The sequence below is a fragment of the Chaetodon auriga genome, chromosome 3 (assembly GCF_051107435.1).
Source record: "Chaetodon auriga isolate fChaAug3 chromosome 3, fChaAug3.hap1, whole genome shotgun sequence".
Lineage (NCBI taxonomy): Eukaryota > Metazoa > Chordata > Actinopteri > Chaetodontiformes > Chaetodontidae > Chaetodon > Chaetodon auriga.
In genome coordinates, this window is record NC_135076.1 from 28,497,479 (window position 1) to 28,569,268 (window position 71,790).

Consider the following 71,790-nt stretch of genomic DNA (forward strand, 5'->3'; position numbering starts at 1 on the left):
GTGAAAGTTTCCCTGTGTCCTCAGTGTAAGACTTTATTTCTCCACAGGTGTGAATAGTGTCTCTGTTGAGTTTATTTTCATGTAATAATCATACACTTTTTTGAGTTGAGGCTGTCTCCAATGGGCTGTTCTGTGCGAACATGTCAAATCTCAAACCTACAGTGAAAGTGCTTCATTTCCAGCATGTTATTAAGTGGTCCTCTAACCAGCAGAGTGCAGTGTTTTCCTGATTAGTGGCTGGTCTCTTTACCAGGCTGTGTGGTCTGAGCTGAAAGCCCACACATGGAGTCCAGAAGAAAAGACCAGATAGGATCTTATATCAGGACAGCACCGCCCGGCTTCCCATGGCTTGGCAAGTGTTGAGCTAATCATTTGTAATGGGTGAGAGAGTGATCAAGCCAGTTGGGTGCCTGGCCTTGAGCCTCCACACTCCAGCCTCTGCCACTATATAAGCAACCCCCCCCCCAGCCTCCCTGCTCTCCAAAAGCATTGAGGGTGATAGTTCACTGCTTCCATTAAACTGATGAGATTTAAACTCATCTCATACATAAGATGCAGTGTCATTTGCTGGCCTGCCCTCATTGCATAACCTTTTTATGCATCATTTATAATGATTCTGCAGGACATTGTACGAACATTGTGGCAGTCATTTGTGTGTTTTTCATGATACTATTTTGACTATAATGAAAGATTTACGTGAGTGGACATGCTGCGGTTAGGCTTTTGCAAAATTTAACCATGGACTGCTGGCAAACCTTCTGTTGCAGCACTCTTAAAGGCAGATAACACAATAACTCCCCGACACCTCCAGTGAGTAATAGCCAGCTTCGACACTAGACTGCATAGAAAGTATTCTAAAAGCAGAAATACAAAAAAAAAAAATTAAAAAAAATTTGGCTGTGAAATGAGCACAGAAATCAAATAAGCACTCTCTTTATGACCATGCCAGTGTGTTTGTAAGTTTTAGCTCATTTAATACATTTGCTGAATGATTTATTGATTTATTTTACAATTCCAGACTTTTGGATTTCTTTAATTTCTGCAGTGTGAAAATCAGTGAGCAGACCTTTAAACCTCAGAAACAGTATATAATCCATCAGCACAGTAAACATCTGGTCCACATTATTTTTTGTCTGAGTGTCATAATAACTGTGTGGTCCTGAGTGATTTAGAGAAATTCACTTCACAAAACTCGAGGTTCTGTGGTGTTAACTGCAATGGGTCACACAATTCAAGCAGGTTTACTCATTTCTTTTCACACCATGAATGGAAACCAGTGGCTTAACGGAAAGGTGGACAATACAACAATACATTCAAATGCCTGAAACACAGCAGCACGACCTGCAGGATTGTTTGCAGTGTATGCTATTTAAAAAACGTAAGTTGTAGTCAGTGGGCATTAAGGCACAAAACAAAGGCAGGTCCTTTAAAAACCATATAAACTGAGAACTTAGAGGTCACTATAAAAGCACTCAATACGATAGAATAGGATTGTTTTCAAGTTATGTTGATATACAATTAGGGCCGCTCACGATTCGCTCTCGGCTCTCTGACATCGACACGTCGAGTCTGAAGATCCCGGAAGAAAGGAAGAAACGCGGAAGTGCAGCGTTAGCTAGCAAACAGCAGGCAAAGCACAGGCTGCTACAGTGAGTTTGTTGAAGTGTAGTGAGGCTCTGCTTGTTCACTAAAATGCCTGAAATACAGACACCAAGGTAAGAATACTAAGCAGTGAACGGAAAGATATAAGCGTGAAATGTTTCTGATGATTCATTGAGGTCACCCTCGTTCCCGGTTAACATCACAACAAGTTAGAGACGAAATGTCAAACAGCTACGTTTACGTGCATTGAATACACGTAACTGTATATCTTCGGCTTTAGGTAGCGCGCTAACCGTCCGTTACTGAAAAGGTAACGTTACCGCTATCTCTAACAGCTTTTTGTGGACACGGTCGGCGTTTGTCCACATTGTCGCGCTGTGTCAGCTTCTCTTCAGCTAGCTGATAGGAGTTTAAATGTCATGACATCCTGGGTTTGGCTGGACTGGCTGTTCTGAAATTTAGATGTACAAACTGTGAAAGCGTCAGATGAGGAGGCCACATCTCGATGAACCTGTACACACACGGTAAAGTGATGAGTGAGGGGGCTTTGTGTTGACTCGTGGGTGTTATTCACGTTATGATAGGAACCTGACAAACACTGAGCTTCAGGGGCGAGACCCATACAAAAGAATAAATGTGCGTCTATACAAGAATATACAGATAGTATTCAGTTTGAATGATCAGGGATTGTTTTGTCTGGAAACCATGTGCATCACTGTGCTGTTTTCTTCCATTTTCCACTGCTGACCTTACGTTCTCCTTCTCATGCGTTCACCGTGTCAAGGTTTCAAGCCATGAACACCAGCGCAAGTGGCGGCCTGGAGGGGTTCAAGGCACATGCCGTGTTCCAGGAAATCAACAAGAAACTGGAGGAGGTGATTGCATGACATACGATAGGACAGGATGTTGTCCATCATGGGCTTGTGATTGTATATTCTTCTCAGTTTTTACTGGTCTGCATCCTCTGAGGCTTTCATTCATCTGCGTGAATCCGTCCACTCATGTACGGCGTTTGTAGGTCTGTGTCGTCCCTCCTGTGGATCACGCCCCGAACTTTCATTTTATAACACAAAAATAATTTCAAGCTTATGTTCACTCATCAAACAAATGGTTTCCTGCAAAGCGCAGTGTTTTTAAGCAGTTACCTTTGTGCGACCTCAATCATACCAGATTCATCTCGAGCTCGCCGGCGTGCTGTCTATGTAATGAATGGGATTTGTCATCAATGAGAAAATGGCATCAGGGGAGACGCGGTTTAGTGTAGTATCTCAGGCAACTGATCAGACAAACAGATTTAAAAATTTAGATGCAGAGCTTATCTTTAGTAAGAGAGTCTGTTGTCCCACTTTTGTTTCCCCGTATTAGTTAAAGTGGAGAGGGAAGTGGATTTTTTTCAGTTTCTATTTAGATCCCAATTTTTTAGGCGGATTTGGGGTCATGTTCTCTACCTTTTTGTTATTTAATTTACATTCAGCAGTAATGTGCATGTGTATGATATAAAATGAGTAAGTTAATGAAGCCTGAGGAAGAGCATTAGCTTAAAACATCTTGCCTTTATTTAAAGGTGCTCTGTGAAGTTTTGTTGTAAACAAAGTCTGTTTACATTCAGTGTTTCTCACCAAAACAAACTGTGTGTATCCTGAAGCTCTGACAAATGTGTTGAATGCATTTTCTTCCTCATTAATCATTTGCAAAGCGGGGAGTGGCTGATAAAACATTGCTCCATTGTGTTAGTACTGGTCAGATTCTCCTCAGAGGACCTTTAATACACACGATCCCTCACAGTCGTCATCATTTAGAGTCAATATCCATAAATAGTTTTTTACCTTTTGTACATTTTCTGCCATTGCTTAGGCTCAGAATAACCCATCAACATGGTTTTTACATCTGTCAACCTCTTTGGATTCATGTATTTACTGTGTGTGTGTTCTAAAAGTGCTCGCTCACATGTGAAATGATGATATTTCTGAGCTTCATCATCGAAAAAAGAAATATATGTCATACCTAGATTAGACACGCGGTGGCTATGCTGTGAAATACAGGAAGTGAAAGTTAATTCAGGTTTTTCATGTATGTAAATCTGTGTGTGCTTTGAACAGGAAGGGGAGACGTTTGTGAAGAAGATCGGCGGAGTGTTTGCCTTCAAAGTGAAGGACGGCCCAAACGGACAGGAGGCCACGTGGTTTGTGGATGTGAAGAACGGTAAAGGCTGTGTTCACAATGACACAGGTAAGAACGCTCAGCGGCCTGGAGTTCAGCACATCTGGGCTCCCTGTATGTCGTCAGACACCGTTAACGACATGTAAGCATGTTAATATTCAACTGAGGGTGAAAATGCAGTTTAAAGGTCAAGACCCGCACGCGCTGTTTTCCTGCCTCATCAAGCCAGTGAAGAAATACTCCTGAGATGTATGTCCCTAGTTTTGACTGAAGTGTTGCTCCGTGTCTCTGCCCTGCAGCTAAGAAAGCAGATTGCACCATTTCCATGTCGGACACAGACTTGTTGGCCTTGATGACGGGGAAGATGAACCCACAGACTGTGAGTATTCACTGTGCATGTTGTGTATATACTGATTTTGTATGTGTGTCATTTACCTTTGTCTTCTCAGTCAAAGGTGTGTGGGAGTGTTTGAATTGCGCCTGTCTTCCCCTCAGATGAGACATTCACTCGGTCTTACCCACTGAGGGTAAGACCGAGTGAATGTCTCATCTGAAGCTCTTTACTCCTCTCCGTCTTCATTACGCACCAGATCTGTTTTAGCCAGAGCAGCTTGTGTCTCTTAAAGGACAGGTTGACATTTTGGTGTGAAATATGTTCACTGGAACAGTTTTCGGTTGCTGTAATTGTTCCTCCTCGACATCCTGGCCATGAACAGATCACATCCTAAAGCGATTCCAGGTTAAGTGATGGACAACAAAATCTGTATTTTAAAGTTCAGCAGAGACTGGTACGAGGTTTCAGACGTCTGAGTTAGTCAAATATAAGTGGGTTTCTCTCAGAGTTACAGGCTTTTTAATGCTTCTTCTTGTGTTTCCCTGCTGGAGGTTTCACAGTCGTCGACACTGGGCATCGCGTTGGCAGTGCGTCTACCTCAGATATGCAGCAGGGGGCGCTGTGGGTAGTGAGGTAGCCTCACATTGTTATTCTGAGTGTCTGACAACTTTATGGAAAGATAATTTACTTAATTTTGTCAGACTTGAACAGATTTTGGTAAAGACAGTGATTACCAGAAAACAGATGCTTCCAGTCAGCGTTGACGGAGTGACAGCTCGCTGTGATGTAGCTTGTGAGCGCTAGCTTGTCTGCCCTGGCTAGCTTGGCTTTTAGCTCATCCTCCTTCTCCTTAGTGTTTTTCAATGTGTTCACTCACAGTAGCTCTTGATGGCATAATGTACTCGGGCTCGAGGCATCGAACTCGCTCTTTGAATCCCTCGCCCTCGACCAGCATGTGGGTCTCAATCATACGGCACGCCAACTGGGTGGTGACCTCGGGCTGGAGTGCGTCACACTGAGTGTGTGTACGCAAATGAACCTATTGACTGTTATGCATGACCGGTCAAAAATATTCTCTGTTTTTAACTGATTAATGATTAATGGTTAACCACTGGCCTCCCTCCTCCGGACAGTGTTTTCCTGCTGAGCCGCTGTGGAGGAACAACAACATAATGAGGGAATTTTGCACTAAGATCTTTGGGAGATGCCTTCTTGATTTGTTCTACTCAGACAGCTTTAGCCTCATATTAGCATCAGCTAATGTGTTTGTCAGGGCTGCGGGTCGGCTTCTCTGCAGGTGTGCTGGACTGAACTGTGACTGGGCAGAGGAGTGAATCATGCATTTCTCATAATTGGAGAAAAGATGTATTGAAGGAAAACATCAATAATAATTTTGAGTGTTTATGAAAACAAAAAAAATCTATAGATTAGAAAAAGCAGGATCCACCGGCACAAGAGAGACACAAATTGAAATGCACCCAGGCTCCACTTATAACATCTCATATTGATTAATGGCTAACAGGTTACATGTGTACAAAACAAAACAAACCCAGCAGAATCGATGAACTTTTAGCACATCCACGCACAGCACTGAACCCAGTGCACTATACGTCAGCGGTTTATTTTCTGTGTAACATTTCCATATGAACTTAAAAGCTGTTTGATAGTGGAGCCATATTCATTTCACTGTATAGATCGGGCCTTTATAACATACCTGTTGTTGTACTCCTCAGTGTAATAACAGTGTAGAGACTGATTGAGTTGTCGGGTGGCATGTGCTCCTGGTCTGGCTTTTTGCTCCAGCTCATTTCACCCCGACTCAGCCTGTGTGTCCTGTCCAAAAGCTCTCCTGAAGAGTGGAACAGATTTGCTTGCCAGCTGGATGTTGGACCAACGCGATTATTTGTTAGCGCCTGGGTGAAGAGGAAACACTGTGCTGCCTCATTATTTGCTGATTGTACCAATTTACTGCCTCCAGATTAGAGGCCATAAAGTTGTTTCTGTGCAGGTTGAAAACATAATGCAGCTTCCCTGCGTGGAGCCTTAAGAACAGAGAGAGCTGACAGTGAAATGACAGAGATTTATCTCATGCCTGATGTAGAGTGTGATGTGGAAAGAAAGAAGGAAAGGCAGATGTTTCAGCCTCTTTCAGCATCGTTACAGCTTACAGGCTAGAAATACTCGGGGGTCACATCATGACCATGAACACACACACACTGTTTTTATATTGACTCATTGCCACACACACTGTCCTGCTGCTCCAAATACTCATTAGAGCACCAAATGTAGATTCATCCGCTGCTGAAAAAAGTCACCAACAAATTCACTGTTAACTCCTGTTTGAGCAGCGTTTGTTAAAAACTGCACTGAGCAGCTGTTTTAGGAAATAAACTGGATATTTGTGACAGTTGTTCACAGATGTTTGCCTTCAGCAGGAGCCAATGAGCTTGAGGCCGAGAAACACAAACAGGCTGATGTGTTTCGGTCCTTTCATGGGATTTTGTTGACAGAAAAAAAGAATGCTAACCACTTCTTTAGAAGTGAGTCTAAAACATACACAGCCAGGGTAAAAACAATGATTTTAATAGGAGTGATAAACTTGACTTCAGTGATGCTGACACAGATCTGCTTTTCCCTTTTTGCAGTTTTTACATACATGACTCTTCAGTGATGCTTGATTTCCTCTGTTCTGGTCCTGATATTCTCTGCTCCCTCTTGTGTTTCATGCTGTGTGCACAAATGTTTTCCATCTCTGAGTTATTATGGACAAAAGCAGCGGATCATGAGGCCCTCCAAGGTCATTTGTACTGCAAGAGCGCTGTGACGACACACCTCTCTGCCATCAGTCCATGACCATTTACTCTGATTACATGTATTAAGAGTGCCGAGAAAAGCTGTCGCTGCTTTGTGTTTGTGTCATGAAGGACAGCTGTGCCTGCTCTGAGTCAGGACGTTTTCATCTTTTAGACATTTGGACTTGACTAGGTTGAGGTTTGCATGATGTTTTTAATACTAAGACAATATTGATCCTTTCAGTCCTTCCAGTCTCGTCTTAAACATGAAAAACCTTAATTTTCCTTCTGAGAACAGAGTTACTGTTGTAAGAATACCTGCTCAGTGGTCAAATTATTACCACTGTGGTAATAACCACTGCACCACTGCAGGTCTCATTTACCTTTTCATTTCTCTCTTTTTTCACTGCAGTCCACAAACATTAATTTCTCTCGCTCTACCCCCTCGGTGTCCCAGTGCCATGCACTTTCCTGACATTTTATAAGCTGTTGTTGCCGTTGCCCCACTTTCCCTCGGTGGAGTTAATCTCTCACGGTAACTCTTAAAACCAGCGGCATGTCTTTCTCTCCAGCACTGACCGAACTGCACTTCGGATTCAGAACTGTCTGGGTGACGTTTTTCACCCTCTCTGGTTCACAGGCCTTTTTCCAGGGCAAGCTGAAGATCACGGGGAACATGGGGCTGGCCATGAAGCTTCAGAGCCTGCAGCTGCAGCCGGGCAAAGCCAAGCTGTAGACGAGACGACGGAGCTCGCTGTATGGACACCTCTGAACACCGAGTAGAGATAATTTAACAGCAAGTCTGGTTTCAGAGAAATGTTAAAGGTCTGTAAACCCTCTCAACACAGGACTGCACCACTTTCCCCACTAACGACCTCACTACCAACCAGGGGATTAGTCAGCAGCCCTGCCAATCTAACTGGAGAGTACGAGTAGATGGACAGATCATTAATTCTCTAATCAAGTCCCTCTCATGATAATACCGTCACTGCACTGGAGTACAGACAGGTGCTCTCCACTAATTCAGTTTATATCCGGTTTTCAATAACCCCCTGAAGTCTGTTGTTAGTGAAATCTTTCTTTGAGTCTATGTGTGTGGAAACGTTTTAAGTAGAGCAAATTGTTGTCATTTTCCTCAATCATGGACACAACAGTCGAAGTGCCTCCTTGTCTCAGACTTGCAGTTTGCTCTCAGTTTTTAGCCAGCAACACAGAAATGTTTGTCACTGTGGCCGCCCAGTGTTTGAGCTGAAAGGGTTGTGATTTTCTGCAGTGCTATCACTACTGTATGAAGATTTCTACTAAATAAATGTGTTTGCTGCAGCGTCCATCAGGTGGTCTTGGCTGGGTCTGTTTTTCTTCAGCAGTAATTGCATTCGGCACACACCCTCAACTAATTCCACTGACTTAATGCTTCTAATCATTTTGAAGACATAAACAAAAAAGCCAGAACAGTTTATCTGTGATATGGCACATAAAAACTAAAAGAAAACTAGACGTCTCAACAACATACCAGTCCTGTTTATTTGTCTCCATGTGAAGCCTTCTTGACTTTTATAGTAATGTGAGTTTATGGATGTTAAAATGGAAATTTTGGCCAGATGTGCTAACTTAAGCTCGAGTGTTTGTTCAGTGTGAAGGGTAGACATTAAACTCACATGATCACAGTCCTCCTGGCTCCACAAGATGTTAACACACATGAATGACTTTGCACAGTTTAGGGGTTCTGTTTGAGGTCACATTAGTGTGACCTTCCACAATAACAGCCTTCTGTTCACACACGACAGGGCTTGGATGTCTCTGTCAGGCTGTCTGGGCGTATGTTCCCCTTTTGGAGGACCTCGCTCTTTTCCAGCACTGCAGCGACCTGATTCCAGACTGCCACGCTGTAGTTTTTCCTTTGTAAATGGAGGAGCATGGCTAAAAGACAAATCTGTTAACTAGCTTTGACCCAGATTCCACTGCAGCTTTGGCTCGGCTCTCGTAGTTTTCTGGGTCTTACTCCGTAGTCGCTGTGGAGTTATTTCATTGGTCACTAGTGACTGCTTTTATGTAAGCAAGAGATTTCGTAAGTTTAACATGTTTTTCATTTGACGATGTATCACACATCCACTCAAAACATGCTTCAATCTAAAAACATGTTGATGTTTTTTTTAATCATGTTTAACTCCCCCCCCCTTCAAAATGAGTCATTAAAGGGGCAGCCCAGCAGTTTTACACATGACGTTCACGCAACAGTGTGGCCCTGGCGTTTGGTCGCTGATGATGTCATTATGATGTCATCAGCGTCTCGGCTGGAGGTGACAAATTATAACAGAGAGCAGGTCGTGCAAACTGGGAATTTTAAAGACGTAGGTGTTTATTAGGAGGGGAGGGTCTAGCATAAGATGCTATTACAGTCAGCTGCATTAAAGCCAGCTCTGTCCGGGGATGCCCCCTCGACCCGGGGGAGGGGGTGGGAGAAAGCATCCCTTATGGACAACACGTCCCATCCCACTCGAGCATGACTCATACATGGGACTAAAAGTGAGAATGTCTCCATCTCAACTGCATCAGTTCTGAATATTATTGAAGTGTTTTCAGTGGAATGCTCCTTCAATATGGCACATAGCGTTTAATGTGCTGTGACGCTCATGCAGTAAAGGACCAGTGTGTAGGATTTAGGGCGATCTTATGGCAGAAATTGAATATAATATCCAGAATTGTGTTTTCATTAGCATATAACCGCCTGAAACTAAGAATCAGGTTTACTTCAGAATGATCTCTTTATATCTACATAGAGAGCAGGTCCTGATCCACAGAGTCCGCCATGTTGCACAGCCATGTTTCTACAGTAGCCTAGAATGGACAAACCAAACACTGACTCTAGAGAGCCCTTTTCTGGCCACTATAGGATCTCCTACAAGCTCTGAAGGTGAGGGTGAGTGGAGGGATGTTAGTTGGCTGTGATCTGCACCCTCACTGTTAAACTCCTACACTGGACCTTTAAGGCCTTAAAATGTCTTCATGATTGCGCCATCACAATGACCCTGACCTGCATAAAACGTTTGCTGCTTTCCATGAGTCACTAACACGGCACAGATTCAGCTGCACGGGTCATTGCTGTCTTGGAAAATCATTGTCTGATGCAAGATGTGACGTGTTGCACACTTCCAAAAAACAAATAAACTCTCTGCATCGACGCAGCAAAGCAGGAAAAGACAGGATCTCCCAGTGAGCACATACTAGACAAACCTATGGACTACAAGCTGTAAACGCTGCGTGGTGTAAAAAACATCACACTTCGCAGGTCTGGGGTCACAATGACGACCAATGCCGCAGCTGAGAAGCTTTATCAGACACTTTTTACATTGCAAACACAATCTGGGAGGAACTTAAAGTCTTGTTTTGTGGGTTTTACATAAGGGAACTGCCCTCCAAAGAGCAGCGCTCAGGGGAAAGTAGTTGTTTGAATAAAAGATGAAAAGTATTAGTTTCTAAAAATGCAGACAGCTGTGTGGAAAGAAAGCAGACAACATCCCAGCTGCAAACAAAACATTTTCATGCTGGGGCTGTTTGACTCAGGCAGGAGAAAGTTTGTTCTCGTTTTCTCCCAAAAACTCGACATCAGAGGTCACAAGATTCCCTTCTGATGTTTATGAAAGCACACACGATCCCTGCTGTTCTGTGCAGCATCCTGAACGACATGAAACATAAGAACCTGCAACCTGTTCAAAACTGTTGTAAAATGAAAACACTGGAAGGGCCATCGCCTCAAGAGAGCTGTCTGAACATGTTCCACTGAAACAGTGGAAACTTATTAAAAACATGTAACAGTGACCGGAGCCCCTCTGAGGCAAAAACAGCCTGCCAAAAAATATGATGAGTAATAACGAGAGCATGGACCGAAGCGTGTTTTTTCCCATTTCAGGAGGGGATTCAAGGCTCCAAACCGAGGTCTGTCTCTCTCTCAGCCTGAAACCAGCAGTTCAGCAGGCTTATAATTAGTAAGTGAGACTCCCAGAACCCCATCAGACCGCAAGGGACCCAGTATCTTCCACCCAGTCCAAGCATTCATCACTGTCTTCATTCTTGTCTGCATTCGGTGGAAGCAGTTCCAGCACAAATACGCAGCGCTAAGCAGAAGAAGATTCATATTCAACAGAGGCCACTTCTAGAAGATTCACTGTGCTCACTATTGAGTCCAGATGCACTAAATAAAAACAGTTAAAAACTGAAAAAACTTGACAGATCAGCAGTGAAGGAGCAGATTGTGTAAATGTCCCTGAAGTGATGGCAGTCAATCACACACTGTGTATTCGCACACTGTTTGAGAATAAAGGCAGCTGTCACACCCCTGTCTCTAATGGAGGGCGCATCCAGAGTTTCTATTTTATTACCTCTTTCAGCTGTGGCAAATGAACACTTTCAGCATGATTAGTAGGCTAAATGAGCCTTTTCCTGGAAAAATCGCAACCATTTACACTTCAATACTAGATGCTTTCTAGGAAATTATTAGAAGCAATTACAGGAAGTATGTTGGAAAACAAGGGTCTGCTTCCTAAAACCTTTGACTGACTGTCAAATAGGCTGTGTAAACTCTGTAACGTAGTACCTTAACTGTAAGCCTTATTATTTTACCTACAGAAGCTACTAAATACCTAAAAAATGCAGATACTGTTCTCTGCCTTTGGATGATCTTCACAGAATAAGAGGGGGAAATGCTGTAGCTACGCCTGTCTACGAGGTTAATTTGTTGGGTTCTCCTTCTTGATTGGATTTTGCTGCTGTCTTTTGTAATTATGTGTCAAAAAAACTGAATTACAAACATGTCTGTTCATCAAAATGGACATTTTTCATTCACAGGTAACAACAGGGGAAGAATCAATCAGTAAGTGGTTTAAGTTTAAAGCTAATGCTAGCTGTGGTTAGCTCTACAGCTAGCTTTCACTTGACATAGCACTCTTACTTTAATGTTAGTGGTGTAGTTAGCAGTAGGTTAAGTGTGTTTAGAAGTTACTGCAAATTTTACATGTTGTTTTCAAGGAAATTAAAGGAATAGTTAGATTAAAAGTAGCACTGATATTAAAAAATACAACCAGCAGCTGGTTAGCTTAGCTTATCTTAGCTTAGCTTAGCTGAAAGACAGGAAACAGGGGGAGACAGCTAACTTGTTGAGCTTGCTAGGCGACCAGTGGAGAATCCAAGATGTCACTGCTCCCAGCTAAAAAATAGCAGCATAAACCGAGCTAGCTACAGATTGAGCAAACAAGATACAACATGCTAACACAGCTTTAGAGGTACTGGTAGCCAGGTTTGTTAGCTTTGGACTGAGCCAGGCTAGCTGTTTCTGCCTGTTTCCAGTCTTAATGCTAACCTAATCTAGCTGTCTTCTGACTAGCTAAATTTTTAGTGTACAGACATAGAAGTGGTATTGCTCCTCGTATCTGACTGTCTGCTAAACCTGAAAGAAGTGTATTTCCCAAAATGTCGATGTGGCACAGATGTAATAAAGTCATATTTAGTAAATTTTGAGCAATTTGCTTTAGCTAATACTTTCTGACTTTCTGTTTTATAGGTTATTTGCAGATGACATCACATTGCTCTTTTGTTGTGGCACGAACTGCAGATGGAGGGCAGGAAGTGATTTTCTGCATAGGAAGCTCTGTAACGCACACTCAATATGCCAGTATTTGTGTCGTTTAAGTTTGTTCAGATCGATCAAAACGAGAAACCACGCAGAGCTTTTAGCGAGTACCAAATGTTGTTGTTCATAACCATTTGCTGCTCAGTTAATTCACAAGACAATAAAAGCTACGCAATCGCTCCTCTTCATAACATAAAGGTCACATCCAACATATGTTCTGATTTTCTCTTTGTACCTTTCTCTCATAGTCTCATATAAACTAGCCCAGTAAGAACTTTCCTTCATCTCATCCATTGCAGGTTTCACTTCTTGTCCTCCAGCTGAATTTAACGTCACATGACTGCAAACAACCTATTTCAAATCATTCCGCATCAAAAAACCAATATCAACTGTGGAGAAGAGAAGCCTTTCACACTCGCACACAGATTGTTGAAATTGTTTTAATCAGAAGCGGAAGGTCAGAAGTGAGGTGTGTAAGTAAAACAAATAAATAAAACAGACAAAAACAAATATTTTTTGTTGAAGCTTGTTGAAGAACTCTGGCACATGTAAATGTGGAGTTCAGTGAACTGTGCTAATGCATCGTAATGGTAGCAGATGTTCACACACTGTGTCTAGCGGGAGGTGGGCTTGTTGAAAAAGAGGCCTAATCTAGAAACACGTGGAACATTAGATCATATCCTGTCGGCCCTTTTTGGTCGGCTACTCGTGCACTTTTTAATTTATTACTGGCATATTTAGGACAACTCGTGCCTCTTCCCTGAATCAGAGCTATCTCAGAACATGTTAACAGGCACAGATTGTTTTTTTGATAACATACTTTATCAATAATCCCCTGCATTTCAGTGGTTTAAGATTTAGCGAACACCACTTTGTTTACAGCAGTGATCCAGCCTCTTATTCTGAGTCTATGATTGGAATCTCACTTGAATCATGCGGCTTTGGAAAGTTTTTGTTGTATCCAGAGGAACATTTACCAAACTCCATCAAACCAAGTAATCACAACACCAACTTACACCATTAAAACTGGAAAGACCTGCTACACTGAGGGGAAAAAAATCAAATCTTGGGAAAAAAATATGTGAAAAAAGGAAAGAATTTGTGCTCTTGGCTCCCGTTCAGGTCAGAGCTGTCTCTCTTACTCACTCCCTTCCTTTTCACTCTCGCCTGTTCCCCTTCCTTTCTTTCTCTTAACTTTCCCTCTCCCACTCCCACTCTCTCTCACATCTGGAGGGTATCTGGTGTGACTGTGTGACTCCTCGCCTGCTATGGGACAGCCTGTGTTGGGACTGGACGTCAGACTTCAGCACGTTTCTGCAAACGTTGGTCGAAGAGGTAAAGTAGCAGACCAGAATGTTGCTTTAGTAGATTTTAATGCTGCGTGTTTTATGGATGGCCGTTGTGTTATATGGAGCTTAAAGTGAGCTTTAAGTGTCAGCGTCATTCATCCATGCATGGCAATTCTGGCATGTGTTCTTTAGACGATCCAGGCTGCTTCACAGTCTCTGGTCGGCTGGGAAAGAGCAAAAGAGCATGAAAACAACATGAAGAGTTTGAGAACGCTCAGCATCTGCTAATAAAGACGATTGTCACTTCAAGCCTTTGAATTATAGGGTAACATGAGAGTGCTGCTGCCTTTAAACTCCTCTCTGACCTCTGGGGGGTTTGATGTTTTTATTCCAGCCAGGGTCAACATCATACAGTAAGTGCAGGAAAGTGCACCGGCTTTTATTTTTCATTTGCTGTAGGAGTATGCATGCTGTGTGTGTGTGTGCGTGTGTGTGTGTGTGTGTGTGTGTGTGTGATTGCAGCACTGATGGATAGCTTTCAGCAGTTTGCCTTGAGACCTGCCTTGAGTGCCCATTTGGAATATTTCTATGAACAACGCTGATTAGAAAGCTTTTCCTGGCTTTACCAAAACACGAACCTCATAAAAATACTGCTGTCCTTGTGCTGGGTGGACACTCACAAAAGGCTAAATTCATAGGACAAGATAATCCTCTACTGATCACCCTGAGGGGACATTTGGGTGTTAGAGCAGCGCAAAGACAGAAATGACACAAATAAACAGTGAAACTTACAAAAAAAAATAATTGTGAGTATATAGAATAAAAATAAGAAGAGAATAAAATCAAAAAGAAACTATACCAGAACAAAGTTAAATCACAGAAAATAGCAGCACACATAAAGTACACACAGCTGGTGTTGTACTTGAACTACTGCAATACCATCTCAAGCAACATGTGATTAGCAGCAGCAGGGAAGTGTTGTATATGTAAGGCTAGTCTGATACTGCCACTGGAGTATTTTAGTATCATTATGTGATTAAATTGTCTGTATTAGTATCAAGATAATGTGTAGCACATTTTGCAATAAACAGAGTGACACTATATATATATATATATATATATATATATATATTGTGGACAGCAAAGCGAGCAGGCTGTCATGGCTGATGCTTATGTCCTTTTCTTTTTTCTTCAAATTAGCCCTTGGACCTTGCAGTTGGTGAGGACCGAAGCTTCGGACTCGTCACAGAGAGGCGACAGAGAGCCGGCGGTCTTTTGTTGTTGCCCTGGTGCGTAAACAATGCAGACCCTCCATCAGTTCAATGCAGAAATGGCCCTGAGGTGATGTGCAGAGAAAAGATCTGAATTGAAGAGATGCAGTACATAATGACACTTCACATGAAATGAAAAGCACATTATGCATGTGCAACAGGGGTGTGGATGGCGCCCTTGTTCTGGTGCACATCTTGCGACATGCTGCTCACATGCGCTAAAGAGGCTGGGGCTTGGATACTGTCATGGTAATGTAATGTGTTATGTATACCCGCTAAATGAAAGCACAACTCAGTGTCTGAGAAATAGAATATTCTAGCACCTGTCCTCGCCTGCACGCTGCACATAATGGAGCTTTTTCACAGCACACACTTTGACTTGTCATTGAAGGAAAAGAGCAGGTGTTATTAATATCATTATCAATGCCTCTGCTCGGTTCAAGTGTCCCATTGAGCCGTGAAAGTGTGACAGAGAGCTGGCATGAACAATACAAAGATGCTGAAAGTGAAGCAGCTAAATGGAATTCAGCCAGCATTAATTTATCCTTTACACTTTTTCTGCTGTGACCTGTCAAAATGTATTTCAGGAAAAAGGCTCATCGAGTGACAGTCACAGCTACGTATACTCATCAGTGCAGGCTTTTTTCTCTATTTTTCTGCCCCCTGTTAACAGTCTGTCTAATTAAATATTGGATTACATGACTTTAAGTACTTTTAGTACTACTTTCATGAATCAGACTTCCTTCCCTTTATTCTGAATGCCGTATGTGTGTATTCCAGAAAACCTTGCTTCACATTTTCCCCTGAAGTACAATCTATGTACACAGATATCCATTCCAGTACTTCTAATACCATTTCACCCCTGGTGGTCTCGGTATCCTCCGGAGCCACAGAGGATCTAACACAGCTGTTTTCATAGACGGGGTTGTTCTCTCTGGGACTCATAAATTGGTTTTGACATGTAAATCGATGCAGCTCCGCTTTAAGGTAACCATATACAGCTTTATGTCTTGAAGCAGGGTTTGTTTTCTCACCCTCCAGTCTGTCATTTAGGATCAGTCTCCCGCCAAAACAGTCGCCTGCCGTCACGATGAGCCAAGTTTAAGGCTGAGCTAACTGCTGTGCTAAAAGCCAGTGGGAGGTGAATGCAGGAAATATACAATAAAAAAGCAATATGATCAGTTCTGTGTCAGAAATGCCTTCCTGCTGCTCACAGAATGTCCTTTGTCTCCAGCTTGCTGTTGGTGTTTTGAATCTCAGCTGTGAACTAAATTGAGGTTTGAAACGTTAATGGTGAGCTGGGAGGAAAAATGGGGATGTTGCAGCGCCGGTGTTATAATAAAATCAACATTGTCAGCTGCAGAGCTTCTGCTTCATATCTACAGTTGACTTCCTGACCTGGATTTGATCCTTGAGCCTTGATCGAAGTGAACACATCCGCATTTCACTGCTGAGGAACCAAATGTGTGCTAAAGTTCTGACGCACCACAGGGATGATTCAGAGGAACACGGCATCATGACTTCGCATGTTTAGTTGTAATAGAAAAGAATTTAGATATGTGATTTGTGCATTTTTGATTAGCACAAAAAAACAGGAATGTAAATCTTACTGTGAAAGAATTTAGCCCTTCAACAATAATTCTGTCTCTGCCGTATCAAAAATCTGTCAAATATACTGGCTTACATTAAAATCACAGTGGGAATCAGTCTTAAAATGACTTTTTTTTTTTTTTACCACAAATGTCAGTCGGTTGACATTAGTCATGGGGCCTTTCTCAATATGCGTTCTTCTCTGTACTTGTGTTCTTGTGTACTTGAGAAACGTCATCAGTCTGAGCCCAAGTACTGTTCCAATTCAAAAGTCCGCATCTCACCAAGTACAGTGAGATACCCGGATGTGTTCTTGCCCCTCCCATTTTATCGAGGATGCATCGGGTGGTGACTTGTGTGGACTTGGGGCAGCCACGTATCCCAGAATGCATTTCGTAGCACCGATGGCGGACTCACACCTGTAAAGTTACAAGTTTCGAAATACTACTGTTTTAGTAGTACGGAATGTGGTTTTACGATTATTTTATGTGAGAAAGTGGATGTTAAAACTTAAAATCTGTGGTCGATTCATCACGATAGCGCATAGTTTAAAATTTGCTCCAAAGTTTTCGGAGATAACCGGCAGACGAGCTGCGATGGTGACGTCATCAAGTACGCTGCCGTCCCTATTGCAGAATGACTGTCCTGCGTCCTCCCGTCCTGGAGAGACTGTACTCCCAGGTCGAACTTGCTAAGTCCGAACTGCCAAGTTCGTAAGTCCGAACTTGGCGTACTTGGTATTGAGAAACGACCATGATCTCAAAGAGCTGCTAGCATGGCTGCACAGCCATAGCCCACATGGAAATATGTTGCCCTCACAGGATCATACATGGTAAATGGTTTGAACTCTCAGCTTTGGTTCGCTCTCACTGCGCTTGTCAGCATCGTTTTCGGGTGTGCTGGCAGCTGTTCAGTGAAAAAGCTCCCTGGTGGAGACCAAAACTGAGGAAAACTGTAGGACCAGAAACACAACTCCAAATGAAAGCTAATGTTGCTCCGTATCAGCTGAATGTGTCAGCAATTAGGCAAGTATTTGCTAACAAGTTCCCAGAATCAGCTTTTATAATATATATAACTGACAGGCAGCAGGCACACCTCCTGTCATGGAGGAGCTGTAGAGCATTGCAAAAGGACTCACCGATCCAACATAACGATCTCAAAGTATGAAAACCACCGACAACAGCTTCACTGGCCAGAGAGCTGCAGATTGTGGCTTTCACAGGTCCTGTTTCCAGGAACAAAACACTCACGTCCTGATGTTTTTGACTTTACTGTCCGTGTGCTTGTGCAACAGGAGAGCTCAGCAGTGGACATGGCCTTTCCCAAGCATTCCATCCTGCAGGCCCTGAGTGTGCTGCTCTTGGCCTGGGTGTTGGTGCGTTGCCAAGCCCCTCTCGAACCAGAGGAAGAGGAGGAGGAAGAGACAAACATCACAACAATGGGGACGAAACCTGAGCCGGTCGAATGTCCACCGGAGTGCAGCTGTACGGTAGAGGGGGCAGTGGACTGCGCTGGAGTCGACCTCATAGAGTTCCCCGCCGGGCTGTCTTACAAAACCCGCCAGCTCTCTCTGCAGGTCTTTCACACAACTGCAAACAGCACAGACATTAACAGTCACACCCACACGCATTTGTAATTCTGTTACCGTGCAGAACTGTCCTCTGCCATTGAATTTACTGTCTGTGTTTGGTCCCTGATGCCAGAACAACAAAATCGAGGAGATAACAGCGGAGCACATTTCCCATCTGCACCAACTCGAGACTCTCAACCTTCAGAACAACTGGCTCACCACAGACGGTAAACACTGGGAAACAATCTAAACTCCGAGCAGGAACCTGGTGTACTGCGGGGGAACAGATTACAGAGATGTCTGCGAGGTTGTTTTGCTGAATTCCAGCTTGTCAGGCTCAGCTGTAGGTCTGCGGTGACTCGCTCTTTACCGTGTTGGAGGTTTAACTGTCTGGTCAATTGAGCAATTTTAGTTTTTTTTTTGTACTTATTCTGCCTCTTTGGTACTTGTTAAAGGAGAGCTGTTGCTTGGTGTGTGTCTGAATTGAGTTTGATCTAAATCTTCTGTGTGGCAGAGCAAATGCAGGTCAGAGACATCAGAATCTCAACAGCATCCAAAGTCAGTGACCAACAAACATCAAACCTTCTCTGTTCGCTCCCTCTGGCTCAGCCTGCATCTGATAGAGCTGTGGTTCAATGCCAGTTGGTCTTCATCATTCTGGCTAACAGTGCCGCCAAGACGCACAGATAACATGGTGGATTTTTGTCTTTCTGGCCGCTGCTGCTTGATGTTTCTAACGCAAACATTTCCCAAATCATTGTGAATTAAGCATTTTGTTGTAATGGCACCTCTAATAGGGCAGTGTAAGGCCATAATCCTCCTTTGGAAAAGATTTTTTGCGACATAACTCCGTACGGTGAGATTGTATGAAGAAGAAATGACTTGACTTTGATTTGCAACCAGTCATTTTAATACATTTCCAAACTGGGAGAATTTCTCCTGAAATCCACTTGAGGACCAGAGATGACTGGACTCAATCTTCCAATACTTATATTCCAGCTAAAACCTCTTCTTCAGCCTCTCTTTTCCACTAGCTCAGACATTATTATCTTCTGAACCTGCCGTATAGTTGCTAATTATCAATGCTTGGTTCTTCATTGAAGTCTTGAGAGGGAGAAACCAAAGGTGTGTTTGAAAAATGGTTTCTGGCTGAGTGTCAGGGTCTGAGCCAGGTTTGGTAAAGACTTAGTGTTCATTTACGAGGGTGGCTAGATCCACTTCTTTGATCCACTGCACCTCCAGAAGAATCGTCAGTGTCACTGATTGAGGTCAGCAGTGATGTGTCGTACCTTAAGTCCATCCCCTCAAGTCAGACACCCGCAGCTCGATCTAAATCAGTCTAAACTCTGTTTATGTGCTTCGTGGTCCTGTGATAAACAGCCTCCAGTGTCTGAAATCAGAACAATTTTTCTTGAAATGTCTTAATAGATTTTGAGATTATTTCCATATGCAGCATGTGTTTGATGAAAACACACACTGTGTACTTGTTTACTGGCTCGTGATGGTGTGTTCTTCTCTTTATAGGCCTCGAAGATGAAGGTTTTGAGATGCTTGAACAGCTGGCTTATTTATACTTGGCAAATAACAAGGTGAGTCACACTCATAGACTCTATGAAAGAAGTGGATGGAGTCTTAAACCCGCATTCTTTCTAATGGCCAGTAGTGGGCGACTCCACTGGTTGCTAAAAGAAGTCAGATCGTATAGAAGTCTATGAGAAAGTGATCCCTCTTCTCACTTGATGTATTCCATCAGTAAACAGTTTCCTGAGGAGTTTAATCATTAGTTTCAAGTCTTCAGTACAGCATGATCATTTTGTAAATTATCCTCCCATTTAGAGGAAAATAGACAATAAAGCAGGATTTCCTTTATCACCTTGTCACCTTGTATCACCTGTCAATTAGAACAGAGCTGTGCACCTTTAAATAGCTGTGAACTTGTTTTCGGGTCTAAGTGCTTCACAAATGAGAATCTTCACAGATTTTTTTGGTGTTCTTGTTTTTTGTCTTGGAACGTAATATCATAATATTTTGTTCAACTAAAAATGTCTGTTCAGTTGCACTAAAGGACACTCTGAGGAGTTGGTAAGTGAGTGGTTAAAATCCCCAGAAAAAGCAGTATACTGGCATGGCTACGCATCAGATTTGACTGAAAATCAACCCCCTCAGCCACAGAAATCAGTTGAAGTGAAGTGGACCCGCTGTCAGACCGAAGATGGATATGAAAGTGATATCAGACAAAACAAAATTAGCATCTCAGTGAATATCAGTTAACTTGAATTATGGGTGCACCCTGCTAACAAAGCCAGTGGTAACGTTAGCTAATAATTTAGCATGTTCTGTGCTAATGGTACCTGGTCCCACTGGTCTGGCGCGGTGGCTACGTCCACTTCTTGTATTCAGACTAAGGTCAGACTTTCAAATTTGTGGCTTCAAATCTGCTGACGTGACTCAACAACAAGTTTATCTTTTTGTGTCCAAGTCGCAATGATTTCACTCCATTCTATTCTATTCTGGTCACGCTGACATGCCAGCTGGCAGAGAGGGGTGGCAGTCTCCTCTCATACACTCTGTATGAGCTTATGCTTGTAATCACTTCCAGTATGGCTGTGCCAGCTGGTCAGAGCTAAAATGTTACTGACCCTTTTGGACACAGACTGAGAGAGAAAGGATGGAGAGATTTGTTTGTGCCTTCACAGGGATGAATAGGCAAACGGGATACAGGAAGAATAGGGGATTTTTAAGTGCTCACTAAGCCTCAAAGACACCCATGCTGCTTTAATCCATAAACCATGTTATAAAGGAGAGAGCTCTAAATGAACATCTAATCTCACCAGTGCTTCTCGGCTTTCTATATTCTCTGCTGTTTCGTACAATGGAGCTTTTTTTCTGGTAGGAGTAACAAATGTGAGGAAAAGCCTGCTTTTATTCAGAGGTGCATGGCTTGCCTCGCAGCATTTCTGCTTTTTAGCAAATTGAATAGTGCTTCTTTGCAGAGGTCAGTCTGGCAAAACATAAAAAAGCACAACATTGTCTGACGTTGCTTTCAAAACATCCTATATACCAAATGCAAGAACTGCTTCAATTCAGGCAATTAAAGCTAAGTTTGGGGTCATGGTTAGAGGCAAGCACAGCCATCCTACCAGCTTTTTAAGGCTATAAATAGGCGGTGCTTTGAGCTAGATGCCAACAATATACCGATAACTTTAGCATGCTAACATGCTCACAATGTAAAAAATGCTAACATTTGCTACTTTGCACTAAACACAAAGTACAACTGAGGATAGAAATATCAATTGTTTTGCAGGAATTTGGTCAAAATATTTTACAAATTCAAAGTTTTAGGCTAAATGAAAAGTCAGATAATCACTTCAGTCATTAGTGTACTGTACAGGATACATCAGCTGGGGACCATGATTTCACAAAATATCTATACATTGCAAAATTTCACAGCAATTCATCTGATCTTGGTTGACAGAAGTCACTCAGGACTGATGTGGTGGACATTGCCTTCTCTACAGCCCTGCTGCTAGCGTGTCTACGAGCACATGTTTAAACTCAGGGGAAGATGGAAGTCATGGTTTAGAGAAAGAAACGCTGGCTGGTGGTCGGAGGCAGGATGGAGGCAGGCCACCCTGTCCTCTCAGTAATGTCACTCTACTTCCACCTTTGCCTCTGAAAGAGCATTCATTGTTTGTTCACCGCAGCTCATTTGAATGCTACTTCTGTGTCAGTGGAATCAGATTTTTATAACACTGTCGTGTCCTGCTTCTTTTCTTGTTTTCAGCTCACCGCAGCACCAAAAGTCTTACCGCCCTCTTTGGTTAGTGCTGATTTTGCTGCTAATCACCTGACAAGGATCTACCCATATACGTTTGGCTACAAACCAAAACTGAAGTAAGAATGTGTGTGTTTGTGCAAATTTACCTACTTGTACCTGCTTTTATGTCCATTTACATGTTGCAATGTCCCTCGATCATGGCTTCCAGGTCTGTGTATCTCCATAACAACAAGCTGACTGATGCAGGACTTCCTGATCACATGTTCAATGGCTCTGACAACCTGGAGATCATCACCATGTCCAGCAACTTCCTGCGTGTTGTGCCCAGGAATCTGCCCTCCACCCTTTACCGTCTTCATCTTAAGGTCCAGCACCGGTTAAGTTTGTTTTAGATGTGAGGTGGATGACAGACATCTTATCTCTTGTCAATCATTCACATAGTAATGATTAAAACATAAGGACTGCTGCTGTTGTTACAGAGCAACAAGCTGGAGAAAATCCCAGCGGGGGCCTTTGATAACCTGCCAAACCTCAGAGAGCTGTATCTCCAGAACAACCTCCTCACGAATGAGGGCATGGACAACGAGACTTTCAGGTGGACAAAAATCCTCACTCACAAACCCTCAGGGGTTAACATAACCTTCATGCAAGTGTAAAAAAGAAAAAGGCTCGTCATAGTTGCAAGACTGTGAATCGCATGTTGCAGCATCAGAGAGAAAACACACAGTGCAACGTCAAAGAACTGACTTGTTGACTTCCTCTCCTCCCTTGGCAGCCAGCTGAGCAGCCTGGAGTGTCTGGACTTGTCAAATAACAACATGACCGTGGTCCCCAAGGGTATGCCTCGCAGTCTAGTGCTGCTCCATCTGGAGAAGAACTCCATCCGCAGCATCCCCGGAGACGCTCTGACTTCGGTCCGAAACCTGGAGTACCTGCTCCTCCACAACAACAAGCTGCGCTCACGTTCCATCCACCCGGCTGCCTTCCAGGTACATTTCTTTTTCCTATCCTATTCATTTGCATCTTTCAGATAACTGTGACTTCTCATTTTCTACTTTCAATTGTCAGAACAGACTGGAAGAGGTGATATGCATAACTCAGACATTTTGACCTTCTGCGTAATAATGGATCAGCCTTTGAATCTTGCATTTCCATTAGGGCTTGAAGAAGCTGCACACGCTCCACATGTACAACAACTTGTTGGAGCGGGTTCCCAGGGGGTTGCCTCGCCGGGCCAAGACCCTGATGTTACTCCACAACTTAATTTACGAAATTGGCCGCAACGACCTGGCCCTGCTGTACACCCTAACTGAGCTCAACCTCAGCTACAACAAGCTGACCAGCCCCAGGCTGCACCGCGAGGCCTTCAGGAAGCTGCGTGTGCTGGAAACCCTGGATCTGTCGGGCAACAGCCTTCACTCGTTCCCCCTGGGTCTTCCTCGCAGCCTGCATGTCCTCGAAATCAAGAACAACCAGCTGAACACCATACCGGACGGTGCACTGACGGGCATGCAGAAGCTACGAAAGCTCATCCTGAGCGACAACCAGATAAAACTGAATTCAGTCTACCAGGGAGCCTGGATGGAGCTCAGCGCACTCACAGTGAGTGAGCTGGGGGCAGAAGAAACAGAGCAGATATTACTGCAAGATGTTTTTTAACCCTCATCCACTGCAGGTTCTTCCTCGCACTTTCAGTGTGTTTTACAAACTGGGAACTTTCAGATGTATTCCATTAAAAAGGCCAAAGGACTAAGAAACAGCAGAGGCAGTGGTGCTGAAATTGTTAAAACATTCAGACATTTTCTACAGTGTAAGTGAAAGAGCGAGTGGGTTGTGGTTTGGGCTCAGCTGCAGAGGAGAGACAGGGGAGTGTGAGCAGTGCCAGGGTTTTGACTGGCACAGGTGTTACCTGTTGACGGATTGCACCCCCGTCATGCAGGTATCAGACCTGGGCTCACACATGCTGGATGAGAGAAGCTGTCCTCCTTTCTGAGATGTTTGTGCTTTGAGTTTCTGCTATTCAAGAGACGGATTAGGTGCCCTTAGGAGTTATCGGGCAGGGTTTACGTTATGGAAGCATGTGTGTGTGCACAATACGAGCAGAGAGCGAAGCTAACTGAAGCATGTGAGACTGTTGTGAGCAACACTGTCCCTGACACAAGATACACAATCAACTGAGAATCCAGAGAACTGCTGAAAAACAAGCTCCAGTGCACATTGAGCCCCTTTGAATTTCTTTTTTTCCATTATGTGCATTGTAAACCTTAATCTCTAAAAGATGTACTGCTTGGCTGTATATTGCATCTCCATTTAAAGAAAGTGTACATGCTGAACTGCACGTGTTCTTCCTGCGGGAAATCGCCTCCGACTGAACACAAGCCGAGTGGAATCGTAGCAATGAGTGTGTGTGAGGGGAAAGCATGAACTGTCCGTAGCAGAGGTGTGCTTGTTTACTTTTTGCCAGCTTGAGTGCATCACCTCCTGGGTAGCGTTTCAGGAACTCGTACCCAAAGTGGTCGGAGTAGCGGGGAAGGAAGAGCAGAACCATGACAGTGGCCTCACTTTTGGTTTGTTAGGTTCCTGCAGTGGAAGAGGGAAATTATTTACACATATGAAGCATATTTCTGCACAATTCCTCTCAATGTACACATAGATTAGTGAAAACGTTTCATTTTGTTCTTTATTCGCTTCAGACGCTCGACCTGTCTGGAAACCAGCTGTCACACGTCCCCTCTGACCTGCCCGAGTCTCTGGAATACCTTTACCTGCAAAGTAACCGCATCTCCAGTGTTCCCGCCTCAGCATTCGAAGGCACTCCAAACATCAAAGGCATCTTCCTTCGGTAAGGGACACACGATCCATTTCCTTCAAACCAGGAGATAATTACAATAATAGTAATTATCTGACTCATTTTACTGGTAATTGTCAGTCCTTCGTTTTCTTTCCAAACACTCATCCTCCATGATTGTTTGCACAAGCTGTTTTGCTTCAAAGTAGCTGCACAGCTCCTGCAGGAGGGGAGAAGTCCTGAAATGACACTCTTCACCTTCCTCAGGGCTTTGTGGAAATCTGCTTGGTGGCTCCTTACATAAGTTTCTTTTCCACTTGGATTGATCTCCGCTCAGGAAATGATTATGCAAGCGACTGAAGAACGGCTGTGAGGAAATTGTTGCTTTTGTTTATGCTGCTATGCGTGAGCAGCTGCAGTCGGCTAGACGTACGTCAGCGCTCAGTTCCTCTTTTTTAGAACACATTTTTACAATTTAGGTACGATGAAGAGGTTTGGACTGCTGCATAAATCTGAGTGAAGATCACATTCACAGTGCCTAAAATCACAGTTTCTGGAAGAAGCCTGCAGAAAGCATTCAGAAACTCTAAAGCGATGGTTCGACTGGTATGTGAAGCTGCAGCCAGCAGCTAGTTAGCATAGCTTAGCACACAGACTGGAAACAGGCAAACAGCTGGCCTGGCTCTGTCCAAAGGTAACAGAATTGGCCAACCAGCTTCTAAAGCTCTTAAATTAAAACATTACAGCTTGTTTGTTTAATCCATGCAAAAACTGATAATTAAAAACAACACAAGTTATGTGTTCTGAGTATTTCTTGGTCAGGCTTAGACTCAGCTCGCCTGCTGCTGGCGTTAGCTTCACAATGACCATATAATAATGAATAAGAGAATAAGTGTGTTCCAAAAAGTCAAACTATTCACTTGCAGTCTTGTAACAGTACAAACCTGATATTACAGATGTTGAAATGTTAGTTTTAAGCTCTCAAACCCTACTTTTACCTTCTCACAACAGAGTTTAAAATGATCGTCTCGTTGTTTTGAGAATCCGGTCGTACTTCCTAAAAGTGAAGCTTGTGATAAAGTTTTAGAAAGATATCCTTTGTGTTCTGTTACTGATCAGCTGATTTGACTGTTTTGAGAGGTCAACCGTGCTTCATTTTGCAGAGTACTGCCGTGTCGGATCTAATCTCTCCATCTCCTCTAACTTGCGTTCAGCAAACTTTCCACTTTGGTTTATTCCACATAGTGCAGACTAATGCCGGCGAGCTCTGGGCTGAAAGCAGTGGCCACACAGCAGAGTAAAGAGGTTTCGGTCAAGTGCTTTCAAGGCTTTTGTTCTGTTTGGTTTTCACTCTGACCCGCTTTATGGCTCGTGTTTGTGGGCCTTGACCCCTTCCAGGCTGTTGTGCTCTTCGTGTTGTTCATATCAGCTGCTGCCACTTTGGTTTTTTTTCCACCAAAATCCCCCTACAGATGGGAGCCTTTGTCCTGAGCCAATTTAGAGCCGCTGGAATGCATGAGTGGGGGACGTGGAAGGAGGATTTATATGTGTGTTAATACCTGCATGTGTGCTGCATGTTGGCGAGTTGTTTAAATTCATGGGCAGCACACGCAAGCGTTTGCACTGATAAGAGATAAGAGCAGTAGATTCCAGGTGTTTCAGAAGTGCTTTGGTGTAAAGATTAACACACCTGTGACTGTTTGATCCACTCCAAACGTGCATCGCTGCGTTCGTATTCGACAGTCGTGTCCCACTGTCTGATCCCTGAGTGGAGAGACGCTGTCAGACGCCTGATCCTCCCGACAGATGTGATTTATAAATGTCACCTGCTGCCTGTTAACCATCTCTACATGTTAGGATTTTTGCTTTCTGATATTTTGATCAGCTGTCAAGTGAGGAAAAACACCTAACGAACTCGCCTCTCTTCTTCTCCTTTGAAGGTTTAACCGCCTGTCTGTGGACTCTGTGGACGAAAGCTCCTTCGCACACCTGTCCAACTTGCAAGTGCTGGACATCAGCACAGGAAACACCGACCTCCCCTTTAAAAGAGAGGAGATGGAGGGTGATAAAATGATGGAGGAGGAGCAGGAAACATAAGACACGCACAATTAAACTGACATTGGACTGCATTACGTCAAGGACAGAAGAGCTTTCAGATGGGAATGAACCTGGATGTCTCCTCTCAGGTCCATCGTTGTGTTGAGCTGAGCGACAGATTTACATGTTTCTGGTGCAGGATACCGGATGTTCCTTTAGTTTCCATTTTTTGGGCTGGTTAGTACTACATATCTTTATATCTGAGGTAATGTTTGTTTTTGACTGCAACATCTACCATCTTTGTGCTTTGTTCTCGCTCTGTGCGCCTTCCTCTGCTTTACGTCGTCTCGTTAACGGCTGCTTTGTCTCCCTGCCTCAAAAAAGTGATCTTACTACAAATACTGTGAAACAATTTGTGCTTTAACACCGAGGTTGGCGAGATAAGCAGTCTGACTCCACTGAAGCCGATGAAGCCTGAGTAATCTCAAACTGTTGAATAAAACACTGCAACAAGCAATCTCCAGCAGGGCTGCAACTCAGTGTCATTATCGATTTATCGTTTATTCTTCGAAATAATCGATTTAACTCTTAAAATGTCGAAATGCTCATCGCAGGCCTGAAGTTTTTTTTCTAATCGGTTGTTTTGTCGGATCAACAATCCAAAAACCTCCAGCATTCAATTTATAATGATACTGAAAAAAACACAAGAGCAAAATCTCATATTTGAGAGGCTTTAAAGTTACAATCCTTAAAATGTTCATTATGTCAACATGGAACAGCGATTACAAGTGAAGTAGAAAACGATGTTTAAATGTACTGAAGGCGAAGCGAATGTTTCACTCGCTGCAGAATGAACGCTTGATCACATTTTACTCCACCAAAAAATCCCACGGCGCATCCTCTCAGAGCGAGTCGACACGTGTCGTTTCAAACAGAACCGTTGTGTTTCCACATTTTAAGGATTGTAATTTAAGCCAGAAATAGTACAGCTGGTAAATGATTTGAATTATTAATCCTAATCAAACCTTGGCTTTCTTTTCAAAGGTGAAGCACACAGCGAGGTGTGTTAGAGAGCAGGAACAGACCGACAGTGTGATCATCATTTTCATCTTATTATTGTGCCGTGTGCTTGTGAAAGAAATATTCCAAACATGAAGCAATTTCAACCAATCTGAAGCTTCAGTCCAAGCTGCTGCTGCGACTTCAGTCCATTCCTGTTTTTTTTTTCAAAAAGATAGCAAATATTTTTATATGACATTAAAAATACTCATCCTATTACACTCACTATATTGCTATGAATACAGTGTCACTTTCACATACAGCAGTATAGTATTGTCACATATACAGTCATTGAACACAGCAATAAATTATTTGAAAAGGCTGAAGAAGACTGTGCGTTTCCTAACATTCACCAGAACATCGGATCAATATTTCAGCTCAGGGGCAGCGCCGCTGCTCGGGTCTGCCTCCGATATGCGGCTCGTGCAGAGAGGCTCACAGCCACCGCCACAGAGCCAGATACAAAACACATCCCAGAGTACAATCTGTTACCCTCCCATGAGACAAATGTTGGCGGCCTTTTGCACATCGGAACACAAACGGTCTGTCCTGTGAAAAGCACTCTGAAAACACATAAAAGCGAGTGTCTGAGCAGAGTAAACTGCAGCTTTTATGTTTTTATGTAGGCTTACAATAAAGAAACAGTGTGAACATTCAGGTTTAATGTCAGATCTTAACAGAATGCTCAGGCGCTGTAATTATCCCTCCTGATCGTTCTGACCATGAAGCAGTTCTTTGCGACCACGTTGAAAAGGTGAGTTCAGACCGACACCTTTGGGAGGATTTCAGATGTGATTTCTTTAGAAAATCGAAGGAAAGACGCAAGTGAGTGCAATTAGAAGCACATTTTATGAATGTGCTTCATAAAGCTCAGAGACGTGAGGGAAAAGAAAAGAGGGTGGAGGAAGAAGCAGACACACACACACCCACACACACACACACAGTGGGAGCACACATTGCTAGCTAGCTACAGCTTCCGTCTGCACAGTTGGCACTCAGCTGCTTCAGGTGAATAACCAGGGGAGTCGAATTCATGCAAATGACATCAGGCTAAAATTAGCTTTAGCTTCTGTCTGAGCAAATCCTCACAAATAAAGGATGAACTCTGTGAACTCTGTCCTTATTCCATCAGATAAGACTTTCTGAAATCAAACCAAAGCTAATCTGAGGCTTCAGCAGCCTGAGTTCCCCAAATCAAGAAGATATTTTCCAAATGCACGAAATTCGGTCCTTTCGTGTGGGAACTTTAAGAGCATCTGGAGGAAAATAAGACCAACAGCCAGAGTTCCTGGCAGGTTTTGTCCTCAGTCCAATCAAATGACTCTCACACACACACACGCAGAGGTGGAGTGTGTTGTTAACTAGCTGGAGCTGAGGTGTGTGCTACTGCGATTCGTGCGAATGAAGTCTGTGTGAGAACACCTTGAGCAGTGAGCTGATCATTAGATGCAGGACACGTCCTGCTGCAGCAGCTCAGGAAACACCGTCCAGTGGAACAGGAAGAGGCTGTTAGCCATGATTTGGTCACTCAGACTGCTGAAGCCTCTGATAGGCTGGACTAATTAGGATCGTAAGGCCGTGTCTGAAATCGCCCCCTGTCGGCACTAAATTTACTCTCTGCCATTTTATTTTAGTGTCAGAGGGAAAAAGCAGCGTCCATGGCATGGACACCATTTCCAGTTCCACAACGCCTTCATAGAGACAGGAGTGACCGCACTGTGACCATGGATACTGTATATGAATAGAGCTCCATACAATGCCGCCACTGCCAACTTGTTCCTCACCACCAAAATCTATGGAGAAACACTAATGCACATGTGAAGTGGACCATAAGATGTGGAAGCAAACCGACAAAAGCTTTCCGGCTGATGCAATTAGAGAGTGATTTTTATTCAAGTGAGCGGCAGCCATTGTTGAGTCGGGTATCCAGTAACAATGATGATTCATTAGTGTCTTAAATTTCCATTTTTTGACCACTGCAGAGTAAAATATTCAGAAATCAGATGAATGAGCAGATTTCACTTCATGGCCAGGGCGGGAGGAATGATCACAGTCAGCAGGAACTCGTTCCTCTTACACCACATACGACTATTGCATTAAGACAGACCTGAAAAGATCCAGCCGAACCTTCATCTGGATGGCCAACGCAGAGGAAAAGCTCCTAAGTAAGTTCATGTGTGACTCTTGATATATTGCAAATAGTAGTAAAAACTCCACTCAGCCAGCAAACAAAGACCACAGGGTTTATGCTGAATTACCAGTGGTTGTCTTTAGGCTATTCAAGTGCCAGGAAAGTTGCTCCTGAGATACCCCAAACCATACAAATCTCTATTTTGTCCCGTATTAAATTTAGACCCACAAGGGAAGGTAAAGTTTCTGATCTTCTTCGACCTCCGTCAACGCCGTCAGCCTAGCACCACCAGCTTTGTTAAGGCAAAATTAAACAAATTAGGGCATTTCAATTTGCCTCCTCGTCGTTCAGCTCAAACCAGACACTTGCGATCCCGACTTGTCTCTTATATGACACAAACAACTGGTTGCTTGTAGTAGTATAAAATATAATAAACACGCGTCTTATTAACATCACACAGAAAAAAAGTAAATAAATCATATAAAATGTAGTTATCAAATAGAAATCAGCGTATCGGCGCGAGTACTCACGCCTGTATTCAGAGTCTGGGAGTTTGGGTGTGAGCTCATGCTGCAGGTCCACATGAGGGACGAGTTTATGAATAAAATCAGCCTGTTGTCCTTCCAGTGTCATCGTTCCACCGTCAGCGTGACTCTTGTCCAGTCTCACAGAAAGCATTTCACTGCTGTAACGACCATAAACCAACTGATTCCAGAGGCTTTCCTCTTGGCTTTCATCTGGAGTTCTGCCCCTATAACAAGCTGAGAGATGAAGGGGAGCCGGGCTGCTGTCCTCCCACCTGTGCAGGTGTCCAGGCTCCAACCGGCAACCCGTCAAACAGAGACAGCCATCGGACTCCAGGAGGAGGCTATACGTTGGTCTCAAGGCCGTTCATGTCTATGGTGCAGTGCTCTTTGCTCTTCTTCAGGTGCCTCGGGGGAATCGGAGGCTTCTTCCTCTCCGTCGGCGGCCGGACGCCCTCCTCCAGCTGCATCAGCCGGGCCACGTCGGAAGGGATAAGCTCGTGTTTGACCCCCGAAGAAGAAGGGGGCCGGTAGTTGCCGTTGTTGTTGTGACAGTTCATCAGAGGCGGGCTGTTTATCACGGGTTTGGTCTCACAGATCAAAGGCACCTTGAGGAAGAGAAGCAGGAAGTGGAATAAAAAGATGACGTCAGGAAGGAAGTGGACAGATGAAAAGGAAGAGTGACTGACAGCCAGAGTGTTCTATCCTTTTCCCAACTACGTCACCTGACCGCTATGACGGCCACTAGAGGTCGCGCCTAACAATACACGGAAATATCAGCCGTAATAAGCTGCTAGCACTGACGACTACACAGCAATTTTTCAGGCCCATTATTACATTTTTCATTATAATTTGATTATGTTTATAATTACAGACAAAAAACATCCTTTCTTCCAAAATGTCTTCAATTTTGGAGAGTTTTACATTCAAGTAAACTGTGATTTCCAGTTTCAGGAAGCAGTACTGACAGCACCAACAGCTGGATCATTCACAGCCACCTCTACAGTTCACTTTTAATGTCTTTCTGTCACATTTCCTCGTTAGTTTTGTCACTTTCAGCAGAGAAAACAACTCTTTCAGGACTGAAGCCAAGTCTGAACTCACCCCATCTCCCTCCTTCATGAAGTCTTTCCTGCAAATGTGTGCCATGATGCCTGTGGCCAAAGCGTCCCCCATTACATTCACCATGGTGCGGAACCTGTCCCTGTGGACGAGGAGGACATTCGACAGGGGACGAGTGAGCCGAGCTGAAACGTTTCTGGGCCTTTTTGCCAAATGAAAAAAAGACGAGTACGATGGAGCTCATGCGGTTTTGCTCGATGGGATTAGTTTGCATCATTTAGACTCAAAGGAAGCGGACGTGAACACACATGCTACTTACAATGCCCAATCGACTGCAATGATGAGAGTGATGTCATCAGTTGGCAACCCGACGGATGTTAGCACGATCACCATGGTGACCAGTCCGGCCTGTGGTATCCCCGCTGCTCCGATGCTGGCTGCTGTGGCTGTGATGCTGCAGAGTTAAGGAGTCGGTGGGATTACAGAGAGAAACCTGCTGTGAATTAACGAACATTATGAAGAAAAACTGCCTTTTCTGTAGGATGTCATGATCAACTGAAGTCGCCGAGGCAAGTGTTTTCCCACAGAAGGCATGTTTGCACTCTCCTCTTCCAGGTGTGATCTTCTATCCATCTATTTTACTCTCTCTTGTTACTCCAGTGCCATATTTTCTCATACCTCAGTGTTTAATTTTTGCCTCGAAATCTGCATGTGCAAATATGATCCCAGAGTTCATTTCTGACTTGGCTGCCTCCAGTGCCGCCGTCAGAGACACCCTGACAAACCAGCCCAGTATCGTCGGAACTATGTGCACAGTGGATGATTTGTGACCCTTCATAGATCTACACTTAGCATTTTTTAGCTAATATACACATTTACAGAGCTAACAGGTCTCAGTGTCAACACCTGTGGAACTCAGGTGAGCAAAAGACCTCCAGCACCACATTTGAAGACAGGGGAAGCTCCTGAATCCTTCAAGTCCACCCTGTTGAGCACTGAATGCTGGCAGGAGACCTGAGCTGATTTAAAAAGGAATGAGACATTCCACGGTGGATGCCTGAGGAGGTTACGTGGCCTCTTCTGGCCTGAAGGGAACACCACTTTGGAAATACACAGAAAAACCAGAAGCAAGAACAACGTCACTGAAGTAAGACGGAGGCGTCAGGTTGCGTCCAAACAGCTGCACATGGTCGCCATGTGCAGGAATTATAATAAGAAATAAATGTAAAAACAAAAATCTTTGCCACTGGATATATCCTTCATCTGATATCACAGTTTATGATATAACACTTATATACATATAATACAATACATTCACTGCTGCTGCCATCATCAGAATCATTCAAAAGATATCAGTCACATATGAGATTCTACCTTTAGTGGCCTTCAGGGGAAATTCCTACATCATAAACCACATGCTGGTCTTTTTTGGTGCTGCATGTCAACCTGTCTGGGATTATTAATTGGTCTCAAAGATCATTTGAGTGGGCAGCAGCAGACAGCAGGTAGACAGTGTAGATGAACACTGAGTGAATGCGAAGGGGAACTGAGCACACACACTCTAGATCCAGTTCTTAAATGATCTGATTTATAACTTGTTGTTGGGCTGGAATCAAAGGTTGACTGTAATGTTTGTTCAAAGTAGAATAATGACTGATTAGAGGCATCGTCTCTGATGTCAGAAATGAGACGAGTGTGTAACAGCAGAGGCTACGTGGACGGGGAACTACATCACATGAACGTCTGATATCTGGTGCAGATCCAGAGGTTGAAGATGGGATGATCCCACCACTCACCACAACACAACATGATGGTGGGAGGTGATGTGTGTGTGTGTGTGTGTGTCAGTGGGGGGGTTGGGGTCAGAGGTCCAGCAGTGGCGTGACAGGGATATGCTGGTTTATCGAGGCCACATGGCCATTTTTCAGAGAGATAAGCGGATAGTTTCAATCTACAGTTGTATGGAATTATATAGAAAGACGTTCAGCGGTAAATACAAGGCTGTGGGACAACTGAGGGACGAAACACAAACTCGTTTCATTTGTTTTCAGTACGTCTAAATATATAATTCTGGGTTAAAGATTCATCCTTGAATGCACCGGACATGTCAGAATGAGCTCCAGCAGTATTCATGAGGAGCCTCAGAGAGTCATGTTTTTCCTCACAGCGTTAAAATATCAACATATTCTCCTCACGTGCATCGTGGAGACGTCTGCTGATCTGAGAGCAGAGACGCTGGACTAAGTTCAAGATTCATTCTGCACACACACAACGTAATTCGGGACACAGCGCAGTGGCTTCCACTCTTTGAGGTGTGACTAGTGTGGATGGAAACATGCGTTAATTGGGATTTTCTTTTGCAAATTTTGTTAAAATTACATTAGAATTTGCTGTCGTTGGATGGACGTCCATCATTTGACAGCAGGCTTCACCCTGCCTCCGGGTGTGTTGATTCAGAGCAGCTTCAAACAGGTTTGTCTTAACGTGTTTGCACACACGGCTCACTTGAAGCACACAGAACGGTTAAGTCAGGATTCACCTAAATGGAGTAAGAACGAGTTTTATCCTAAAAACATTAAACTCATTCGAATGCGTTTGGATTTCCATCTGAAGGCAGATCTGGCTGCCTAAACACATTCATCGACATATTATCCCTCCTGCTGCTTTTGAGGTAATCAGTCTGATCAGGCATCCTCTCTATCAGCTGAATCCACTGCCGAGCCTGGCCAGAGGCTTCAGGACTGAATCCTTGGTGACGTTCAAACGGCGACTTCAGCTGCTCGTCAATGACCTTCGATGTGTTTACTGTGATTTCTCGGATTGCTCGAGGAGAGGCAGGACCTGCTGCGCCCGATGAAGGCTGAAGCTCAGCCTTGTTTGATTTGTCACTGTTTTTGAGGAAGGAGCGATGACTCAAAAAGCGATGACTGATGCTCGTATAACAGTGGGTCCAAAACAATGAAGGAACCTCAGATGCATCATCAGTCTTTCCTTCCTCACTGTGTTTATGTATCAAGTTTAAAGCAAGTTTTAAACTAGTGAGACACCTTCCTACGTCTGCACTGCAGCGAATCAGGTCAGAATATCACAGAAAACACATATATGCACATTTCTGCAGTTCAGTGTAAAGGATTTATTGTTGTTAATATCATTGCTCCAAAATCCCAACGGTAATGAGCTTAGAAGCACAGATGGGAGATAGCAAGGTCCACTGACCTGATGGTGATGATCTGGCCAAAGTCCAGCTCGTAATTATTAACTTGTGCGATGAATATTGCCGCCACAGCCTCATAGAGAGCGGTGCCATCCATGTTGATGGTGGCGCCCACAGGGAGCACGAAACGGATGATGCGGCGGTCGATGTGGTTGTTCTCTAAGAGGCACTTGAAGGTTATAGGCAATGTGGCAGAGCTGAGGAGGACAGAAGAAGACGGAGAGCTGAGAGCACTCAGAGCTGAGGGGAGAAAGGAAGTGGCTGAAACTGAACAAGAAGAAATGAGAAAATGATGTTTTTCAGTCACACAGCAGTTGACTGCAGCACTAAAAACTGCAGAGGAAGAGTGTGTGTTCAGCACCACAAGCCGAACACACACTCTCCAGTCTGCCACGAGGGCACGGATCGATTTACAGCTTCACATCACCGAGGAGCATTTTCCACAGCGCTCTGTTGTTCGTGGCTCTTTACCTTCCAGGCCGTCGCGGCGTTTCATTCATGTCCACATGTGTTGAAAATTAAAGCAGTCTGAAATCTCCCACAGTGAACGTGATGTTTGCTAACGTGAGCGAGCTAAAACACGTAAAAACACTGTCACCATCGTCTAAACCGAGCCACATCCCACACTATCAGAAACACGTGCAGACCTACACACACACACACACACACACACACACACACACACACACACCAGATGTCTTCTCAGCATCGCTTTGTTCCAGTAAAAGAAAGGATGTGTGCTGTCAGGACTCAGCGATGAGGGAGAATAAAATCTTTTCACATCAACATCAGCAGAAAACGAATATAACGGCGAGTTTGTTCACCCTGCACTGTTTCCTTTACCTGGAGGAGGTTGCCAGGGCGATGAGGAGGGCTTGCAGGATTCCCCGTATGTAAACGATGGGGCTCTTCTTGGTGATGAAGAAGTACATGGCAGGTAGGATGAACAAGCCGTGCAGCACCAGGCCAAACACCACGGTGACGGCGTAGAAACCCAGCTTCTTCCCCATCGCTGACGGGTCGCTCATCTCCAGGATCTTACCGGCCACCAGGAACACGATGCCGAACGGGAAGTACCTGACATGACGAGGAGAAGCTCAAAGTCAAACGGTGGCTCATAGTCTGCATTCATGGCTGTTTAATGAAAATCCTAAAAATGAGTCAGCCTCAATGATCAGTGCTTTATTGATCAGTTTGACCTGCGTTCAGTGTCAGCGCGCAGTTCAGTGGCAGTTGATGATTGATGACTTTGGATGAAAAAGGCATCATGTTGTTACACTTTATTTGTTATTTTTAACATTCTTGATTACTTCAAAATCCATTAAATCCTGACACGGTTTAACAAACACACACTGCAGTCATCTTGTTTGGTCCTGATGTTCATCTGTGTCAGTCTTATCTTGTTTATGTATGCTAACGTTGTTTTTTAAAGCAAACCCTGCCTATAGCTTCCAATCTCAGATCCAATCAGCTATGGTGGGGCGTAGCCCGCAGATACCCGGATAACCGATATCCAGGCCATGACGTCCTCTTGCACGTGCCGGTCATTGATCAGCTACTTGACTCTCAAGCTCGACCACAACTAAACATTTTGGTTCTTCTCTATAACACATATCTGCATATGAAAAAAACACTGAAGTTATCTTTTGCTCTTAATTTGGACTGTTTGCATGCAACCAAAGCCCGCTCAAATGTGACTGGTCAATTCTGCTCGGACTGCAAACAACATTTTGTCCCTTGCCCACAGATTCGTAAGGAGATGTCTCTAAAGAGATTAACAGTAAAATAGTCTCTTTAAAGAAATCAGTACCATATAACAATGGCAACAATTCTGAGGACGGCCTCATTCAGGCTCTGGCAGAAGTTCACCAAGGCGCTGCCATTGGGCCCCATCCTACCCAGCATAATACCTGTGGAGACACACAACACGGTCTTTAACGTGGCGGATGACTCCAGGTGACAAAGGATACATCAGGATTCAGGGAAGAACTTTTTACCCATAGTGGCTGAAAAAATAACAATTCCAAGGACGTTCATCCCATCGCTTGTTCCTTCTCGAGTGCGTATAAGTACATCAGGAGGCGGCGTCAGGTCAAGGGCAAAGTTCTGGATGTCAGTTCCATTATCGTCCTGGATGCCGTAGATGAGCGCTCGCCGCGTGGTGGACTCTGATTGGGCCTGACTCACCGTTGGTTTAGGCTTCACAATGTACTCGCTACTCGTTCGATACTGTTGTCAGGGAATAGAAGACCTGAATTAAGACCTTGAGTCAGAAAAAAGGGGGAGCCTTTGTGTTTGAGAGTGCTGTCAAAGGTGTTACCTGCTGAAATGTGGCCTGGACCAGATTAGATGGAAACATGTTGCTGCAAAGCAAAGATACACACTCGTTAGAACACTCAGCAGTCCGGGTGAACAGCAAGAAAGCAGGCGAGCTTCTGAGGGTAGAAAGACGTTTTCCTTCAGTTTGATGGAGTGTTGTCTGCACAATACGTGACCTTTTCACATAATGAGAGGCTTCTTCACGACAAAGCTGAGGAGAACTCAGATGTTTTAGAGGTTCTTGCATTGGCGTAAATAAAAAAAGCAATGACTCATAGCCAGCAGGTTCCAAATAAAACATTCCAGGGTTTCTGGCCAGCTAAGATAATACAGAGCAGGAGGCGCTGTCACCTCTCTCCAGGAGAGATGCAATAAAAACAAGCAACAACAGCAAAATGACATTATTCTATTGTGGCTCTGTTCTGATGTATCATACAATCCAGTGACATGTAACCTCCTATCTGAACAAACCAAATCGTACTGGAATAAACTGCATGCTTGCTGGTCTGTTTTTCCTCACGTCGTGTTCCTCGTTATTTAGAATAATACCTTCTAACTACTTTATGACCTTCTTCAAATCAAGAAAAACAAGACAGCGGGACTCATTTTCAGTGAAATTTGGTTTATTTAATACTCTGACCTTATCCAAGTGCCTTTAGTTGCCCTGTATATATTTTAACTTTCCTCCCACACAACGAGGGAGTAGCTTTCCAAAAAGCAATTTCCAAACCCGCCACTGCACTCCTCCCAGCAGACACCCCGCTGTGTGGAGAAAGGGGAATACATAAAATACGATAAGCTAGATGAGGTCTGACAATAATGGCTCGGTAATGACTCTAGTAAAATTACCAACTGCACAGCTGTACAAAATTAAAACCTAATTGCACACAAAGGTGCGATAACTCAGAAATGAAATATCGATCTTTGACAGAAAACCCCACATTTACAAATGAACAACTGAAAAAAGATATTTTACTGAAAAGGAGGTTTTGTAACTTTTGTAGGAAGAAATAGTCAAAAAACACATTTTTCCTCTTACAAATTAAAAGTTCATGTATAGGCAATAAAATGCTCCTTTACACAGTTCAGTACATGACGTTACTGCAGAGTATCTATAAGAGAAACACAATGAAAAGCCCTATTTCTAAAATGCAACCACACATAAAGTGCAGTAACTGCAATCTTAACCAGATCTTAAAGAGCATCTAAACACATCAGATTTCCTGAGACTGAAACATTGTTGTCTTGTATTGACTCACTTGTATCCTTGTTAAAGAATCCAGATAAAACTATGACTAAGTATGAAAGCATCAGGAGAACAGAACAACTCTAATGCAACACAGACAGTCTTCTAAATCTTTATACCAAAGGCAGCTTCATGTGCGCTCAATGACCGCCTTAAGATCCAGACTTGCTGTAGTGCTGACACAACTCTGCCATCACGGCCAATGGGGTTTCTAACGGTTCTGCACACTCAGTGCCACCGCTGCCCAAACTAGAACTGTTTGTTTTCAGCCCTTTGGGACAAATACAGGCTGCAGTTTCTTTACTACCAGACTGTTACGTAACTGTCAAACTCCAGCCGCGGTCATTGATAATGGACTCTGAATATGCAATAAGTTGCATAGCAGCCGTAGGCACACACTAGAATATTGATTGGATGGTTTTATCAATTCCCAGTACAGACGACTGACTGGATGAAACGGCTTGAGATCCCTCGCGGTCTCATCTGTGGTGCTTCCACACCTCTGACATGTGGACTTTTTTGATGAAATGAACAATCACATCTGCGTGTCCAGCTTGCACGAATGCTACCTGCTCCTGTAAGCTGAATATTGTTGTTACACCTCAACCTCAACATCGTCTACGGCCTTCATAGACTCACTGATGTGAAAATGAGCACATCATAATACAGTAAACACCAGCTGCAGCTCATTATGTATATTGAAATGTCACAAATTGTTCTTTCTTCACATGATAATTTCCTTTTCACGTTGAAGTTAAAATAGTGCTGAATCGTCTTTGAACACCAGCGTACAATGCTCTGTTTATATAAGATTATCCATTTTTTAATATCCGTATTTGCTTATATCACACAGTATCATAAAGTTGTTTCTTTTTCTCAGTTTTTGATACTTTAGTTCATAATGTGGACTTTTCTTTGCTCTATTGTTTGTTATGAGCCCGTCACCACTGGAGAGAGGACTTGCTCCTACATGCTGGACCTTTAACCCTGACTTTCCTTTCCTATGGGATCTCCAGAGGGAAAAACTGCTCCTCCAGCCTGAATTTCACAACCTTTGTACTATGCAGACAGAAAAGAAGCTGCTGAAGCCAAGACAGGTTTTCCATAGAACAGGGGAAAAGCCAGCAAGTTGATGGCTCACCAATTAAGTCCTTCAGCCGCCAGGAGCGCAATTTCAGAGATCAGCCCGACATCTGCTGACGAGATCACTCAAGTAATCAAATCAATGCAAAGAGGGACGGGCCCGGGGCCTGATGGGTTCCCCATTGAATTTTATGCAGCATTTTCCTCAAAAATTACCCTCATTCTTAAACTGATGCATGATAAAATCTTCTCTAATAAGAGGCGACCTGAGACGCTCACACATGCCACAATTTCTGGACTGTTAAAAAAGGATGAAGACCCTCTGGATTGTGGCTCCTGCTGTCCAATCAGCCTGATGTTCATACAAGATTGTCTGGATTTTCCAGTATTACTGACCCTGATCAGACAGGCTTTACTTCAAGGCCTTCACAATAGACAGATCTTAGAACTTGTGACATTTAAAGTGATTGTCAGGGAGGTACACGTCAAAACAATGAAGCCCCCCAAAACTTTGGACACACATAGAACCAAAGACAAGAAATACACCTGAGAAGAACAAGACGTGTTTTTAGCTGCAGAGTTATCAACTATCATGGCAGCAACTGTAGTTACAGCCAAAAACAGAATTCAAAGAAAAATGTCCACATTAACATGTAGTAAAAATATGACTTGTTTAATCCAAATATTATGTTTTTTTTTTCCTCAGGCCATTTTTCTTGTGATATCATAACTTACTCTCCAAATCTATTATCTTTTATGTGAAGCATCATTTTTCTGTTGAAAAGCGATTTGAGCTGCATTTCTTGTATGAAAGGTGCCATACAAATAAAGGTGATTGTTATTGTTAGTAGTGACGAAGCCACAGAGGATTACCACCTGATGTTTGTGTGGTGCAGTTCACATCATCTGCAGAGAGTTTTTTTTTGCCTCTTTCAGCTCATTCTTTTGGTTTTAATGGCATTAATTCAGCTCTGAGCATCAAGCAAAAAGCACTGATAAACCCACTGCACACTACCTGACCAACACACAATGGCACGCAGACAAGTTAGCAAAATGAAAGCATTTCAGAGCTGCATATTTCCCTCAGCAGCTGGTGGAGACTAAAGCAGAGGGAAGGAGACTATTGGACTTACATTCATCATGTCCTCAGAGCGAGACTCAAAACGAATGCTAATGTTCCTCCTCGTCTGCTGAATGTGTTAATATGTCAGTGTTTTGTTTAATGCAGGTTTCCGTGAGTCCAAAAAGTCAATATGAAATTTCTAATATTTCTTTCTGAGTGCTCAGCTTCATTACATTTGGAGTAAACATGCATTTTTCAACCAGTCCCACTGTTAGAGTTTATATCGACTGCATTCAGCCTGCCTACACAAGCCCTGTGCTGTGTGATTAATGGCTGGACTTTGACACACCGCAGCACTCCACCAACAGCATGAAGTTAAACGCTTGGCTCAGACTACCAAACAAATACTTATAAAGGCACGAAGCATGACAGGTGACCGTTAATAGTCCTGTTTACTGACACTGGGTCTGAGGAACATCTCCTATTAAAGAAGATTAAATGTTTTTCAGTCAACAATGAAGTCATCCCAGAATGCGGGAACTGAAGAGCTTAAGACAAACAATGTTTTTAATCCTGTCTCGGGATTTGTGGCAAATCCACACTTTCTGGAAAAATAAATAAAATAAATAAAAAAGGACGCTGTGGGATGATGTCTGCTTCGGAGAGGTGTTATTGCTTCCTATGAATTGATTTGACGTGAACATGGGAATGAGGGGTGGACAATGTGCCAGCACTGACTGCTAGAATTACCTTCAGCTCAGCTAAATAAACTCCATAAAAAATATTTTTAAAATGGTCTCTGCTCCAACACCATGGTCATTAAACAGTAAGTGCAGTCACAAAGTATCCTCTACGCCCAGAAAGCATTCAGCAATTAATCACCAACTACTTCACTATCTGGTCCAACTTTCTAAGCAATTACTCCTGATGTTGTTCTTGTTCCATCATGCACAAAGCATGAAGTGCTAAAAGCACTCAAAGAACATAATAACATACGCATAACATGATGTTTTCAACAACAAAATTCAGAACCACCACAGGTATTCTACTGTGTGGAATCCCAGGAGGTTTGTTTCAGACAATACACAGAGCCGCTGTCACAACACGACAGCAGAGGTATCACCATGGGACCGTGCTCTGTGACACTGAACATACAACTCCATACTGGTCTGTTCTTACATACTGGATATAACATGCTGGTGGGGCTGTAATCAGGGTCACTGGAGCCAACTGAGAAGAAAAATCACAATATAATGAGAATAAAAACTGACTTCTCCAGCTGTTCCCTCAACCTCAGCTATGCCACTCAGAAATCACCTAATTTGTTCCATTTCTTATGGCTGATGAGGAAAACCTTTTAGAAAGTCATCACTGAACTTTTAATTTTTCGGAGGTGTGGACGAAAATCATACAGCGTCCTTAAGGGGACTCGTGAAGTTCAGTGTACCTGAGCAGTACTCTGTTAATCCAGCTGTGTAACGACCTCTGTGGCTCTGCAGGAAACTGACTGAAGTCAGAGAAAATAACCCTGGTGATGTCATTAGTTATCGCAGCTTAGGCTCAGCGATCACTGACTTCTGTTTTGAAGACATGGCGACTCAGCAGGCAGCGAGGCTTTAATGAATGACGCTGCTGAGCAGTGAAACACCTTGTCTTGAAACATACCTTCAAGATGACACACTGCTCTCACCTGTTTACTCAATTACAACAATTCTACATCTGAGCTGCTTTTCAAACAATAAACCCCAGAATATTCTTTTTTTTCTTGTTGTATTACAACTTTATCCTCAAAGTTTAATACAATTTTTCTTGAAATACATTCTAAATTGTGATCTCCTAAAAATGTCCTAACTCCATACTCTATATGAATACAAAAAAAATGTGTGATATTTACTTTTACAGGTATGTTATGTACTGTATTTACGTGTACACACTCTCTTTGTTGGTCCTCTCCTGTATGTCTTCTCTTCAGAATTCAGCTACATCCCCTTTAAACCCTGACAACATAAATCTGCTGCAGCACAGACATAATCTGTGTGCAGCTTTCAGTGGTTGTTATTTCTGAGGACGGTGGCTCACTGCAGGCCTCCCCAGCCCTGGCTGTTCTCTGCTAATTATCCTCTCTCTGATGTGAATGAATTACAGACCACCTAATAATCCCTTTTTCTCAGGTCACTGGTTTCAGGGCCGTCAGATGCTGCCTCTTTTGCATGCACAAATTCAAATTATTTTCAGTGCAGATGTGCATCAAGTGCACTCAAAACTGAAAGCGATGTCATCACGGCACGCATTTGTTGGGACATGCAAATTTTGTCAGGTGCAAGATGGTAAAGTCAAACTTTTTGGGATGCATTGAACAGCATGTGCTCCACTTTTACTCTTTCAGTTTGCCATCATTTGCATGTCGCTCCTGTATTCTGAAATCATGAGCTCGGAATCAGCAGATTGATGCTACAGCGGTCTTACCGGATGAGATCCAGCAGAGCATCGGCAGAACTCATGATAGGCTTTCCGCTGTCCTCAGAGTCCTCTTTCTGGGCTGCACCGCCCGGGTGGATGATGGAGACCATGATGATCCCCACTATTACAGCCACAAAGGTGGTCCACAAGTAATAAGACACCGTGATCAGACCGAGCCGACTGGAACACTTGGCGTCGAGGGCTGCCAGTCCTGACATCAAACTGGAAGAGGACACACTGGAGTTAGACTGATGGCTCTGACAATTCATCAAAGGTTTCATTATTTTCATTGTCAAACCATTTTACAGCAAATGTGTCAATGCCACCCATGATGCCAACTTTCCAGCAGCTTGGTAACAATAGATTTCTGAATGAAGCCAATGCATTCAGGAAGGAGTTTATGAGGCTACAACCTTGGGTAATATTCTTGGGCTATACAGGTGGATGTGATGCTTCAATCTATCTAAAAACGTCAGACATAAAACTTGAGAAAACAACCACAGGACAATTGCTCTTCTGGAAAATGATGATCATTTCAGACAATCTTCCTCAGCAAATGCAGTTTGCCCACTGTTTCCAAGGCCGAGAATTACCCACATCGTCATCTGCATGACAACTGAGACGACTCATGTGATATAATCCAAAGCTCCAGAAACATTACTACTGTGGTGAGAAGGTTTTCCAGATGAGGTTGAAACTTCAGCCGGACATTCGTGATTAATACAGTGCTTTTTAACAGGTGAGCCTCCCAACAAGTCCTCCAAATACATTGTTCATTCAGAACAACACACAGAAGTGTTTTCTGATCCGACGTCTCAATCAGGAGGACAGCGTCAACGATGGTTAAGGTTTGGTTATGGTTTGGGTTGTTGTCATGGTTACACTAATAAACATGTGGTTAAGGACAGGGAACAATACTGGTCATGCTATTAAAAAACACCAGTCTTGACTGTGAGTCTCACACAGCCAGACCTCCACCCTTCATTCAGGGCTGTGCAGTGCTGGAGAAAAGTCTGGCTGCACATCTTATCATTCTGCATACAGAAAAAGCTCTTGTTTGTATTTCTTTAAAGATGGTGCCCCCGCAAAATAGTGCTGTGGGGAACATTCGTAAGGAGGCAGGCCCTGGCTTTAAAATGGTTAAATCCCTGCAAAGAAAAGGTAACTGCTGCTAGCTTGTTCATGTTCGTACTGTTAGCGACCAGGTTAGGATTACTTGCCATTTTCAGCATGTAGCTAGCTAGCTTGGAGGTTGTTTCATGCAGGGACAGACTACTTCCTGCAAGTTAGACTGGTTGGACACAGGAAATGAGCAGCAGCCTCCCGTGTTAAAGTCCTAACCCTAACCTACGAGAACTCTGTCACCTGTCTTATTACTTCTCTCCAGCTATAATCACGACAGCTGCCAGAGGGCTTTGTTACTCCAACATGTGGTTTTGGTGCAGTTGTGGTTATAACTCATTCTACAAAATAGTTAATGTTTAGCACAGAGATTCTCCACAAACCAGACCTGCAAATGTACTGGCCAACGTCGCCACCTTCAGGCAAAGAGCGAACAGCTACTGCGTTTTTAACTTTGTGGTTTGACAATCAACACACCTGCTGGCTAAAATTAATGGATGTTTGATAATGGACCAGACATGGTGATAAAGTTACTGGATGTAGGTGATTTCAGTAACACTCATGTGTGTGGATCAACAGCAAAGACGAAACTATGTCAGCCAACAATGATGATTTTGCCTTGGCGCAGATCGACCCCGTGTCGGCTTGAAGTTATGAAATGTTAATTTTTTCATTCAATCCTTCAGCTTGTTCAGTGTTTTGTGTCTGGTTCACTTTGTCTCCTGTTACTTAGATTTCCATTAAATATAGAGGTCAGTTCACCTTTCAGACCAATGCACAGCATCCTTCATCAGACCAGAAGGAGACTGAGACTGCATCCAAAGAAAAACAAAGATCAAAAATAGCAGCTTGATTCTGTAAAGAAAGAAGTGCCAACACATTTCAAACACTGTCTCTTTCTTTAGGGCATTGCTTTGTGCGCCCTGATGGCTGTTTGCACACGTTCTTCAGGTCTATTCACAGGTCTAAACTGCTGCTGCTGCTTCTAATCCATTCATTAATCCATATGATTTATCCACACTGCATGAAACGAGTTGGAGATGAAGCAGAATGGTTTGGGAAGCACTAACTACCGCATGAATGTTAAATTTGTACATCAATAACCAGCAGCCACCAGAGGATCCACACAATCACAGCCAAGCTGGCATCACGTCAGGGTCAGTGGTGTTTGTTGGATTTCTCTTGTGAATGTAAGGATCAATTCTTAATCCCCCACTGCTTTCATTCAGGGACAGAATGCAACACACACACGCACAGTGATGAATACAGTAGATACTTCAAACAGCTGTGCTGATGACAGAGAATTTTACCACATTATTCAAGGTGACCCAGCTGAGGTGTGTTGAGATGTGGTGTCAGTTTATGTCCCTGTAATACACTACATGGGATAACACAATTTAGTTCCCAGCCTTCTACGTCTGTTTGGTCTGGCTGTTATTGGGATGATGGTGTGAAGTCTGAAGCTGGTCTGATTCACATCTGTGCTTCCCCTTTAACCTGCATCCAAGATCACAGACAGAGATGAAAACTGCAGCAATGAACAAATGAAATTCCCTCAGAGCTGCAAATCTGATGAAGATGGTTTTACATCAAAGCATCAGTTAATTTGTACTTCAATCCTGCGACTGCTGAACGAACCGCTCCACCGATCCAAAGCTGCCCAGTTTTAGAAAGTTATTCCAAGAAATGTTGTAAACATTCAGAGCTTAGCTCAAAGCTTGTACACTGTTTTTAAAGCAATTTGAGATAACAGAACTCCTAAAAATCTGTACATCATAATTAATATATATATATTTATATTCCTGAAATAAAAATCTATATCTATATTCATATTTAACTTGTACCTCTATTTGGCTATATCTTTATACTGATGCCATTTACTATATTTACTACTTCAGAATTCCATTGGCTATTCAAACCGTCAGTCATCGGCCTCTGGTCAACTCAGACTGTCATTGGCTCAATGGTTACTCGGCCTCATGTGATTGGACACCACAGAGTAACTGGAAACCTTTCCGGAAGTTGTAACCCGGAAAACACAGGAGACAAGCGGAAGACGAGCAGATCGCCTGCTAATTAGAAAGGAGAAAACATCTTTTTGTGGATTATTATCATGTTTTGGACTAAATATTTTTACTGCAGTGGATCATTTGGACCTTTGTGGATGTTACTGGACCGTTTGTGTGGGAGTGTTATCGATCTGTGATCACTGAGAGACGACAGCGGTGAGTTGCCTCAGTTTAGCATGAATTTTAAAAAAGTTTGTTTGTCTACTGTTGGCGTTTACTGTCTCCTGCTGAGATTATAGCTTGAAACGGTTTGTTTCAATCGATTAATTCGAGTCTTAGCTTTCTAACGGTGTGCAGTATGAATACAAACATGACCACAGCGTTTGTGTAAATAGCGGGGAAGAAAAACAATCAATTCCCTGACGGCCGTAGGCGGGCTAGCTAACGTTAGTTAGCGGTTGACATTAGCATAGCCGCCTCATCTTCTTACTGCTACCAGCTAAAGTTTCACAGCTGAGGATTCACAAACCTGAACGCTCTGCCTGCGATTCATTGGCCGATGCTCCTTAAACATCTTCTGGGGATGGAGGAAAAATGTCCTATCTGTTCAGTAGCTGGTTAGCAACCTCGCTGACATGACTGAATGAAACACAACACACAAGACAACAACCCCTCATGACGGCGTTAGGACCTACAGATGACGCCGTTTCCCCAGAAATAGACCCTTGCTGCTGATTTGCCTGTTCCGTCAGAGAGCCTGGAGAGATATTACATTTGGATGACAGCCCTAAATTTTAGACGTAGACTATTGCTACGTTTATACAGAGGCGATGAAAACAGAAGACGCAAAAGTGGCGTGTCGTCTTCAATTTTTTATCCGCGTTTAGACGAGCGTTCTCAGCAGGAATTGTTTGTTTATACGAAGACGCAAAAGTGGGCGAATTCGATTGGATATGCATGCCAGGCCGCTAGGTGGTACTGTGATAGAGCGGCAGTATGTCCGCGTGCATTCGCATTGTTGTCCATAGTATAGTATAGTGTCCTATTGTATCCGTATACATTTTAAACAATTGTTGAAATGACTCTTGTATGTTGCCTACAGCTGCTAGCACAGCTTGAACATCGGCGGGATCCACGTAGTCAAACATATTGTTTGTCGTTGTTTTACCGGCTTGGCGCATTGAGTGTGACGTAAGGTGTAGTTGCTATGCGACGTGACGTGACGCGACGTGGTTTTGCGCTTCTTGCCGTTTAGACGGAGACGCAACCCGAGTCGTCTTCAAAACTTTGCACTCTGGAAGGCGTCTTCAGATTTTTGCGGTTTCAGACCTCGACGGCGCCGTCGCCGTGTAAACGAAAGGCACTTCCGATAAAATATATTGTCGTTTTCATTCGCAATCGTCTTCGTATAAACGGGGTCTTAGACTGCTTCTTTATTGATCCCAATTTGGAAAAAAATATTTTACTGCAGTAGCATTAACATACAGGCAAACATAGAATGTATACACAATATTTAGAGAAAAGTAACAAGTGACAAAAAATGTAATCAGCAATAAAAATAAAAATATAACTCAGTAAAACTAAATATATCATTATGCAATATTATAAAAAATCCAATATATTTAAATATATAGACAGCATTTACAAATTTAACTAGCTGATGAGTTTTCAGTGATCTGCTTTAGATCTGCATAAGATGACCCCACAAACATCAGTCTGGTGACAAAAAATGAATTCTCACCCTTTAAATGAAATTTTTTAATTCAAATTACAATGTGGAAATTAACATTCAAATAACTTTTTCCATTGCATGACACATTTTGTTGCTTGTGTGATTTAGAATTCTCATTATACCTTCTATTTCCACTCCGCTGTGAACTTGCAGTGTATGAATAGACCTACATGCACTATCATAACTCACACATCACTGAAATCTCCTAATGTGTTCAGTAGGGTTGAACCGGATACTCGTTTCAGACGAGTACGGTACGGATAAAGCGTTTTTGCCGAGTACGAGCATGATACGGGTGAAACTCGTCACTATCCGTGCTCGTGCCAAAGGAAAATCCTCATTGGGTAACTAACTGTCTTCACGCTCTGTGATTGGCTAGTCACACACAGCGCCCGCCCCTCCCTACACACACGCTTCTCTAGCTCACGTTGCTCTCTTCAGGCCTCCTTAGGTTTTTCAGGTTTGTATGATATTAAAGTTACGTGTTTCGTAACGTACGCGGTGCGTTTGACAAGACAGAGCTGAAAACAGCTCGTGTCGCGTCGGTCACTGCCTCCGGTCGGGTTTTTTTTTTTTTTTTTTTTTTTTTTTTTTTTTTTTACCGTTTGCTTGCTCTTAGTTTGGCTGGGGATATGAAGTCAGTTGGAAAACTTTGCTCGTACTGAACGCGGTGCTTTTGAGAAGAATACAGTGAACAAGGCTGACATATTATTTCCCTGTTTGCACCACTGGATGTTTGCATGAATCACCAAGTTCACACAGATCATTAAAAAATAATAATCTTACAGACCACTTACACACATACACACATATAGCTGAACACACAAAGTAGCCTATATTAATATTTTTATTGTATATCAATTTCAGACTTAAAATAATTTACCGATTTAAGCCCCACCCATTTCCATTAGGCCCCGCCCACTCCGAGTACAGCTAGGGATACAGATGATTTAGACGGTTGAACAGATACAGATACAGATAGTGGTGTACTCGCTCATCCCTAGTGTTAAGCCAAAGGGTGAATGGGTTTCAGCTATGAGAAAGACATCAGTACCTGGAGACAACGAGTGGGAGAATCAGCATCTTCAGCATCCTCATTAGCAGCTCTCCAGGAAACTGGAAGTACTTCACTTCCTGTCAGGAAGAGAGAAGAAATGATGGTGACAGGTAATTTGAGATAGACCATTAGACAGCCAGCGTAAAGGACCTTGATGTTACTAAAAAAAAATAATGAAAAGGAATGAGGCTTTGTCAAGATGTATGGAGCGCTGCTGGAGCTGAAAATGAGCACGTTGACTGTAACAGCATGAAAAGACATTGATAATGACAAGCATTCACTTCCAAGGAGGTAGATGAGGACCTGGACAATTTTCCTTTATCTTCTGTCCATTATGCCCACATGCTTTTTAGTTATTTGTGAAATTTGCCTTGTGAATGAATCCATGCTTAAAGAATACGTTCACTTTTTTCAAGTGTGTCTGAAACCAATTTACATGCTCAAATGTACGCCGACAGCACTGTTGGTCATTTTAATTGTTCCTCGTGTCCATACTGGCTGCAAACAGATCCCATCTTAAAGCGATTTCAGTCTAAGTGAGAGATGATGATCTTTGATGCTGGTCAACATTGTGGACTGTGAAGACCACATAACGCAATTTCACTGTGTGTAGTTCAATGTCATCTGACAAACAGCTCCTGTGCAGTCGCACTGTGTTAATCAGAGGCTATTCAACACGATGCTGCCTAATTAGTTTCACTTGAGTGAATGAACTAGCTTGCTAGCTAATGTGAAATCCATCCATCCAAAGATAGACTGAAAGTTGAAGTGCTCCTCTTTTCAGTTCAGTTTGTGTAAAGGGTTGAAATTCTTTTGACCCTGAATTTACTCTGTTCACGGAGATGATGACAATGAAAAGACTCCTTCAATCAAAGCTCAGCTTTGGGACGGGAAGATTTAAGAGAAGAGTGAAAAGGAAAGAGAGTAGGTAATGGAGATGAGCTCGCTTACTGATGAAACTATTAATTTAAAAGTCAGAGAGCTGAATATTACAGTATTCACTTGACGCCATTAAAATGTCATTTAATTGCTGATAAACTTCAGTGCCATACATGTGCCATCAAACTGTGTAAAGATAATGTTTAGATGATATGAGTAACAGTTTGGCTTGAGAGAAACTGCTTAAACATTGTGTCTCTGATGTGGAGCTCAGGCATGGGCGCACTGTTAGGAAAAATTTTGGCCTCCAACAATTGATCCTTTTTGTGTTTTTCAGAGGAAAACTTTCTATTTCATTTATTCAAAAATGAGACCCGTAGTTAGTCAACGACAAAAAGAAGTATTATTCACACGAAATGATGTTCTTGTTTTCACTCTGTCCTGCTCAAATGCACATCCTGCCCCTCAGCTTCACAGGCGCCGCTGTCTGGTTTTCATACTGTATGTAAAGTCTGTGGTTGAGCAGCGTAAAAAGCTTTTATAAGAAAAACGTTTTATGGAATAAAACAGTCCCAGTGCAGCACCACCTGCAAAATCTCTGAGATGTTGTTTTAGAGGGCTTGATTAAAAGTCTTACTGTGAATAAAATGCAAGCTCAAAAGCACCATTTTACCGTGTGACAAATGCACTACAGACAAAGTGCTTTGTTTTAGGGGAAGAAATCACTTCCCACTTACTTTGAGACACTCCTGACGCAAGACAACAAGAGCCTGTTGTTTATTCCAGTCACAGTCCTCCCTTACTCAATAGGCATTGTGCTTTGCCAGAGTTGTGTAGGTGGAAGCAAAGTTTTTTGATGAGTGGTGGTTTGCACTTGTCAAGAAGTTCGAGGAAGCTTGTAGATCAAAGCCACGAAATATCACAGGTAAAACTCCAGTGGCATGTTTCCAAGACCCAAGAGGTTCGGGTGACAGTTTGGCGGAGGTCTGCACATCTCACAGGGTTTTTGTGTATTTGTGTCATGTCCACTGGGTTTACACTGGCCTCCGTCCAGAGCAGCAGTGTACAGCTGTTCTCTATCAGCTCCGCTGTTCCGTCACCTGCTGCCAGACCTCATATCTCCACTCTGTCAAAATGAACTTGGCAGTGTGTCCAAAGTGTGAAAAGGCTTCTTTCCTCCCAAGGCATTTCTGTGGTCACACTGTGGTTTCGCTTATCAGTGATTGTCCTTCACACACTTGTCAACAGTTCACGGGGAGAAGGAGATTTGGTTGACTGCTGAGTTTGTGAACGTGCCACAAAAAGGCTTATACACATTTTATTATTCTGTCAGGGCATGAGTACTATGGGCTCATCTTTGTTCATTTGTTGATTTGTGTCTGCTTACTGTTGATGAAGACTGAGACGTGGGTGTTATAATATGTTCCTCAACAATCACTAATAATTAGAGAAGGTGCAATAGGTTTAAATCTTTTCTTTACCGCAATGAACTGTGTGATTCAGGTGAATTTTCAGTCACATAATTGGCAGTTAAAAAGGTGATCATCATTCTTAAAGGAGTGGACAGGAGGGCAGAGACTTTCTCTGATCACTCCTGCTGCACTTTGTTTTTGTGACCTTGACAGTTATTTAGTGGCACAACGTCCACACATCAGGCTCATTGTGCAGCATTGGTGCACTGTGTTTCAACACGCCCATGTAATGAAGAGCTCACGGAGCACTGAAGTTCATCAGTGGTCATTGCCCTCACTGATGTTTGTGACTGTACGATGTTGCTGTGGCTGCGGTGGAAATCCTCCATCAAGGCTGCAGCACCAGTCAGCGGTGTCACCACCCAACCCTGTCTCTCTGAAAATACCTTAATGTACAGCTAATTTACATCTTCAAATACCTTCTATAAGAACCCAGATGCCACTCAGATTATCAGATGTTTTCATGAAATATCTGTTTGCAGGATTCATTTCCACTGAACGTAATACATCAAACCATATTTGGCAAAACAATTAATGTACAAATGTCATTTCTAGGAGACAGGGTAGCATGACCACCTGGAAAGTGTTTTGTGTTTTCTATGTTACCTTGAAGCGGCTATAATCAGTATTTTTATATTAAACATGGATCATGGAGAATTAGCATTTCTATCATTCATCCCTCAGTTCTGTGGTGTTTTATTGCGACTTTTGGCTGACTTGGTTTACAGCTTGTAACTTGTAGTTCATTCTTACTGCTCACATGATGCCGTTTTTGGCCGTAGTGGGCATCAAAAAAAGCTCTTAAAACCAGCTGTGCACTTTCTGCTTAGCAGAGAGACGCTGTTAGCCACCAGCTGGAGAACATAGTGAAGCATTTAGCACAAAAAGAGGCAGATATTTCCCTCGGGAGACCAAAAACAGCTGAAAATAGAGGGAATATTGGGCTTTGTCAGGTGGACGCTTGTTACAGCTTGTTTCCACTAACCTCACATGGCAAAAGAAATCAGTTAGTGCAGGTTTAAGCACCCTGACACATCATCTCAGAAAGAGCTGCTCATGGCTCAATGTCAGAGAAACGTAGAGATCAAACAGAACTGTGTGGGTGTATACGCATGTGTTGAAGAACCTAGAAGAACCTCTGGGGGGGGGGCATAATTATCCTCATTATCAAGAAATGGAAAAACATGACTATCAACATTTCCTACAACTTATTCCAGAAAGCTGCAGGCCTGGAACATGAGTGAGTGTGAAGCAAAGCAGAGGACCTCGTGAAGATCTTTAAAGGTCTGTCTCAAAGATTTCAGTGATTAGAAACTTTGAGCACAAACTACATATCATGTAAACAGCCATGTTTCTCCTCCACAACCTGAACATGTGACAATGAAAGGAACTGATCGTGCTATGGGAGAGGGCTAATGGGAACGCTTTCTGTACATGTGACACCTGCAGCCATGAGAAGAGTTGTAAAGACATAAAGAACAATAGCTGCAGTCAGATTTAGAAAAAAATATTGAAGAACAAAAACTAACCCTCCACGAGCAAGGTGATGTAGAATACAGAGAAACAATTACTCAGGGTGGTGGAGGTCTGGGTGGAGGTCTGGGTCATACACATGACTTTCACTCAGGAGACCGTGGTTCACGTCCTGTGAGAAACTAAAATCAACAATCTTTTTCTTGACCTAACCAAGTAGTTTTGATGCCTTAAAGGTCAAACTGAGACCCACCTTGAGCCCATGTTAGAGGGACTTTCCTGCAGGAAGGTGGGATGAGAACGTGTTGGATGGCTGGAGAATCTATTATTATTCTGGGTTTACTCATGAAGACGCTGAATCTGTGTGAGTCACAGAGAGGCCTGACAGAGTGTTTGTTTGATGCTGTGGGAAAGAGACAGGTTGTATGAGGGCATGACACACCCAAGGAAGCAAATTTAAAGCAACACGAGCTCAGAGATTTCTTTCCTACATTCTGCAGCAGCGGGGCATAAAGTCTCACTAGTGTCACAGCTGTGAGGTCCAAAGTCAAGACCAAAGAGTCTTTAAGCAAGTCCAAGTTCTATCTCCTTCATCTGTTTTTTGGTGACCACAACTTCAGTCTTTGTATCTGAATGTGACCATATTGAGTATCATCTTTAGTCAGACTGGATTCTGCGACTGTAGTAATGTTATATTCTGACATTATACGCTGCTGTCTTATGCCTGATTGTTATAGAAGCTTGTTGAAGTGAGACCTCTGCACATACAGCAGACTGGGTGAGCAAGAGGCAATGGCTGCTGCTCATTAATGACCATATACAAGTTGTGTATTGTGCAGAGCTGGTGGGAGTGAGAGTGAGGTTAGGGATGTCAGGGGAGATGGGAGAACGGTGGATTGAGGGGTTGCAGGGCGAGGCGGCTGCATAATGACAGCTAAAGAGCTTTTCTGCTGGGCATTAAGCAGAGAGAGCTTAGTTTGCTGTATAAGAGCAGGATCAGCACTCGCATACAGCCAGCAGAGAAGGTTTGTCTCTGCTCATCTTCCACTCGTGTCCGTGTGTGTGTGTGTGTGTGTGTGTGTGTGTGTGTGTGTGTGTGTGTGTGTGTGTGTGTGTGTGTGTGTGGTGTGTGTGTGTGTGTGTCAGGTTTTACCAGCCAAGTGTGACACAAAATGAAGCACCGGAAAGCAACCAAACAGCATCACTAGTTCCAAATACACAACTTGTGCTCCAAACATGAATTATCCATCAGAAATACAAACATTTCATTTTTCATATTCATATTTGCTTTTAGTTTCTTTTCAGCTGTTATACTGGACGGGTGACAGGATACTCTATGAGTTAGCTCAGCAATTTCTTCCTCTTACAAATGAAAAAAATACAGTTATTAGCATTAAAATTCATCCTTCAATGATCTCTGGTGCTACAGCCTTTCTTTGGCTGATCATGAGCTTCAGGTGCAGATCTTAGCTAATGGTAACTCTACACTATGTTTTCTCTGTCTCTGTCATCCCATAATCCTCACTCTGGTCACAGAGGCCACTGTTGCATAGTTTAGTAACAGTTGGTTTTCCTCACTTTAGACTTATTAGAAAAGGCTGCCGTTTTCTTCTCTTCTTAGAAATGTGCTGTACAGCTGATTGAACACGTCAGATGGTTCAGGAAGCTTTCCGTCATGAGTTACTTCAGAAACATGAAGACTTTGCCTGCATCTTTTGCTAAACAGCAGCCATTGTGGCCAATTCTAAGATAATGGTGGGTGCTAAGATGACTGTAGAGAGAAGTCATGAAATCAGTGAAGTGACACAGTAATGTCAGTTGTCTGAAGTTTGGCTGAGGCAGTGCCACCCTGAACTGAGCAGCATGAATTACATTTTTCCTTATGTCTTCTTCCAGATGTTACAGTCTGCTTTAAAGACTTTGGCTGGTGTTGCTGGTAAGACAGTGGAAGGCGAGCTTAAGTCAACCCACTAATACTGATGCTGCTGCTTATGTAACCTGTGTCATAAATCTCTGACTGACTTCATACTTCCCATGCGGCAGCACAGAGCGAGACGAACGCTTCAGCTTTCCAGTTATGGGTGAATTTGGAGTCAGTGCAGCTCGTTTCAGGTGGGGAGAATAATCACACCGCTGCTGCAGATGCTTTCAGTGCAGCAGTGCTTCGACAGTCGAGTCTCATCTCAGTTGTTTTTGCCAACAAGAAATCAATCTACTGCGTCTACCAACAAACCGCCGTCTCCCATTGTACGATTTGCATTACTAATTTAGTTCCAGCAGTTTAACAGCATAATGGCTCTCCAACTCCACTACTGAGCAAACTATAGAGATTTTTCCTTGCTGGAGCTTAATTGAATATGCAGCAAATTTATGAATGAACAAGGCTAGAGGCAGATGTGAGGCAAAAAGTCAAGTACCGTATGCTTCTGTTTGATTTAGATATACTGCTTACTATCAACAACTCAGACAACTATGAGCAGAAACAGAGACACTACGCACATCCCGACACATAACACACGGAAGCCTGAGAAGTTGCATCTGTAGCGACAGAATGTTCCTGCATCGCAGTGTCCTCCCTGTGGCTGCTGGACGCTGGCAGCGGCGAGGGGTGAGATCACCTGCAGCCTGTCACAGGTGCTCTCAACCTGCTGCTCGAACTCTCTCTCCATGCCTGCCTCCACTTTCTTGTTTTCAATACTTTCTCGTTCTCCTTGACGAGGCTGCTTGATTGAGAAATGATGCATTTTCATCACACTGCAGTTGCACAAGAGTAAACTGAAACCGTTGGCTGGAGCAGCTGAATAAGAGCATTTTGTGCGTGAATCGTGCAGTAATCTCTGGGCGCAGACACAGTGGAGATATTTTAATATTTGTTCGTCCTACAGGCCCGTCTAGCCTCGGTCTAGCGCTGCTTTTGGAGCAAACTGCATCGGCTGATGAGAAGTGTGACGAGGTGAAAAGCTCAGAAAATAAATTCAACTTCCAAGGTCGCGTAAGGACCACAGTGTCATGAGCGCATTGTGCAGGAGGAAGTGATGATGAGGGTGAGAGCAGCTGAGATTTCTGCTCACATTTAAAACACCTCAGAGCTGCAGAGGGCAGCTCTTTTCTAGTCTTACAAACCACTCAGAGCACTTTAAACACACACACACACACACACACTGGTGCCTGAGGCTATCGTACAGGGTGCACATCAGGTGTGATAACCATTCACACACACACACACACACACTCACACACCCTTCTGTATCTTGCCTAAGGACATTTTGCCGTGTAGGCTGCCGGGGCCTGCCTGTTAAGATGAATTCATTTACAGTTATTGAGTGTTGCAGTTCTTGTCTTTCTTGTCACAGGACATCAGGGATGCAGCCTTCGTTGTTACGTCCCAAAGCTACAGCTGTCAGCTAATAGCTAATATAGATATTAGCCGTGACCGTCCTGATGCAGGCCTGAAACTGCATACTTTGCCTTCTATGTACTCTATTTTATTACTAGTATTCAGTGGTATTTGTTTTCCATGTTATGCATTCTCTTTATTATTTTTGCCTCCTTATTTTGTCTTATTTTTACTGTTATTATCAGTCAGGTTTCCTTCTCCATCTTATTGTACGGTCATACGTGCACTTGCTGCGTGTGATTTCTTTGTTGTAAAGCACTTCGAGCTGCCTTTCTTGTACGAACTGTGCTGTACAAATAAAGTTTATTGCTGTTACTCTTTGGTCTCAAACCCACATCTCAGCTGACAGTAGCTGATGTATACACGCCGTTAAAGTTACTCCACAGGTCAGAGCAGGATAGATGAGGTTCAGGTGGTGACTGATAGGCTGTCGTTGTCCACCAGGAGCACAAAGGGTCGAGCTCCCCTGACAGAAACATATATACATGGTCGATGTCTGTGATCTGATGTCGAGAATGTTAATGAGGTTTTCTGTGAAGATAATGAGATTTAGATTCAAGGTGCCGCTGCCGTGCGTGGAAATCATTCAAACAGGGCCTTGTGCCGTCAGTGAGGCTGTCTCACTCCTACACATACCTCGCTTGCCTCCTTTTAACATGGACAGCTTGAACAAAGCGCAAAGCCTTGAATCGCTGATTGCGTTATCTATGAAAACTGAGTGAGCCCCAGCTTTGTTTGCTGTTCCTGTTAAAAAGCATTTAAAAAAACATTCCCATGTGAACAGGCCCGAATATTTTTTGACAGCTCCAAAACATCGTCGTCTGAAAACATCCGACGGAAAGAATCTTCAGCACCATCACAGCTTTCAGAGCAGCTGCAGTGGAGCTTGTATTGGTTTGCTAATGCTCGTCTGTCTCATTCAGCCGATGTTCAGATGGCCAGTTTCAGGACGCAGACGTGGCATCGCACAAACAAGACCGTTCTGCTCGCTGAAGGACAAAATTAATGCAGATTTCTATGGAAACAAGCGTATATTGTGCTGTTTGGGTTCTCGTCTCCAGGTTTGGACTGGTTGTGCTCTACACTGCAGGAAGCAGATGCTCTCACAGGTTAGTGACCTGCTTTTTGTTTTTTGGTTGTCGCTCCTGCAAATATAGTAACGAGATGTACTTTCATAAGATAATACGTTCAGGGGATAATCTTCGGACTACCGTTACTCAAGAACCTTCAGTCTTTTGTTTCTGGTGGCTTTGTGATTGAGGAAGGCTTCAGAGGACGAAGCATGTGTCTGACTGTCTTTTCTGTGGACTCCAGGAGGAGGAGGAGCTACCGAGGAAAGGGAATGACCAATCAGAAACCCTGCTGTGGACTTAAAACGGCTCAGACTTAATGGACATCAACTGCACACCTGTGAAGTTTCATGTCTGCGTCTTGTGACACTGGTGAGGATGTTTACATAATTTCTAAATTTAGGTTAATCCCTTCATATTCTGCTACTGCACAGTGTGACCTCTCCTCAGAAATAAGCCACATCTTAACTAATGCCGGGCAGGTACACACACACACACACACACACACACACACACACACACACACTCTTCTCTCTCTGCCTAAAACAGGGATCTGAGCCTCTCCAAATGATCTGAACACACAAAGGTCGGTGCCTCGTGTGCCTCTCGTGTGCCTCTCGTGTGCCTCGTCACACGTCACCCTGACAGGTGCTCTTGTTTGATGTTCAATTAGAGAAAGCATTTGTTTGATTGGATTGTAATCCCCGATTGTGAGAGTAAAGGAGCCACAAGCTATTTTTAGGCCTATTTGAGAATATGTCAGAGCTTTAGTCAGAGGGGTGATGTGGAAGAAAAGGCTGCATTTTGTTTATGGAGCTCCTCCATAAAGCCGCTTGGTGGGGTTTAGAGCGATGTGCTGAAGCTGTGACATGTGCTCACACACACACACAGACACACACACACAGATACACACACTTCACATCATTGCAGGAAACACTGATTGGAGCTAGTTTCAGCTCGTGTCCTCTTATTTAGTTCAAAGGTCGCCGATAGATGAAGCAGCTCAATCGGTTTTGTAATATGTCAGATTTGTGCCTTGAATGTTGCCTCAAAGCAAGTAAGAGGAGATGTTTGACCTTTGGTTTTCAGTTTTTGTTTGACAAACCTTCCAAAGGGAAGTCAAGGACGCAGACTGACACTGACATGTTATAGAAAGCCTTTAGCATACAGTTTTTCACAGTTTATCCTCTTGATGTCTTTCTAAACTTTACTTGAAATTAATATGAGGCTTCCAAAGAGATTCCACCAACAGTGTTTGCTTGATGAGCTGAAGTGGAGGGAAAGTAAAACAAAGAGGGAATTTTGTGCTAAAACGACTTTAAAAGAGACTATTGTTTTTTTTTTTTTTTGTCTAACTCAGACTGCTGAAGCCTCATGAGCCGTCAGATAAATTGTGGAATATATTTTTTTGCAGAACGTCACAGCCACAGCTGTGCCTCTCTCCCTCCATTGTGTTTTGTGCACCTCACTCCATTTCCACTGAAGCGCATTAGGACAGGATCTCTTAATGGCCGGTATGAATAAGAGGAAATAATCAAATCCAAAGATTTGATGTTTCATAGAGTTGTATAATATCAGCAAATGGAAATATTCTGGTTTTACTCATATTGTCCCAGTTATCAGCCCCATATATTTGGTTTCTTTGGAAACTTTTGGGATTTTCGCTTGAGTTTAAAACTGACCAGCAGGTTGCTGCTTGTTCAGGGTTTAACCAGTCAAGTCACGCTTGCTGTTGGACTCTTTTAGACTCTAAAGTCGTGTTTTCTCTCCGTTGTTTTTGAAGTATATCACTGTGGTATGAGAGTCAGCTGACAGTCTGCTCTTTGTTAGAACACACAAATAGTATACTGGTATCTTCAGGAAGTTAAAACCAACATTATCACATGGAATGGACACAATGGAAACCAGGTTGGAAAAACATAAAACAGTGTGCAGCAGTGAAAGCAGTACGCAGACAGACAGTACTTAAGTGAAAGCACCAGTACATCAATCCAAAAATACTCCATTACAGAAACAGTCCTGCATTTAAAATCTTACTAAGTATTATCAGAAAAATGTACTTAAAGTATCAATACTCATTCAGACATTATCAAATGAATACTGAAGCATCGACGTTAGAGCTCAAGGTGGAGCTGGTTTGAGCTACTTTATATACAGCTAGCTAGTTTAGTCCAGTGGTTCCCAACCTAAGGGTCCAGCCCTTCCGATGGGTCACAAGATAGAAGGGGTCCTCAGGTGGTAAATGCTTTAGGAAGGAAGAGAAAAGCAAAGTTCTACGACATAAATTTATATGAATTTTTTGGACTTCTCTCTAATCTTTGTTTTGACCTATTTGAGCTTAAAGCCCTTATTTTAATTAAAAACCATGCAAGATGTTTAGCCAGGGGTCTGAAACATAAGCCCCGACAAGACGCAGCTGATTCCCCAAAATGTTGGGAACCGCTTGGTTGTAAATTGAACAACCTTTCATATAATTTATGGACTGGATCGCAATTTAAAAAGTAGGAGCTACAGCTGTCAAATAAATGTGGCATAAAAAGTGCAGTATTTCCCTCTGAAATGTAGTGTTGTAGAACAGGAAAGTAGCATAAAATAGAAAAATAAACAGGATACATAAAATCTAATAGAAATGTAAAAGTAATGGCCAGAAACCACAGCAGTGACATGTGGCCTCGTATCAGTGTGAAACACGCAGTGAAGCAGCAGAAGCACTGTGGAGGGGGATGCTCCACAGGAAAAAGGCTTTCTGCCAAAGCCCTTCTTCTGCCTACATGACGTCACGCTGGGTCACAGGGAGGAGACAGACTGACCTGCTCTGTGAGGCGCCGTGTCCTCAGAAAGAACCCCAAAAGACACCCAATGACCACAGCCAGCACCGACATGATGAGGAGCCCATTCTGTTTGCAGACGTTCTTCACCCGCACCCACACTGCATCCAAAGCCACGGCCATCGTGAGTCACCTGTCCTGCGTCCTACCAGCAACCCATAAATGTACCCAACCCAAAGCCTCAAATCCAGGTGAGAGGATGAAACCAGGAGCAAAAAACAGTGGATGAGGAAAAACTCCAGGACTGACGGGACGCTCTGTGAAATATCCAATCCTCCGTGATGTTTCAAAGCACCTTCGGGCTCAGCATCCCTCCCGTTCTCTCGCTGCGGCAATCTGCACTAAGCTAAGAAGATCCTCTCACTTTCCAGGCATCCCCTCCCACCCTGCTCCGCCCATCAGCGGCCCTGTGTGTGCTGACCCTCCACCAGGGGGATGGAACAGCTGGCAACCATGTCCCTGAGGGTTAGCATCACCAATCCTGTTAGTGCGCTACTGCACTAAACAGGTCTGAGGCAGGATTAAACATCCATGACCAATCTGACAAAGGTTTGCACCGTGGAGCAACTTCTCCGGCCCTCTGAGCGACCGTAACAATGTCTAAAAGAGCCTAACACAGTTCATAACCGTACAAACACTTCATGTTGTTGGTGGATAAAAGCGGCTTGTCCATCATTGAGCTGCATTATTTAGCGAGATGACATCCAATATGTCCATGAGAGACAATACAATTAACACACCTCACTGCCGCTAATGATGACGACTCATACTGACGAGCTGCCTTCATACACACACTGCTGCCCTGATATGCTGCACAGTCCAACATGTCAGCCTTTGTTCACACCCTCTCCAGTCCTGATGGTGTGTCTCACAAGTCTCAATTGTTCTTCAGCTGCCAAGGTTGCAGATATGAGTGTGGACAAGAAGAAAGGAAGTGAATAAAACCAGTGTGCACGCTGGCATTTAGCTGGTGAACACAGTGGAGCATTTAGCGGCTAAAGAGACAGAAAGTTCCCCAACAGGTAATGAATATTGTACATACATTTGCCATTTGTTATGATTTCAAATGAATGCTAATGTTGCTCTGACTGCTAACACGTAAGCCATAACAGTTAATGCAATGAAAATATGTCATGTTGTGTTTACGCCTTACAGACAAAAATCAATGGATTTACAGCCAGTTAGACAAGTACCTTGAGAACCAGTTACTCGGTACGCATTACGCTTTGAATCCTACACAGCGACACATGACGCATTCTGTGTTCATCATGTGTAGAAATAGAACAACATGCATCCAGCTTCTGCTTCAGAGGTATTTACTGACCATCAACAGCTGGTCCCAGTTCACACACACAGCAACAACTCTGAAGGAAACCAGCTGATCCCTTAATGTGGGTTTACCACTGGCTAACGTTAGCCATTCAGCTACGAGTGTGGAGGTGTGACCTTTCTCTTCTTCTGGTAGAAGTAACCGCCATTATTTCCCATGATGCAGCTCTGTAGCATGTCCTCATTAGATCTTCATAGCCTGCAAACTGCACACATCTTTTAAACTCCGTGTCCTCAGCTTGTAATTGATGTGGTTGTCTGTGTAGACATCGTGCAGCTGGATTCAGAAGCATTAAACATAGAGGATAACGTTCATTCTAAAAAAGACAAGAGGAATCACAGACAGTAAACACATCAATCCTATCAATAACTGTGAATATTGGCGTTATTATCTCCGCTTTGATTGGATTAAAAACTGCTGCAGTACTTGTGTTATCATCGTTAACATATCCTGTCATATTAAAGCATTGGAGTGGTCCAATCACTTGATGGAAATAGGTCGGTGCTGTTTTCACTCGACTCATCTAATCAGAGGCTGTTAAACCTTAAACACCAAATTAATGCATTTTAACTTTGTGAGGGGAAAGAGAAGCGGCACTGATTGGTCCTGTGAGACAATTCGCTGCAGTTCATTTGCTCTAATCCTGAGGGTGACAGCTGTGATTTGGCTGCTTAACCTCTCCTTAATGAAAATAACTTTGAGACGATTAAGGACAAAGAGGAAAGTGTGTCATTTAAATGCACCTCATACAGACCAAAACTCATTCACTCCATTCAGACAACTTCTGGCATACTGAGACAGATTTTAAATCAGGCCTGTGATCAGTTTCACGCTGAGGTTAAATATTTATCTCTGCTTTAATGTCGGCCATCGTCCAATCTAAAACAACACAATGTAAGCTTTGGACTTCTGTATACATACGCATCTGTAATACGACCGTGACAGAAACAGGTAATGTTAATATAAATGTAGTAAAACTAGAAGCATCGACTGCAGCCTTGTCTGATTTCCTGGAGATGAATGGAAATCTGAGAAGACGTGTTTTTGTTCTCGATCGCTTCATTGCTCATTATTCGAATTCTGAACACATCAAACTCAGATGATGAAGATGAAACAAGTGAAGATGTCTGAGACGAAGGCCAAGCACAAAACATGCCTTGGTGTCCCTCTCTGTGCCTCTTGGAGATAAAGCCGTCGCCTGAAGCAGATTTGTGCTTGAACGTCTCTGCGCTGTGTGAAGATGTTTTTTAAAGCTCGATGAATAAATGAAATATTACAGCACAATGAGAACGTTCTCGCTTCCACAGCTCAGTCTGTTTTCAAGTCTGTCAAAGTAATTTCTCTCTTTTGTGGAAATAAAAACACATCAGACGAAAGTTATTCTCCCAAGCAGAGTATTTCTACATGTAGACGCGTGCTCTGTTTTCATATGGATCGAGGGGATCTTTAACTTCTCATTGTCACATCAATTACATCTCAAACTTCTCAGTCATTCTGAAAGAATGGGTCTCTGATTGCAGACAGATGAAGATGAAAGCTTCTCATTTCTAGCCAACAGCCGTTTATTTTGTCGGCTGAAATGGTAGTGATCATCTCTGGCTAGCTGGTAATTAAGCTCACGTTAGCTCGTTCCATTTGAAACCCGAAGCCCGCAGAACAGTCTTCTGTGAATGCGTCCTTGCCGGCTGTATGCATGATATGATGAAAGACTGAAGCTCAAGCCATCAAGAGCAGAACGGCTGGTCACCACGTCGGCAGCTGATGATCCATGTAGGAGACGCTCAGTGGTGTTATATAGGATTGAAAAGGCAAACACTTGTAGATTTGGCGCTCCAGTTTGGCTGTTCAGCTTTCACTTTCGGTGACGTTTGGCAAACGTAGCACCCCCTCTGCTCATGTTGGCTGGGGCTGAAGGAGTGTGACCTGTAATATCAATTTATCATATAACTCTATTTAACTCTCTGTGTGACCTGAAGTGAACTTTGTGTGTTCCCTATTGTGCTTTCACTCCCTTTTAATCTTCCATGTTGGGGGAGGCAGGAACCTTGTGTGCCTTCAGATCATTTAACCTCCCACTGTTTGCTGTTGTGTCAAACTGAGAGTAACATCCATACAAGCCAGGATAAAAATCAGTCTAAAATCAGGATAAAAACAGTCTTGAACCTTGTTCAGGGTCAGATCTCTAACATCAAACTCTGCTGTATGAGTTCTGTCCTTTCAGCTGAAACTTGGTTAGCGCTGTAAACCTGATTGCTCTGTAAACCTCTTTGTCATCTTTTATCAAAAGGTTTCTCACAGGAAATATGATCATTTCGACCACACCACACGTCCCCGAATGCAACAAAAAGCAAAGCAGACCCCCACTGACCCTAAACTCCGATAGCGTCCAGGTCCAGCTTCCACACAGCTGCTGGTTTTGTGTCGTGTGGTCCACCTGCAGAGCCACCTGACTCTCCAGAGAGACCGTCTGAGTCCAGGAATCAAATTCATGACAGAGGTTAATCTCCAGAGCCTTTTGGTGGATTATAGATTATTCTTTAAATTCACTCCTGTTTATTCTACTCATCTCAAATGAATGTGTTCTGGCTGAGATGACAGTGAAGTGTAGAGCAAAATCAGTGCGTACAGAGCTTGAAACAGGACCACAGCCACTAAAGCATGTCGGACAGGGAAGTTACCATGCCACATTCATCAGATGTAATAAACATTTCATATCCATTAAGCCCTCTCTGTATGAGCAGCCTCAGCCAGCTGCTGCTGAAGGTCAAAGTATTTCAATGGCAAAAGAAAACTGGTCAGATCAACATAATAAGACAGAAAAGAAGATCCAAAAGAACAGCTAGAACAGAGAGTACACAGGTCAAGAAGGAGCACAGAAACAAAAACTGGAATGCATCACAAAATAAGTAAAACTCAGACCCTCTGCTGTCCTCACTCGGTCTATTTCCTGGAGATTAACGGTCCAGTTTTAGATAAAGGTTTGTTAATTATTGTCTCATTTGGAGGGAAATTTCCAGCTGCTAATCTCTGCTGTTTTGTGTTGTTCTGAAGGGAAAGCAGTTAATTGAATCAGTTTTTGCTTCCTGACATGTCGACGTTGGAAGCTGCTCTGATGTTTTAACATTGTGTGACTGTTCACCCAGAAAGTCCTGCAGCTGTGTCCAATGAGGATAAGTGACTGTGTCCAATAACAGTCTGTATTTAAGGGATCACTGTCCTCTGCTGCGTGGCATGGAAGTGGCGTGCATGAGGTCTTTACAGTTCAGATGGATTTCATTCAGTAATGTATATATAAATGCCTTTTGAGCATAGCCAGGGGGATTAGCACAAATGCGTTTGACCGGACCTTCATGTATCTGCACAGTAGCTGTTTGTTGACTGGACTTCTGGGTTGTCACATGAGATCCATGACAATTCCTCCTCTTTGTTGACACAGCTGTCATCTGCTTGTGGTCTGTGGCAGGATGCAATGTTGTTGAGCCCACAGGCAGCGTCATTAAGAAGAATCAGAAGAATCAGGGGGAGACATTCCCCTTTATTGTCACACACACATGCACACAGCACACGGAGGTGAAATTTGTCTTCCGCCTTTGACCCATCCTGGTCGTCCTTCCTCCGCGGCAGACCAGGAGCGGTGGGCAGCCAGACCGGCGCCCGGGGACCCATCTTCTGTGTCACCATTGGTCAGGTGGTGATCTTCTTGCATGTTTTTAGTGGGGGTATATTTTTACGGAGGATACCCCAGGTGAACACGGGGAGAACATGCAAACTCCACACAGAAAGGCCCTCCTCGAGCAGCAGGCACCGAAGCATGGTGGAGGACACACCCAGTGCCCGCAGCGAGATTCGAACCCGGGACCTTCTTGCTGTGAGGCGACAGTGTTGCCACTGTGCCACCGTGCCAGCATTACAGCTAATATCAGCGAACCTTTTCACGCGAGGAGCGATACCTCCCTCCAGTCTGCGCTTATGGAGGTCGAGTTATGGCCTGGTCACACCAGATACCTTTACCAAATAGTTTGTTCTTGAGTTTGGTGATGTAGGGACTGCTCGAAGGACAAGCTAACAGCTAACACACCCACATGCTCAAGCGAGTCGGTCACAACGGCTCCAGCATCGCCAATTTAGGCATTTAAGACCACCTTAGCAATGCTTTCTTTCTCTTTTCTCTAAGAGTTCGTGGAGTGTGTTTTTGGCTTTGATACAGTATTTAGTTATATCATGATCAGATATGCAAATTAACGTGCGGCGTAATCTAGCAGCTTTTCAAACTGTGCCATTTTGTGTCAGAATTGTCCATCATTTTGTTCAGTAACGAGTTACTAAAGAGGAGAAAAAAGCTCTTCCAGCTAACTTGCTAACTTGTGAATTAAAGTTTCAAAGTTTACCAAAGTTTCATTCACGCTGCCCCATGAGCGAATCCACTGATTGTGGGGGTTCTTTAAATGTGACCAGAGCTTTAGGATGTGGTTAGCCTAGCTTAGCATAAAGAAACAGGGTGAAACAAAGCTTATCAACGCGTCATGTCTGGTTTGGTTAATCAGGAGACTGAAGATTGGAAGTTCTGTTCTGTGAGTCGTGTGCTGGAAGTGGATTGTGATTGGCGGGCAGCTGCAGTGACTTCCTGAAGTCTCTCTGCTGGTTTTCCTGTAGCAAGAGCTTCAGTTACTTTATATTTTTATGTGATTGAATTAAGTAACAGCTGCATCGTGTTGCTGAGTCAGCTTTAGGGGTGTTGGTAGGTGTATTTTGGAGGACTCAGGCTGTATAGTCAGGTAGCTGTTCTCCATCTTTATGCTAACCAGAGTCCATCGTTAACACACAAGCTGAACAGTAGCATCACTCTTCTCATCTAACTCTTAGCAAGAAAGCAAATGAGCATATTTCCCATAACGTAAAACTAAGGCAGCTTCCAGCTGAGTCTGTGAGCTACGATGCTTGTTTTCAAGCCGCAGTCCTGCTGTGTGTTTGCACAGGTTCAGCCGTTCTGTTCGCTGCACAGATTTTACTTTATTTATTTATTTCACCCAGAGAGGAGTTTTAATCTTTCGTTTGCCCAAAGCTCGAGTGATTCAGGTCACTTTGTCCTTCACAGTCTGTCCTCAGGATGAGACCATGTGTGCAGCAGTCAGGTCACAAAGATTCGGTTTGTCAATTCGTCCCACTCTTTTTCTTTCTCTTTTTTTGCCTTCCTCCCATTGGGCCTGGGTTGGACTTGCATTGAGGGACGTCTGTGCAAACACTCACACCCCCCTAATAACACACTTCCTGCTCTCTTTCTTTGCCGTTACATATGGAAGAATCATGAATGGAGGCGAGTGCGGTGGCGTGTTTGTGAGCGCCGCGGGAGAGCTGCATATGTGTGAGTAAAGTATGTGCTCGTGCTGCAATCACATGTTTTGCCAGACTCCATGGTCACTAATCCCTCTCTTTTGCCAATATTTCCACTCTATCTGGTTTCATCAGGCCGGGATTACACAGGATTAGACAACCTCCCAGAAGCTGACATGCATTCATTCATTAAAAACCCAAATGCAGATGCTCACACATCTCCAGTTCAGCCAAAATCCACCAATTAGGCTTTAGAGCAAGAACATATATGATCCACATGTTTGAATACTTTGAATACATGTATTTACATCTATGTCAGTCATACATGACTGTTTTGCCAAGATTGCTGTCTTGTGTTATGTAACGCAGCGGTGATGACAGCACGGGGCCCGGATGTCATCAGGGTGGGATTGAGGATGTAGTTTAGCAACCTTAGCCTGCCCTTTACCTCGATGCAGCAGCCAGTCAGTCAGTCTGCAGAGCGCGATCCACCGGCTGCCTGCTTCTCTGTGCACACAGATGGAGGTGAGGATGACGAGCACGCCTGGTGTAGTACTGTGCTGACACTCTCCATGATGTAATCATATCAAGGTCATTTTGCTGAAGGTAAGACAAAAGCCCTTAACAATACTGTAAAGCTGCATCCTGATCTCACCCAACATGTTTTCCTGTCATGAAATCTAAAGACATATATTTTAATGTCTGACATACATGGTCTATATATGAGGATAGTGAAGCAGCCTTGATGGAACCTGGACTCAGCGAGGTTGTTTTCTTTCTCCTCACAAAGCCAGGCTCTCATTGTGCTCTGCTCGGGCTCACGAACCATCTGCTTGGGACAGATGTCATTTCAAGCAAGCTGCACGTTCTATGATTGACAGCTCTCTCCTTCAATCAGGCATCGGCAGAACACCTACTGACAGCTGGATAAATGCACCACTCGCCAGGCTGCGATTGGCCTTTTTTCTTTCCTCTTTTCTCATTTCCAAACTGGAAAAAACATTTGTAAAAAAAATTTAAAACGCAAACAAACATCTACCAAAATCTGATTCTGACAAATCTAAGTTTAGAAATGGACCATACAGTTGCAGAACCCTAGTTTAGAATATCTCATTTAATCTCAAATCCGAGTGAAAATAAATCCAGTCAGTTATCATATTCTGAGTGTGCAGCCATGTTAGCTGGTCTGTGACATGTTCTTTAAGCTAAAGCTAAACGCGCAGCACATCTGAGGCTGATGGAGAAGTCAATAGTTTTGCAGGTATTCAGCCATAAACCAAAGGATTGGAAAAACTGTAATTTTAAACTGATGGTGGCACGATTTGAACAGTTAAGGGGTCACTAAAGTTGCTTGGTCATCCTGATTGGAGCATGAGTGCTTGTGTTGTCGAGATGTCAACCTCATGGTGGTGCCAGAGGAAAAGTGAGGGGATCACCGGAGTCAGTAAAGCAGCCAGCATCAGACCTGTTTGCCAGCTGGTCGAACAGCTTCAGAAACACCTCGAACACCTCGGCTTTCTGACGTCAGATGTTGTCTGAGCATCTCTAAAAGCAACACTCAGTCATTGACAGCCCGTTCACATGAGTGCTCAGCTGTGAGGAGGTTTGAACTCCTCTCTGTAGACTCATTTTTTCATTCTTTACACTCTGTTTCTTTCACTTTTCATGTGAGCAGCAGAGTGCATCACTACGCACGCCTCCCTGTAGAGACCGCCTGTCAGTGTGTGCTGTGATCTCCATCTTTAAATGATGTAATGTCTCCCTCCTCTCTGTGACAGCCGCCGTTTGGATCATCGTCTTAACATACATCACATAAACAATTCATATCAGTGTTCTGTAAGCAGATAAGCTGCAACAAATTTGAAGCTTTTGGAACATTTTGCTTGTTTCAGCTCGTTAAACCGTTAACCTACGACTGATCTGTCAACAGAGAAGACAGCGTCAACACTTTGCTTGCCAGGCTGATCTGGCAGCAGTTTAAGTCATGGTGGCCGAGCAGAAAGAAAACAGCTTTTAGCAGTTTTCAGTCAACGATGTGCCGAAGTAGACGTGAGTGCAAAACACCTAAACACCTTCATGCTTATCTTCTTGTAACTTTTGTCCTTCACATATGTGTGTATGTGTATACTGTATACGTCAGTTTGCTGTATTAATGAAATGCCGTTCTTATATCTGGAAGAAAATAATCAAATTATAAACTGCACAAAGAAAAAGCTGAAGTGCGTCAGTTTCTAAGCATGGCTTTGTCCAATCAGAAACGTGTTTGCTGTGTCAGTCATCCTGAAAGCGTCAGGGTCAGTCTTTAGCCTTGTGTTGTTCCTGTTTCACAGTATTACACATTATTCTTCAGTGTGTAGTCCTGAGCCTTTTACTGCAGTACTGTACTATTTTACACTAACGCTAGCAATGAGGTTGTAAAATATGACCAGTTTTTATACATGCAATGTTAAAATTACATCCACTGTGGCTAACTACGTCATTACAATGCTGCTTATACTCTAAATGTATCATCAAATGAATCCTGTAAAATATCATGTATAAATAATACTAATACTAAGAGTCTGAATACTTCTTTCACCAGAGTCCCTCTCACTTCTGATTTTTCCTCCTCACAAATGTTATTGTTTTATTTATTTATTTTTGGAAAAGGCTCCGTATTTTCCTGAACCAGCTGCTGTTATAGTTTTCTTTTTAATCAAACTTTACTCAAACAGGAGGAAATGGTGCATTTGTTGGGGACTACTTTCAGCGGCGGATTAATCCACATTTGGTGCTGTAGTGAGTGTGTGTGGCAGCAGGACGGTGCATTGAGTCAAAATAATCCAGTCATAGCGATGAAGGACGAGGTTTGTGTGTCCTCCTCTCTGATGTGTTTTTTAATAGTTTTTGAAGAAAAGTGGAAAAAGTGCTCTCAGGCACAGAGGAATGAAGTGTATCAGGATTTCATACACACAATGCTTTATTCAGAAAGGTATGATAGACGAAAACATCTTTTGTCAGGAACCATGTTCAGGAATGTCTGACATTCAGGTCATTTGACCCCGTCAGTGCACTGAATGCAGTAATCACCTGGTATTTGTACTGCTAAGGTCAAAGTAAATCAAGGTCTTTTTTACTGATGAAAAATTCCACCATTAAAGACACACATCCGCTCTGAACTTCACAGGGCCTCATCCCTCCTCCCCCTCTGATCCTGTCAAAGCCAGACCAGTGATGTAGAGATTTAGCCTTTTAGGTACGGTGCCCCCATCAGGCGGATCAGTGTCACTGCTGAAATACAACACACCATCATCATCATCCTCATCATCATCATCATCCTCCCTCCAGTGGTCCCATGCTTTGGTCTCTGCTGCCTTAAACAGTTTCTTTAAACAAAATATAAATACCACAATGGAAATAAGAGTTTCACTGAAGTAAAAGTACAGAAGTATTATCACCTGCAGTAAATGTGCGTATGCAGCAGTTTTTAGGTTGGCGTCCCCAGTGGATGGTGACTGATACCCCAGTGTGGTGAAATGATGCGTAGAAAGAACATTCCTTAAACACAGATGCAGTCTATAGATGTAGTACTGATATCTTCATATCGTCACATTTCTTTTCCTGCGAGAAGCACGGTGGACTCGATGTCATGTGACTCTTTATGATTCTTATTTTTTGGGGCCTTTTGCCTTTTTTTGATGGTGACATGCAGCAAAGGACCTGTGATGGAATGGAAACTGGACCGCTGCATTCAGGACTCAGCCTGTACAGCTTCCATATGCAGCATTTTATTGTCCTGGCTGGATGAGGTGGAGCTAATTTTAACATCTTTATATTCTTTTGGATTGAATCTATGTCACTGAACATGTCTTATAAGCTCAGCTAAGTGCTGAATGTACTGTAATATCTTAATATGCGCAGTAACCACAGCTGTTGAATAGATGTGTATATTGTAGTGGAGTGAAAAGAGCAACATTGAACCTTGAAAATGGATCAGAAGTATGAGAGAGCAGCATGTAGATCTTCAAGTGTCACATCATATTTTTTTATCCACACTGTGCATACACATAGACTCGTGACGTTCAGTGTCCTTGGAATGCAACAGCATTTCTCAAGTGCAATACGACGTATGACATTGGTAGTTTTCTCAGAGGAATAATGGCAATAGTATTTCTATGGGCAGTAGTTTTTTATGGCATTTAGTATTTTTAAAATCTGTACATAATGTACATATACATAGTTGATTTTCTACTGTATACTTTTTTATCTGGACCCTTCTGTCCCACTGTTTTTTGTTATTTTTGTAATACTTGTTGGCTGCAACGACTTAATTTCCCCACTGTGAGATCAATAAAGTCTTATCACTGGATACTAATGTAAATGTAGATGTACTCAATGCATCAGCTGAGATGTCCTAACTCTGACGCTAAAATACTGGATCCCTCATTCCCATGATACAGTTTGATAGCCTTGTTCGACCCTCCATCGTCTCCTCCACGTCTCCTCCATCGTCTCCTCCACGTCTCCTCCATGTCTCCTCCATCGTCTCCTCCACGTCTCCTCCACGTCTTCTACGTGACCCCAGTCTGTAAAGCGGTTTCTTTGCTGTAAGTTTGTCGTCCACACACCCAAATAAGCCAAACGACACCTTCAGGGCTATTTTCTCTGACTTTATAAACGTCCTGTAGAGCCACAGAAGTCACTCTGGGGCTCTTTTCACAGGCTGAGGTGTTTTAGCTCAATGATGACTGTTCCTCCTGAGGGAAGGTCCAGACCATCCAATATGGACGGCACACGCAGCAGAATCACCACTGTTCAGTGTTCGTCCATGCGTGTTTGCATAGCGTGACCTTTGTCAGAGTGATGGCGATGCCGGTCTACATGCAGTTCAGTCATGTGGTATTTGATATGTCACGCCCGGGTTATTACGTTTGAGTGAGTAAGTTTGACCTTTAATATCTGCTCCCTCTTTGGGTCGTTTGGCATAATTGCATTAAACACTGCAGCATGTGGAGACTCAGATATCACCTGAGCTTGATTCAGAAGGGGCTGAAAGGAAAGTTCATGCAGAATCTGGACATTTAGACATCATGTTGAGGCTGCAGGTGGTTTG

At 43.3% G+C, this 71,790-nt stretch overlaps 3 protein-coding genes across 3 annotated transcripts; 2 read left to right on the forward strand and 1 right to left on the reverse strand.

Moving 5' to 3' along the window:
• Window positions 1-1,578: 1,578 nt before the first annotated feature.
• scp2b (sterol carrier protein 2b) lies at window positions 1,579-8,216 on the forward strand. Its single transcript, XM_076727260.1, has 5 exons — window positions 1,579-1,715; window positions 2,387-2,477; window positions 3,702-3,831; window positions 4,062-4,141; window positions 7,529-8,216. The coding sequence occupies exons 1-5, from the start codon at window positions 1,693-1,695 to the stop codon at window positions 7,622-7,624; spliced, it is 420 nt and encodes a 139-aa protein (XP_076583375.1). The 5' UTR covers window positions 1,579-1,692; the 3' UTR covers window positions 7,625-8,216.
• A 685-nt stretch (window positions 8,217-8,901) lies between these two features.
• Window positions 8,902-28,238, forward strand: podn (podocan). The gene is made up of 12 exons (XM_076726728.1): window positions 8,902-13,849; window positions 15,004-15,092; window positions 17,959-18,240; window positions 18,368-18,461; window positions 19,759-19,823; window positions 22,019-22,128; window positions 22,221-22,377; window positions 22,492-22,607; window positions 22,788-23,001; window positions 23,171-23,614; window positions 24,706-24,854; window positions 26,741-28,238. Exons 3-12 carry the CDS (start codon window positions 17,977-17,979, stop codon window positions 26,895-26,897), a joined length of 1,770 nt encoding a protein of 589 aa, XP_076582843.1. The 5' UTR covers window positions 8,902-13,849; window positions 15,004-15,092; window positions 17,959-17,976; the 3' UTR covers window positions 26,898-28,238.
• Window positions 28,239-28,832: 594 nt separating this feature from the next.
• Window positions 28,833-60,349, reverse strand: slc1a7b (solute carrier family 1 member 7b). The gene is made up of 11 exons (XM_076726731.1): window positions 60,020-60,349; window positions 48,916-48,995; window positions 43,005-43,220; window positions 37,148-37,190; window positions 36,825-37,056; window positions 36,638-36,737; window positions 35,671-35,904; window positions 34,830-35,024; window positions 31,933-32,067; window positions 31,656-31,755; window positions 28,833-31,159 (listed from the first exon to the last, which is right to left on the reverse strand). The coding sequence occupies exons 1-11, from the start codon at window positions 60,158-60,160 to the stop codon at window positions 30,896-30,898; spliced, it is 1,740 nt and encodes a 579-aa protein (XP_076582846.1). The 5' UTR covers window positions 60,161-60,349; the 3' UTR covers window positions 28,833-30,895.
• Between the last annotated feature and the right edge of the window lie 11,441 nt (window positions 60,350-71,790).

Coding starts and splice junctions, on each gene's coding strand:
- podn (XM_076726728.1), top strand. CDS start 17,977: ATGGCCTTTCCCAAGCATTCCATCCTGCAGGCCCTGAGTGTGCTGCTC. Junction 22,378..22,491: donor TTTACCGTCTTCATCTTAAG/GTCCAGCACCGG, acceptor CTGTTGTTACAG/AGCAACAAGCTGGAGAAAAT. Junction 23,615..24,705: donor TGGAGCTCAGCGCACTCACA/GTGAGTGAGCTG, acceptor TATTCGCTTCAG/ACGCTCGACCTGTCTGGAAA.
- scp2b (XM_076727260.1), top strand. CDS start 1,693: ATGCCTGAAATACAGACACCAAG. Junction 2,478..3,701: donor TCAACAAGAAACTGGAGGAG/GTGATTGCATGA, acceptor TGCTTTGAACAG/GAAGGGGAGACGTTTGTGAA. Junction 3,832..4,061: donor CTGTGTTCACAATGACACAG/GTAAGAACGCTC, acceptor TCTGCCCTGCAG/CTAAGAAAGCAGATTGCACC.
- slc1a7b (XM_076726731.1), bottom strand. CDS start 60,160: ATGGCCGTGGCTTTGGATGCAGTGTGGGTGCGGGTGAAGAACGTCTGC. Junction 48,996..60,019: donor CACGGCGCCTCACAGAGCAG/GTCAGTCTGTCT, acceptor TCTTCCTGACAG/GAAGTGAAGTACTTCCAGTT. Junction 35,025..35,670: donor GCCCTGGCAACCTCCTCCAG/GTAAAGGAAACA, acceptor TGTCCTCCTCAG/CTCTGCCACATTGCCTATAA.